The sequence below is a fragment of the Pleurodeles waltl genome, chromosome 2_2 (assembly GCF_031143425.1).
Source record: "Pleurodeles waltl isolate 20211129_DDA chromosome 2_2, aPleWal1.hap1.20221129, whole genome shotgun sequence".
Classification (NCBI taxonomy): domain Eukaryota; kingdom Metazoa; phylum Chordata; class Amphibia; order Caudata; family Salamandridae; genus Pleurodeles; species Pleurodeles waltl.
In genome coordinates this window covers 16,656,231-16,728,319 of record NC_090439.1, presented here as the reverse complement: position 1 = coordinate 16,728,319, position 72,089 = coordinate 16,656,231, and positions in this window count along the sequence as shown.

Sequence of the window (72,089 nt, the reverse complement as noted above, 5' to 3'; positions counted from 1 at the left end):
AAATTCAGGTGGCCAATCTTGTTTGGCCAACAATATATCATATATGTTCACTACGCGATCCAAATAGATTGTGTCTATTGTGCGTTCAATGTCTCCTTCTAACTGTAGCGTTACTTTGCATACCCTGTCAGGCGTGGAGACACGCATGTCCCCAGTTTCTACTTGTAGAAAGTCATCAGTTGCTTTCACCTCCAGATGCTCTAGAAGATTCCGGTGAACTATTGTGACCTTTGCAGCGCTGTCTAGCAGCGCTAGTGCCCATGTCCTGTTCTTCAAGAGGACCCTCTTCTTGAGTGGCATGTCGAACTGCAACTGCTGCCACCTTTTTCTTTTTAAATTGAGGTTTTTCTTGGGGAGGCTTATCTTCCTTCTTAACAGAAATCTCTGATGAGCGTTGTGATTCCTGTTTCGGTTTCACATACTCTGTTCTTCGCTCTAACAGCCCTCATCTCTCACTGCATTTTGCTGATGAGTCCTGGAAGGAACGAGACTGGCGTGTATCAGTATATTGAGATCTGTCAGGCGTTATTATATTATCTCTATTTCTGAGCTTATATCTATTCTGTGGGGTCTCTGTGCACGGAGATTCTCCCCTTTCTTTTTTAGGAGTTTTTTTATTTTTTATCCTAGCGTTTTTTATTACCCTCAGGAGCTTGCTTGAAAAAATCTTTATGAGATTTACCCTGAAATTGTGGTTTTGTTGGTCTGGCCCCCAGACTATCTCGACCAATACTAGAATAGGTCTCTGCGATAATCTATGGCAACTCACGCTCTTGATCCTGTTGAGGAACTTCCCAGTGCCGCATGCGCACCGCTAGTGCGACCGCTTCCCCTTTAAGGTTACTTAAAATGATTGAGAATACTGTGGCAAAGTTGCCCATTAACTGTATCCCCATGTGTAGGGCCAGGGCAGCCCCAAATTCATCTTGATTTTGTTTCAACAGTTCCGGCAAGTTGGCAAGTGTCAGTGTACCGTGTGCAGTAGTGTAGAGTGCGGCAAATACCGTGCCCCGGGTATTACAGGTATCTACTGTGGGAACCATCCCAAATGGCAAGCACATTGTCAGTATTCTATGTTTATCCTGAGGTCCAGTATGGGGAACAATTGCTTCCACTGCATTTATTTTTTGAGCTAACCAAAACTGAATTTCTTCTCGATCGGCGGGTACTTTACCCATGATCGAATGTACAGTTGCAGGGTTACTACCTGGTGTCACTGCTTGTGGTTGCACTGGAGCAGCACATGCTGGGTTTGTATTCAATATTTGCATTACAAACCGTACTAATCGTCTGCATATTGCCGTCATATCAGTATATAATCGACGGACTTCAGCTACAGTGAGGTTCTCTGCAGCAGGGTGAGGTCTATAAGTGGCCAATAAAGGCCAGGTAGGACCATCATTACTTAGAGGACCTAACCTAACTGGTAAAATCGTGTGGGGTAGGGCACCATCAAGCCAATTATTATGTTCTTGATATAATAAGAGTATTTCTAAATATGCATACGCTCTGTATTGTCCAGGTACGTTTGCAGGTGTATAATTGTGAAATGTGTTTGTGTTCCCATCAACTGTTGGGAAAGTGACCCAGGAATAAAACAGTTCTGTTCTTTATGCTACATGTGCATCAACAACAAATGTGACTGGACCCCCCTGGGCCATTATGCCCTTTGCCAATAAATGTGCAGTAATATGTGGTCTCATATTGACTGCAATTGCTGCCTGTTGCGGATTCGCCATAATGAATGATAAGTTTGTTCAGAGATAAGCCTACCTAATGGGGATTTTCCTTTTAGAGTTCAAGCTTGAACAACCTCCAGCATCAGATAGGGTGCCCTACTTTGCTGAGGAGGAAATCATCAATACCACGGACGTCTCTGTATATAGTACTGAGGTGTCTTTGTATATAGTGAGATAGAGATACTCAGGAGGACCCGAAAATTAGAGCCTGACCAAACGTTGGTGGTGCCATGTCATGTAGGCTCTCATTATTCTAATGAGACTACTGGATTTGGAGCAGCATGATCGCCTGCGGTGTGGGAGACTGATTCCGACCCACTACAGGTGACACCTGTTGCCCTAATCTGGGTAGCTAACTAGCAGTGCCTCATCTCCACCAAAGGAAGGGATGATTTGGCAGCCGAGCTCATGACATGATTGATTTCTCAGGGAAACCGTGGTCACTCAGGTCTCATCCATTTCTCTCAATTACATTAGTCTCACATACACAATGACAAAACAGAGGCAGTATATGTTTCAATATGATTTTAGTAAAGTGACTGCATCTTGGATTGCAATATGGGCTGCAATAATCAGGAAGATACAGCATGACAGAATTAAAATAGTGACAAGGAGAGTAAAGCATAGAAATAGCGCACCCATAGTATCACAAAAAGCCAATAGACTAAGTCCTGCCTAGGCTATAATGGAGCACAGCATTTTAAGCTCTATTCTGCTTTTCAGGTTACCCTGGGAAGACATCATCCACCATACCTGAGCAAAGGCCTGAAGTCTGCATAAGCAGCTGTAGCAAAGCATTTGGCAGTCAGCATACAGTCGTGGTTCTCTGGCATGAATCTCCCTCTAAAGTGTAAGGGGCAGGGAAGTGTTTTTATAATAAAACAACTGATGTTCCGAGAAAATGTCCATACGTAAGGATGTGTGTTTTTCTAAGAATGCCAGAGACAAAACTTGTACTATGTTCATTGGGAACCTATCTTACTACAGCCTGGAAAGAAGCACAGAGTGAGCAAGAATGTCTTGTTTGAGAACTCAGTGCTGGCCTAGGCAAAAACAGCTTGCTAGAGTAAAATAAAAAAAGACCACAAAAGAGGCTATTGTAAGAATAATACAATTAAGCTGAATCAAATATATCTAGGTTAAAGTGCACAGCGGCAGGCCTAGTATGCTAATATAATGTGCATGGAGCTATGACTAAAATGGCTACGCAACAGCATAGGGATTACGTATGGCAGCCAAGAGAACTGGCTCCAACTGGGTACACAGTTACATGATGGTCTGACGGTTCAGACAATAGATCTGCAAGATGTGTCTTTCTTCCAGGGTAGCAAAATCCACTCGGGTCCGGTACACAGGTGCATGTCTCATTCTCAACACTGCACAGAATCTAAGAATAGGAGAGATGAATAGCCACAAGTTGATGTTGACATTTCACACGCCACCGAACACTGAACATGTAGCACACAAGAGTAGTGTGGACATAACGCTGAAGTACACTGAATCCATTTGGCCATGTAGACTGACTCTGTATGCCATTGTTGATGACAGTTCAAGCCCCAGACAGACAGCTTGGCACACATGATACATTTGATACTTCCATGTAACATATAGATATGGTTACCCCGTCTATGAGCCAGCAAGTGACTACACATGTTCTGTCATAGTTTTCTGTACATCCATGAATATCACATGTGAACCATGTTTTGATGTGTGAACATGGGTAATCCATGCACGTCACTAAAATCATATGACGCACTTATCATTCACCTATAATACACTACATACTTGTAGTCCTGCAAGCACAGGACAGCTGGAAGTGACCCAATTCTGCTGGCAGCAGTCGTCATGGCAGTAGGTGCTCTCAACTGCAGTGCAACTCCTCATTGGCTAACATTGTTGCCTGTGGGAGACTGGGGCCAATGATGATCACCACCGGCAGTAACGTCATGTATGCAGTGGATGTGACCGCCATTTTTTGTTGCATAGCTCACTTGACTCCTGACACTCATGCACGGAAGACCGCCATTGCATGAGCTGCTGTGGTCTGTCTCTGGAAGCCATTATGCCATGTCCTGCAGGATATAGGGCCCCTGCCTTCACCCATGAGGATCAGGAGAAGCTAGTTGACGGGGTCCTACCCCTGTATGGACAGTTGTATGGGACACCAGAGCAGCAGGTGAGTCAAATGTTCCTGTCCTGTCTGATAGTGATGTGTGTGGGTCTGGAAGGCGACACACACGGAGTGGATGCATGAAGATGGCAAAGGAGTTGGTGCGTTTGTGCCATACGTGCATGGTTTTGTGGTCATGATGTGTGTCTGATGTGTGGAGTCTACTTCTGTAGCTGTGATGCCACTCTACATAACTTTCTCCTTCTGCCTGTGTCACCCATGCAGGTCAGCGCCCATCAGAAGAAGGGGATTTGGCATACCATCACCAAGCAAGAGCCGACCTTGGGGGTCCATGCCCGGCAGAGCACCCACTGTAGAAAGTGCTGGGAGGACCTGAGACACTGGGCCTGTAAGACTGCTGAGGCCCAGCTGGGGACATCTGCCCAACGAGGGAGGGGTGTCATCAGACCCTGACCCCACCCTAATGGCCTGCATTTTGGTGGTGGCCTACCCTGTTCGCAAAGACAAACACAAGCACCACTAGTCACAATGCTGCCTTGAACACAGACAGCAGACACATGCAGACACAACAACATCCAATCCCTATAAAGACTCCCCCACCACCTCTTCCCTCAAAGACACTATACGACTCAAATCTGCTATCACAGATCCAACCACCAGTCCCCTCATGCCCACCATCACCACAATAACAGACCACCATACATCTACCCCATACCCCACATGTGCACTCACCACATCAACCAACACTCCCACATGCAGAACATCCACCTTACCTGCAGACACCACCCCAATGGACACTCACACATCGACCCTGGCATCTCCCTGCATTTCATCCCCTTCTCCTCCCAGTACAACTAAATGCTCATACTCACCCACCCAACAGTCACCCAGCACACACATGCCATCCTCCCATGTACCAGCACTCATGGCACATGCACATACACACCTCTCAAGCACTCCCTCTCCCTCCACTCCAAAACATTTTTCCAGTGACCATCTTTGTGTTCCTTAAAAAGTTTTCTCTATGAGTTTGTCCTGTTACCTCCCACTGACCCAGTCCCTGTTTCCCTCAATCACCCTGCTACCCTCCCCAAACCCAATCCTTCCACCTCCCAGCCTTCCAATGGCCCTCATCATACTTCCAATGTCCTCCCACAGCAAAGACTTCAACCCCTACAAAAACAAGGGTCACCCCTCCCACCCCTAAAACAAAGGGTCCTCCCCCAAGTCAAAGTCTAAGGGCAACCCCCCTCCAAACCAAAACCAAAGGACCGCCCAGCCCAAAGCCAAGCCCCCACTTTGGACCCCCCATCAGCCCTGAGGTGCCTGCCTGCCGCATTGATGCCCCTGCCATGTGGAGGCCACTTTGCAGCCAGGAGTCAAGTTGGGCCTAGAGACATTGCGCAGTGTGCCTGGGGCTCTGTGAACAACTGGACTGGCCAGTAGCATATTGTTTTTTCCATTATTTTATATTTATTTATTATATCTGCACCACTCAACCGTTGGTGTTGATGGTTACAAACTTGTCCTGCCACATGTATGTGTGGTATATGTGCGATTTGGTGTGTGTCTTCTGTGTATGTGATGTGTTTGTGTAGCAGCATGAGTTGTGTGGGTGAGTTGTGCTATGGACTTGTGATGTGTTGTGTTGGTGTTGTGTGACATTGTGTGGTAGTGGTGTTTGTGTTGTGATGCATCTGTGATGTACTTTGTGTGTTGGGTGGATGTGGCGTGTGATCGGACACTTTCTTTGGCAGGTGTTATTGTTTGTATTGGTTGTGTGCTGTTGTTATATGTTGCTGCCAGTATGTGTTTTCCTGTAGAGGTGTGTGGTGTGTATCTCTGCCAATGGGTTTGTGTGTATACAATGGTGTTGGTGTTGTGTTGACTCAGTGGTGTTGTGTGTAGATTTGTTTGACAGTGTCACTGTTGTGGTATGTGCATGTGTATGACACGTGTATGTTGGCCGTGGTGTGTGTTGTTTGTGTGTGTGTATGTAGATATGTTTGTGTGTTGGTACGGGTGTATGTTTGTGTGTGTGTGTGTCACTGTGGCTACCCGTGCTGGGGCTGTGTTTTGTGTATGGGTGTGTACTGATCGCCTTCCCTCCAGGGTGTGCTAGGTGGGTGTACTTCAAGTTCGGGTTCCATGGCGGCTGTGGACGTTTCTCTGTTCCTGAAGGTGAGTGTCTCCTTTTATGTTGTTCATTTCTGCCAGGCTTTTCATGGCGGTGCAACCACCCTGGAAATACTGGTGATGTGCAACCTCATAACATGGTCTTCACCGGTCTGAAGATGCCTGCTGCTGGCCGCTGTGGTCCACCCACACTGGCAGTGTAATGGCTGTGTTCTGTTGGGAACACCGCCATGGTTATAACCTGGCAGTCTTCTCCACCGGGCCGCCGGACACCATAGCAGTCATAGGGCCGCCAAACGCATAATGACCACCTCCTGAGTGTCATTGAGTGAAGTCCTGTTCAGTGAAGTATGTTTATAAAGAGTGTTAAGAAGTCTAATACAGCATGTAAAATGTTTGTGACTACAGTCATGTATACAGACGTTTTGTGTTACAGTATTTAACACAGTTTATAGGAAATAGACATTTATAACACAGAAATACAATAATGTCTGAATTTATGTGGTAAACAGAAATGCAGGTTAATGCTATTTTACCTTTCATTTTTTTGTGTTTCTCAGACATAAGTAACATATTTGTTACACAAGAATGTCATCATTTTGAACCTTGCAGGTGAAGATGATCATATTATCATTTCATCATTAAATACATCATCAATCAGATTGTGAAAAATACCCCACGTATGCAGTGCACTTCCAACTGCACACATATCTACCTAACTAATCTAATATATGGAAGAACATACACTAGGACATTACCTGCAGTAGATTATTTCAAATGGTATCAACCATGCAACGCCACATAATGACATGTCTACTGAATTATGGAAGTTCAACTCTGCAATACCTCTGTATTTTTATTACAATGGTAACATTACAAGTCAGAATTTGGATAGTAAAAATAACAGGCAACAGCCTTGCAAATGTTTAGGCAGCCTGTGCTTAAAAGTGTGGTATCATAACATTCTGTTCAGTCTGTGTTATTTTTTAAGTAGATGGTATATTGTCCAGACACATTAATCTCTCTGTGATGAAAAATTATAGCAGTAGTAGTAAAAGTGTGTCCTCAAATAGAAACTTGAGAAGCAGTGAAGTTAGAAATAAACATATTGTTTTTTCTGTTATTCACACTACTTCTTTGAATCATCAAAATTACATATTTTATTATCATTGCTAATTGAAGGAGTGAAACTATGTTTTACTTACAACTTGGACAGAAGTTTGGGTGACACAGCTTCAGATATTGTTTAGCAGAATACATTAACACCAGGTTTCAATGTGTACACAGATCTTTCAAATTGTGCAAGAGTGGAGCTTGCACATAGGCACTTGATGCAGTTGTGTTCCCAAGAATAGCTCGCACTAAAGAGCACAGAGCTCAATTGAGTTTCGTTAGTTATGATTTCTAGAACAGGCATAGAGAATTCCTGGGCATTTTGCTGTTGAATAGTAAAAATTGAACAGCACTTGTTCAGATATCTAACAGATTTCTAATGCCACTAGTTGAGTGGAATATTTGCTTATGTGATGCAACTTTTCATAAAGGTTGTCAAACATTTGCATGAAGGCTAATGTACATGCTGCTTATTTGGTGGCAAGAATAAAAGCAAATAAACAATGACATTGCTAAAGCAAGTAATCCTTTTTTGATTTAGAAACTGATATCCTGTAATTCCCATGTGTTTATGTTTTATTTTTATTTTTTTGGTTCTTCCCAATCTTGTTCTTAAATGTAGACTGATGTAACTTTACTTTTATAAGAGTTTTGGTTTTTAATGAATTGGATATTCTTTGAGACATGTGTCTCTCAAGCGATCGTATTGCATACACAGCTACAGTTTGCATTAACTCTTGTGCCATCTAAATCGATTATATACAGCTCTGTTAATTTTTTTATGAAAGACAGAACAAAGTATGCCATTCCCTCTTTGAACATTGTAGATTCAATGTTCATAATTGCATAATCTATGCTTAGTCCTTGTGATTTGTGTATTGTAACCGTGTAAGCCAAATAAAAATAAAACTCCTCTCTTTGGATATAGAAAGCTTTGATAAGTAAGAACCTTGCAGAACATCAAGATAATTTTTTGGTCTTCAATATAGTCAAATTTAACCCTGATAAATTCAATTTTCTCATCTGTTGCAGTCACAATAAATTCAACAACAAATCCAGTGGCTCAATTTTCCAGTCCTTCGTTTACACTTAAATTGTGATGTAAACTAACATAGCCGCTTTTACCTAAATGTAAATCGTTCTCCAATCCTGCTGTTCGTGAAACAGATTTTTTCCATATTTTTGCCAATAGGTATGTCGAGTCTGTAACCCCTGCAAGGGAGATTTACAATATGTTGGTTTTCCAGAAGTCAAATTGTGTTATTTATTTCCGCATATTTTTGAAGAGTTGGCATTAAGCAAACAATGGATCAAGATTGTGAAAGAAGAAAATGCATAGCTTCAGCATCCGAATAAAGGTTAGGAAACAATATACTTTATCAGTTTTGAACATTCCTATTTATTATGAAGTTCCACGGGCAGTGATATTAGATGGTGTAAAATTATTCATTTGATATTATGTGCTGCTAATTCAGTAAGAGCAATAACTATACAAAATAAATTTGAACTTGTAGCCTTATGGGCACAAGCAGTAATACTTTAATAAGATACTTTTCCAATGTTTCATCTTGACCATTGGCATATTGTAATTTAGGTTGCAAAGAACTATGGTCCAGATGTATCAAAGGGTTTTACCTATTGTGTGTATGGGAAAATGTGTTTGTACATACGGCCCTACTTCACAGAATTTATTTTCATGTTGTATTCCATAATCTACAGACTGCTTTAACTCTTTGTATATTTGTAGTTGTGCCAAATATAATTGTGATACTAAGTAATCTACAATGTCAATGTTAATTTTTACTTGGACCATTGAATCTTCAAAAGTTTTCATAACAACCATAGTTTCTTTGTCAATTATTGGTTATCCAAGTGAGTCACGATTTCTGAAAGAGGGCGTGTTATTAGCTGATGTAGTATTACACTGTGTTTCTGCATGAAAGTTTTTTCTTCTGCTATTTCTTGTTCCATCATTTTAAATCAGTCTGGAATTGAGGTACTGCAATATCATTTTTAAATACATGAAAGGCATCTTCATAGGGTTCAAAGGTGCCTATAATGTCTGGTTTATATAGCTGTAGTAGTGATAAAAAGTACAATTATTTTTTTCTCCTCTGTCATAACTCAGTTTAAGGTGATTAATAAGAGTAGATTTACAATGACACATTAAACATTCATTGGACCCTTGTACTCTAAATTTGCCAGGTTTGATATCTTCAGCTACATTATTACCATATGTGTATCTACTTCTCCTAATGATAGGTTTTCTAACGCAATAAAAGTGTGCAAGGCATTCAATTTCAGTTCGACTTTTGAGAACTCTGCAACATACTGATGAAAATCTTGAGCTAAGTCACATATTTGCCCAGGATTTACTGCATAAGCGTGTATAAGCATGAAGAACTCAAATGATCATGTGCTTGATAGCTACTGACCACTCTGACATAACATTTTAAGGCTAAATTGGTAAACCTTTTTTTTTTAAATTTGTTTTGCAGACATTTCGTCCCATCCGTCCTTCATATCTGTCATTTCACTTTTTTGTAATGTAGGAAGTTACATAACATGCAACCACTGTAGACTTATCTGCAACAAATTGCATAACTATGTTAGCATCCTACATAAGAAGAATTTAAGGGTTGTAGTCATTGATGCATTATAATCCCTGTGATCTTCTACGATTAAAAATATTGTTTTGTGATTTTCCTGTAAAACTGCATGTCTTACAGATGACAACAAATTGCTGTCTCTTCCTTTCTGTAGAATTGTTCTGGGAGATCTAAACCAACACAGTAATATTTTGATTTGTTCCAATATTTCCTTAAGCAGTATTTACCACACTTATGTGATTGATATCATAACACATGATCAAAGTTGTTCTAACTGCAGTGATGGTGTTTTTACAAAATATGATGTGCACACTGCTTTTCTGATTGTTGAGTGATGTGTTGAAAGCATCTTAATTTGATTAAATGTGGTGTTACACATGTGATTTGTGAGGCAATCTAAGAATTGTCCATATAGTTTATTAATGGTCCAAAGTGGGCAGAAGTCTATGTTCTGTAGTATTTGGATTAGTCTTGATTTTCTAAATGTCATCTGAAAGTCCTTCTTTTCTCAATGCATGTTTCTCGAATATTGTATGTAGAAGTGCAGTTCCATTTATATACAAGTTTATCTGTTTTTTCCATACCCTAATCATCATTAGATAATATGTTTTCTTTTTTCTGTCCTTACTACATTTCCACGTAGAACTCCATAACACTGGCCTTCATTTGTGACTGAGAGAACACCATTATTTGGTTTATGGTAACTCTCCTCAAGAAATTACTGTTCAGTACTCGATGTATGCCTGCATGTGCTTTGTAAAATGTTGCAAAAGTTAAGTCTACTCAGTTTAGTTGTACATAATATATGTATCTTATATGTTGAAATTAAGTAGTTTAGGCTTTTAATGCAATTCATAATGAACATGTTTTATCCACAATATATTGAATGCATAGTTTGTATTTTTAATTTATTCTTGTTTTTTCTTATAAATAGAACAGTTTGAAGAAGATTGTTAAATATCGAGTCCAAAATGTATCTCCCCCAATCATTGGCTGTCTTACAAAAGATCTGATTGTAAAGTTGTTTTGTACTGACCAATAATGTTAACTTGCACATACTTGTTTATGTGGGTGACTATTCCTTCTTCTTGTATGTAAGCACAAAAGCACATTTTCTGGGTTTTGGGTAGTTGGCCATAGCTTTACTTTGTGGGCCATAGAGCATACAATGAAAGCCTATTTTGAAGGTAAGTTAGGTTTGAAAGGAGTAGGGATTATCTGGAAAAGGAGATTTGAGAGGGCACTGGTTACTGCCTTTAGTTTCTTCTCTTTGTACATGTGAAAATCCCCACTTTATGATAATCCATCGTGGTGGAAATGATACTAGGCACTTAACAGCAATGAGACTAGAAATAGAAATGAAGGACATATTTTCAAAGTTAATGTCTCTGTTTCCCAACACACAATTTGTGTTTTCCAACATGTCAGAGACAAAAGTGGAAGGTTCTTCTGTAAAAGATGAAAATCTTGAAAAACTTGCAGTTCTGAAAGATCACAGAATGTCCTCTATTTTTCATTTAAATTACATTTAAGAAACAGCACTATATTGTCCAGATGGAGTTAATTTCACCGTCTATGGTAACCATATCTTCTTTACAAACCGGAAATGTTGGCTTATTCAACATATCTAAGTTAATTTTCTTTTCAAAACAACCAAAGACTCTTGTAAGAGCCACTCCCTCTGAAGTATAATATGATTTAATATTGTGAAATATTCTCTTTTTAATTTTACTGGTACCGCAGTACTTCCTTGATACTACCACAGTGGTACCAAAGTAATCTGTAAAAGGTTTTTAAAAGGTCGAAGCCTATGAAACTAATTTGTCCAACCAAAACACAGCGTGTTAGAGTGCCTCATTTGGTGCAATACTCTGCAGCATAAATAATCTGGACTATTTCATATATTAATACAGAACACATTCAAAGTGTACTCTAATGAAGATGGCTAAAGTTTCAGTTTGGAAAAGTTTGGATTGATCAATCATATTCTGTTTTTTCAACACCATGTACCAAGGTACTACCACGGGAGCTCAACAGTACTACAATGTCTACAGATATCAAATGATTTATTCCTTTATGTCACCTACTACTGAACCAATTCAACTCAAGTGCCAAAAAGGATAATCTACACATCATAATGTATGTTTTTGCCACATTTAATTACAGTCTGTTCAGACACTTTTGTGCCACACATGAGTACAAAGTCAGTGTAAAATGCTTTGGTTTTCAAACCTGTTTTAGGACCTCCCTTTTTTCTTTGTACCCTTCACCAATCACAGGGAAACGTTTAATGATCCACCAGTGTGGAAAGCGGAATAGGTTTACAAAGTTTTGTGGCACTTCGTCAAATGGGGGCAGTTAGTAATGGTCAAAGATCCTAGTGATTCCTTTCTCTGGTAACCTGAACTGTAACTACAGAGGGGCTACTACCATTCTGTAATAGATATATATATAAATCCGTGATGTTGCATGTTCAGATCACAGTGTAAAATGCAGGAACCTGATAATGGTTGCAATGCACAAATTTACACAGTGCAGCTGAAGGTGCAATATGCTCACAGTGGGTACTGCAAGCAGGGCTTTTTCATTAATATAATGTCCATAGATTGGCACAGTTAAGCACAGTTGTGTTGGGCTTTGTTTGTTCACTTTGAGGGCTGAAGCACTTTGGTCGTGCTTTGCTTTCAGAATATGCAAAGAAGTGTTTTTTTATTTAACTAATATCTTGGTTCGTGGCTGGTTGCACTCTGCAAATGTTCGGCTTCTCATTGAGAAACAAATGGGCCTGTGATAATGTGTTTTTGTCACTTCTGTGGACAGTGATCTCTTCACTTCCAATGGATCTTTCCACTAACACATTAATTCTGAGGTGCTCTCTGGTGTGCTAACTATTGTGGAGAAGTTGTTGGCTCTGTTGTTACTGTTCAGTTAAAGAAAAAGAAAAATGTGAAATTTTCAAATATAGGATCATTTTCTTTGGAAAATACTTTGGGCAAAATTCACAGTAAAAGTCAGAAATCAGCAACAACAAGTTTACATCCTCCCATAGGTGCAGATTTATGACTTTCTGACATTCGCAATACTTTTTGAGTCTACATTGGCAGAGTTTTCCAGGCATTCTTCAGAAAACATTTGTGAATTCTGAGATATGCCTTTATGCTGGCATTGCTGCTAGCCTAATTATATAAGTTGCCCCCAAATATACCTACTAAAAAGTCATAGCCTTTGTGAACAGGCACATTTTTTCTTATGTTATTCTGCACAGGAACTTTCTCTATACCCCCACACAGATTGTGATATTATGTACTTGTTCCCATGCTTGGAAGGGATTTATTCATATTCGTCGCAGGGCGTTATCTATGAGCATTTGAAAGGGGATGAAAGGGAAGCTTGTGAATACCCACAAACTAACATGTTTGTGGCTGTTCCACACTTTCAAGGGTCACCTTTCCTAAAAATGCCCAATGGTATGGAATTTATCACCATGAAATATTACACAATCATTTGACAATATTAAGTAGTAGTAAATAGATTTACAATTGCAAGGTCAAGTTTTGTGAATTGGTTGCAGTAGTAAATGCAACCACCTGGGCTATAGCAATTCATTGAATAAATGCCTCTGAGAGTATGTTATGCTTGTTTTGGTCATTAGTTTTTAATATGAAACTATTTCAGAAATTCCTTTCAGAAATGCATCTGAAATGAAGCTGTTGTTAAGAAAAAAACCAAAGAATACTAGAAATTAGTGAGTTATATTAGCCAGCTAAATTATAACTTACTTCATGCCAGGCTCTGCATGTTGCATCACACATGACATCACTGAAGACATTTCAGGTGACATAATCGATAACATCTCTGTTGAGTAATTACATAATTGATAGTATAATTTTATGTAAAATTATAATGTGTTATGTAGAGTGTAAGCATGTCAACTAGAAGAAAGTTTTAAAAAATGCACTACTTGGAGCATGGCTAGCAGCCATGTTCAATTGCTGCACTCTTCCGAGCTCTCTCAGCACTCTGCAACACCTGAATGGAATCCTGAGGCCAGACACCTCTGTTCAAGAAATGAATGCCTTATAAAGGTATAAGACAAAAACTAGAAGGTCCTGTGCGCTGCAAGGGGACAGAGGAGATAGTGGGTGGGGACACTACAGAAAAGTCAAAGAAAGGCAAGGAGAAGAAAGAAGCAGTGCCATATTTCCGTGGGCAGAGTGTCCTGGACCACAGGTGGAGCCCCTAACAGAGTGTGAGCAGTGGTGATAGAGTGAAGGTGACCCATGTTGTGTTTACTGCCAGACCAGTAGGTCTACAGCAGGCACTCAAGAAATGGGCAAACTTGGGCTGCAGCGGAGATGTAACCGAGAATCTCTGGGTCAGCCCTACAGGGAGGCCATAGCGATGCATAACAGGTGAAAAAAAAAAGATCAGGTAAGAGCCCAAGGCCCAGAATGAATTCTGAATGTAATTTCTGTGTTGCAGGCCAGCCTTCAGCAATTGTGCAGGGCAAATGTGACAGAGGCATACAAGGACAATTATGAAATTGAAGTACAATATTACATAAGGAAAGCCATGAGGTGAAACTGCTGAAACTACACAAATTATGCTAGCGTAATTTACATTTCTCACTGACCCAGTAAAAACAAATGTTTTGGTTTTGAGAAATGGGAACTAGTTAGGGTCATAAGGCATAGCTGCATCCTATCATCCCTCAACTTCATGATTGCTGTAGAACCACTGGCATGCCTACTGAGAGCTAACCTGTAACAATGAGGTATAAATGTAGAGTTGACTATGCATGCAGAATTGTTATATACCAACAATATTGAAATAAACTGTAATCCTCAATTGCACATTTACTAGATTGAGTGAAGAACATAGGCAAATTACTGGGCCTCAGTGGTACTGGCACAAACCACTTTTATAACCGCTGCACACAAGAAGGCCTGCCACAGCACAAATTATCCCTGACAATCTATAAAAAGGCATATAAACAGATGTTCGGTTTCAGGACACTATGGTAGCAAGACAAGAGTCATTACAATATAAAATTAACACAGTAAAAGTTAAATGAACACAGTAAGGGCCATATGTACGAACACATTTTCCCAAAGACACAGAATGGTCAAAACTGCTTGCTACATCTGGCCCTAAAAGTGGTAGGCTGTCCAAACATAGTGGTGAACTTCTGGTTAATGCTGCCAATATTGCTAGCAGGAAGGAAGACACTGGTTAAAATGATAATCCTCTTGCCTGTATGAATTGAATATAGTAAAAAAGTATTTAGTAGAATAGATACAGTGATACACTGATAAGGTGTAGAGGGAAAAGGAACATGATAATATTAGATGAACAGAGAGGAGGTAGGTATACAATTACTAGACAGAGAACTCAGAATGGTTCAGGATGGAAAAATGATATGATTTCTAGTGAACACAGACCATAGACTAAACCTTATGCTTTGAGAATGACCCAGAAACAATCGGAGCAGTATTGCAAAATGGTGCATTTTAAGTATAAGTACTCAGACATCCCAGAGTCAATATATGGGAATTACCTGAGTTAACACACCCCGTGGGCACACCGATGAAGAAACTGTTTTTAAGCACCAAAATGATGACATTTTGGGAAAATCAGGATGGTGATACGTGGCGGGTACTCAATCCATACAACACGCCAGAATGGTCAGGGCTACCAAACCCAGATGGGTTAATTTCCTTGAGGAACATGCAACTAGTAGAAACATATTGTACAGAAATAACACAAATAAATGTGCCCAGGCACAGTGTGCCACACCATTGCCCTTTCTTGACCAAATGCACTTCAGCAACAGTTTACTTCTGCAGTGTGTCCCCCAATGCTCATGCTGGTGGTGAATCCAGAAACACCTGTGCCTCACTTAAGCTGCATAGAGGCCCTGCCTTTCTATTCTATCATCACAGAGGAGCATGGGTTGCTGGTGCCTGAGGGACCACCCTTTCAACTCTGCCCATGCTGGCAGCAGGACCTCCCCAACAATACAAGCGCTGTGTGAAGGTCAGTCTCAGACATGCCTGTAGCTCCTCCTACGGCATGGTGTGGCAGCCTGGTTGATCCTACTAGTAGCTTATGCTTGTCTTAAAGTAAAATCCATGCATGTGTAAATACGTATGTCCAGTACAGTGAAAATGTGAATGGCTCATTAAATAATTTATTCATCTGTTATTTGGATGATAGTGGTACTTCTAGAGTGAATACATGCCAATGAGGGCTGACCTCCTGTGATGTACGCATTTATCTGGCCATGTCCAATCTAGATTTGCCCAGATGACTCTTGGTGACTCTTAATAATCTCAGGCCAATGGCATGTCACAATCACAGAGATGATACGTTTAGATGTTTACACTATCAACTTTCAATGATACTTTCTGTGCCTAGCATAGTAACCACAAGTAACAGAGAATCAGTGCTTGATTCCAGAGAGGAAGCCTGAAAATTATCTACCACTGTCAAGGAAAGCAGCAGACACCAAATTCCCCACTCCTGACTCAGGAGGAAGTGATGAAAAATAACAATATTGAGGCCCTGTATTTGGAATGAGTACACTTTAAATCCTTTAACAAAGGTCTAATGCAGGGAAAAACTGTTGCCAGCGGCTACAGTATTTCCAGCTGCCATAGCATATATTAAAGTCGACATAGTCAAAAAGCTTGTAGCTGGATCTTGGGATTGAACTTACAGACCACCATGTCCTGAGCTACCACCTGCCCCAGCCCCAGCCCCTGCAACCCAGCACAGTCTTGATGCTCTTGCCAGAGTATCCTTTCTTTGAAAAATATTGAGCGTTCAAGGAAGGCCTGTGGCCTGAATACTTCAGCTAGGAATAAAGGAATAGGACTCTGCTTCTTTTTTGTTGATTTTCTGAACTGGGGCTATGATTAAGAGGGATGGGCGGGGGCATTGGTATTGTGCCACTGGAAGTGATTGGCACAAAACAGAACAAAGCAAAAGCATTCACTGAGAATGTTTAATTAATTAACAATAAAAGTCGAAGGTTTGATGACAATCAAAAACCATCATGGTTCAGACCATCAGCAACACTGACTAGCAATTAGCAATATGGTGGCGTTACTACTGTGACTCACCAAGCAGCTTCCAGAAAACCAATGTCTTTGGGTTCCAGGGGAGGAGTAATATGTTATGTCAATTTGAATAGCACACTAGTCTCCAGTGAGGGTATCCAGGTGCTTGAACTGGTCTGCAGGTGTGTGGTCCCTGTTTAGCTTTTCAAAGGACTAGGCCTTCCGCTTCTTGAGGAATGCCAGAAGTGAGAAGGAGACTATACCAAGTTGTAGGAGGTTTTCCATTTTTTGAGTGCAATTTAGGACAACAAATGACCTTCCTGCTCTGCTTTTGTGAATGCAGAGGATAGTGTGTGAGGGTGAGGCTGAGTATATGTGTTCAGCATGCTGGTGAAAGTGTATGCATCTTTTCAGGTACATGTCCCACTGTTGTGTAAGGCTTTGTATGTGTGAGTGAGGAGTTTGAATTGACTGTGTTTGTGAATGGTGAGCCAGTGGAGCTCTCTGAGATGGGGTGGGATATGGGTGCAGCATGGGAATTTGGATATGAGTTTTGTGGCCACATTCTGGATGGTCTGAAGTCTGTGAAGGAACTGCTTGGAAATTCCAGTGTAGAGTGCATAGCTGTGATAAGTTCTTGGTGATGGTACATCTGGTATCCTGTGGTAGGCACTTGAAGATTTTTCTAAGCATGCATGAAATGTGGAAGCAGGCAGCACTCACTGCATTGACTTGTGCCATCATATCGAGCTTGCCATCCAGGATGATGCCTAGATTTCTGGTGTGGTCGGTGAGTGTTGGTGTTGGTCCTAACTCTGTTGACTACCAGGTGGTGTCACACAGGGAGGTCCTGTATCTGAAGACCAGTACTTCTGTTTTGTCAGAAATGAGCTTCAAGCAGTTGGTTCTCATCCATTCTGCTACCATGGTCATGCAACTAGTGGAGTTGGCTCCTGTAGTGGTTCTCTTGTCCTTCAGGGAGAGGATAAGTTGGGTGTAACCAACATAGGAGATGAGGGTGAGGCCTTGGGATCAGATGATGTTGGCTAGGGGAGTCATGTAGATGTTGAACAGGGTAGGGCTAAGAGACAATCCCTTGGGGATTTCACAGACTAGGCTTATAGTCTCTAGCATGATGAGTCGAAGTCTGACTTTTTCAGTTCTTTCTCTGAGGAAGAAGCAGATCCATTTGCTTGCAAGTCGATGGGTGCTGAGCTTGTGGAGTCTTCTAAAGCATGTGTTGTAGGAGGCCATGTTGAATCCTGCGGAGAATTAGAGCAGGATGACGGCCACTTTTTTCTTCTTAGTTTGGCATGGTTCAGATGTTGTCAGTGGCTAGGATTAGTGCTGTCTCAGTGATGTGGATCTTTTCTGGCTCCTGCTTGACTGTTTGCCAGTAGGTGGTGGTGTTCTAGGTGGGATGTGAGTTGCTTATTGATGGTCTTCTCTATCACCACTTTGGCTGGAAAGGGGAGGGAGGATAGGATGGAAGTTGCACAGTTAGCTTGGGTCAGGCGACAGCTTCTTGAGAACGGTGTTGTCTTCTGCATGCTTCCAGTCTTCCAAGGAATATGGGGGATGTGATGGAGGAAATGATGATGTGGGTGAGGGCAGTGTTGATGGGTGATGCTCCAAGTTGGCAGTTTTGATGGTGTGGGGCAAAGTCTGTAGGGGCTCCTGAGTGGATGGTCTCCATGATAATTGCTGTATCGTCTCTGGTGAGAGTTTTACATTTTGTGAACTGGCCATCTTGATTGGTGATAAGCAAATTAGCAATGAGATTGCTGGGATCTGATGGGTGGATGAGATTGCTGTACATGTTTGTGATTTTGCTGTGGAAGACGTTTAATAGGAGTTCAGTGGGGGGCTGTTGAAAACAGCCAAGGAAAGTCATTGATGACCGAGAAGATCTCCTTGCAGCTGTTGGAGCTTCCTTCAATACATTCAATGAGCTCTCTTTTCTTGGTGTTTCTTAGCTGATGGTGCACATGTCTGAGTGCTGCCATCTGCACAGCTCTTGACCCATGTCTTATAATTGGTGAGGTTCTTGTTGAGATTTGAGGGGTTGGGTTGATTTGTGCTGAGGGCGTTGAGCCAGTCTGCTTCAAAGATTTTGCCACAGCTGCAGCTATGTAGGCTGATGCTAGTGGGTGTGTTGACTTATGGTGTGTTGATTTGGAAATGAATGGTGAAGTAGTTTGTCCGTGTGAGTGGTGAGGTGGAGTTGTACTTAATGCTGTCACTGATGATGAAGATGGGGTCCAGTGTATGTCCTGAGATGTGTGCTGGTTCTGTGATGAGCTGTGATAGCCCAATATTGTTCAGGCCTTCAAAGAGTGCCACGTGGCAGTAGTTGGTCCTGTCTTCTGAGTGCAACTTGAGGTTGCCAAGGAGTATGAAGGCCTTGGAGTCGATGATGGCTGGTGAAGATGGACTATGATCCCTGTTGACAGTCTTTGTAGATGACCGTGAGTCCTCCTTCTATCTTGTAAAGGTGGTCCTGTTGCGCAATCTTGTAGCCTACTAGGATTGCTGCAGCAGTGTCAGGTGCAGATGTGGAGCTCAGGCAGATTTCTATCAAAAAGAGCAGGTAGGGTGTGTCACTGCTCAGCAGGTCCCAGATTTTGGTTGCATGTTTGCTGATAGATTGTGTGTTGAGAAGCATTAATGTAACTGAATGTGGGTCAGGGGATTTCCTGTACCATTCAATGTTAGGTGGGGTGTTGATGGTATTGCTGGCACTTGTGTAGGGTGTGTGTGTAGCCTGCTGCAGGTTAACTGGCAGTGGGTGCAGGTAGAGGCTTCTATCATGGTGGCAGATCATGGCAGCAGCATAAGAACATGAGTCCTGGAATGAGTGATTAAAGGAGCACTGTGGGTTATTGCTGGGGGGTGATAAGACCAGGGTTCATGGTGCTGGGCCCAGTCCATTGACAGACCAGCTAGGCACAGACGGTCTTCCCTTTGAGGTGCCTTCGGCCACTATTAAGTAGGTCTTGGGAGGGTGTGGGAGCTCGGTGGCAATGGGCGGGGCAGCACAGGCGCAGGAGGAAGAGGCTGTATGGAGACATGCCAGAAAGAGGAGGTAAGGAGCAGGGGAGGTGGGAAAATGTACAGGAGTAGTGCGGGAGCTGCAAGAACAGAAAGAGAGGGAGCGGAAGGCCTGAAACAGATGAAAAAGGCACAAGAAAAAGAGTGTAATGTCAAAAAGACACAAGGGGCGAAGGAGATAGCAAGCAGAAAAATGGGTGAAAAGGTTGACAAAAACAAATGAAGAGAATGCAGAGGTATGAAGGTTGAAAGAGAAAGCAAGCAGAAAACCAGGTAAAATGATTTACCAAATGAGTGAAAGGAGCACAAAGGCATGAGGGGTAAGAAAGATAGCAGGCAGAAAAAATCCTAGTGAAACGAGCATGGAGGAAAAGAAAAAGCAAGCAGAAAATCTGGTGAAAAGATTGACGAAATGAGTGGTGAGAGAGAAGTAGGTAGAAAAATGAGTAAAAAGATTGACAAAAATTGAAAGACCATGAAGGCACAAAGGATGAAAGAGAAAGCAAGCAGTAAAAAAGGAGAAAGATTGACAGAAACATGAAGTGAAAGAGCAAAAGGCACAGAAGGCAGAGCCCAATGACTGGATGAAAAAGAAAGTAGAAAATGAGCTGATCAACAGTGGACAGCAGAAGATAGAGAACAGAAGGAGCGAGGAGGAAGCCTCGAGGAAGGGAGTCAAGTCCAGAGGGGCCTTGACTGGTCTGAGGACCTGTCACAGGTAAGTGGGGACTGTGGCCAGGCACTTGATGTATTTATCCCACTTGGTAAATGCCATTACTCGAGAGTTAAGTATTTACAACATGTAGTAAATACCTCCTAATCCCAGTTTACAAAAGCAAAATAAGGCATAACATGAAGAGTCATTTTTTAGCACACCAGATTCTGCATGTTTTGCCTTTTTTATGGATCTTTCCCCAATACGTTTTGGCATATTTGACCGCATGAATTTATCACAGGGAGGGTGGGACAATTATCAAACAACTCCTACCTTCTATCCCTGTGTGAACGTGTTTGCAGTAACACAGGAAATTTCAGGTGACCCAGAAATGGGAAGATCGACATATTTTTAGATTATGTAGGTGGTGGTGCATGGGCTTTCTTCACTGGGGGAGCGATGGTCTGTGTTCAACTTCTTACAGGGACAAGTAGCGATCAGCAACACAAGATAAAGTATTAACAGGTCTCTGATGCCCTGGGGTATCTGGGCCTGCGTGTGCACAAGTCTGAATGGATCGGTATGTGCCAACCTTTTGCCGACAGGTGCAGCTAACCAGTAGATCCCTGTAGAGATTAGGGATTGTAAATAGTTCCCATGAACAAGTAATTCCCAGCAAGAATGGTTTGTAAGCTTGGGTTGATGAAGTCCCTGCCTTTTGTACACACTGCTCATCGCTACTACTGATTCGAAGTTTTAATGCGGTCTTCAGATCAGCCCCACTTGGGTTAGCAATAGCCTTGTTGGAGTGCTGAAAAGATTGTCAACTTTACTATTTAGATGACGTAAAAGTAGTAACAAAGTGGAAGAATTGTAAATGGTGGGAGGCAAAAGTGCTGTTGGTGCCAGCCTAAACCTGGGCTGCTCCTAGATGGAACCCAGACACAGGCCCAAGTAATACCCCTCCCATACCGGCCACTTGGGGGAGGATCTGGTGTGGAGCCGGCTCCTCTTTCCACCTTGGAAGACTCAACCACTACATGCAAGAGCAGGAGTAGGGGACCCCTAGCTGATGGGCTTGGGAGAGGCCTGATAGGACAGAAAGCCCTCCTGACATGGTATTGATGACGCAGAAATGAAGGTTTTACATTTATTAGCGCATAAACGTAGTGCTGCAATAATCAAGTGTGACTTTAACCGAACTAATAAAGATTGTACGGGGACAAATGTGCCCTCAGAGTAGTTCGCCAACATTTATAAGCGTGCTTTATATAACGTGATGTATTAGAATTGTACTAATCTGACATAACCGTAAACGTGTGCCATGATTTGCTTGTTTGAAATGTTTTAACTTAGCATAACTTTAGTGGAGGCTTTGGCCTACTTGCTTTGTCTCACGGTTTAGATGCTCGTGTTTTTCTAATGTGCTAATAAACGTGTATTCTTGCTTGAAGCTGTACTTTTCCAGTGAGATCGGTTCACATGCTTATCTTTAAGGTTTCGTGCCAGCCTGGCATCTTCTTCTTTGCTCCAAGGTCAATCTGCAGGTGCAGACAATGGAAGCTCTGAAAGTGAGTTAATTGGTAAAATATGTTGCAACTTACGTTCCCGACTCCAAGGATAATGTATGCCTAGGTAGAAGCTTGTGAACTGTTGTTTTTGATTGGACAATTTGAAGCCAACCTATGAACCCTCCAATGGAAGACCCTACTGGATTTGAACTGTTGTTTATTTAAACCTGGTGCACAAGAAGAAAGCGGCCATTAGCTATTACAGCCATTGCGGACATTATTGCCATTACAGACATTACCCATCAGCCATTTTTTTTGCCATTAGCCATTAGACATTGGACATTATTGCCCATTGCGGCCATTATGGCCCATCTTGCCGACCTCGTCATTTTGCCATCTTCTACGATGCCAATTGATGTTCGACGCCATTTTGAATGAGACTTTGATGCTTTCTCTAATCGAGAGAAAGAGACTTTAAGTAATTCTCGCCCTAGAGACTTTAACTTTGATTCGTCCCTTTGCATGAAGTAGTAGTTTTGTCCTTTTATCTTGCCGCTGTGAGGCAATTGCCCCGTCCACCCTGCCCCTTTGCCCCCGTCCCATGCTGATCGGAAACCGGTACCTGTGAGACGAAGACTTCCTTGAATGCTGATTGAATTTGGTAAATATGAAAGGAAAATGTACAATTGCATTGTGTTTCTTTTTAGGTAACGAACTGCTGATTTTTGATAAGAGCCCTAGTTAGGAGTTTTCCAAATCAATGTTGCTAAATTGTTTTGCATGAAATCCCACATGCAGATGCTAATTTGAGGTTAGATGAGGATTCATTTGATGCACGATGCAATTTGAGACCTTGTTATGCTGACTAATGTATGCAATTAGCCCATTACAGATTGTAGTTTTAGTGGTTTGCGTTGCTATTATCGAATGCATTGTTATTCAAATGCTGCATAGATTGCATCTTTTTCGCCGTTATGGACAGCTATTAATGTTCATTTACATATATCATTTGGTGTTGAGACACATTTATATCGTGCTAGCTTTGTTAATATAGGGAAATAAATTCATTAACTTTGAATAAACTGGTGTGGTTATTCATGGCCGAAAGGTCATGGTTCGCCTAAATGTTTTCTGGATTAATTGTGAAGTGTTATGTTGATCAGGGCATTGCTTATGTTCGTTATTGATTATTGATTTGATTAAATTGATTACTCTCGGGTGAAGAGAGCCCCACTTGGTCAAAAGATTCATCGACCCAAGAGCGTCCAGATACAGGTAATTTATTAAGACGGAACGCTCTATCAGTAGATGGTAGCAGAGGACGGTTTCGCCCTGTGGGACCCCGCTCGAGAGGTAACGGTTTCGCCCTTTGGGACCCCGCTCGAGAGGTAACAGTTTCGTCCTTTGGGACCCCACTCGAGAAGTATATGGTGTTGAATTGACGGTTGCGCTCTTTGAGACCCCACTCGAGAAGTATATGGTGTTGAATTAGATTTTCTTGGGTAAAACAGATTGAGAGAATGATGATGCCCTAAGTCCCCCGCGACTTTCCCGGGATCTCGGAGCTTGCGAATGGAGAGAATGGAGGTGTGAAATCGGCGTTGGCGGTACTAGTGACGGTATGAGTGAAGTTAGGATTTTGCGCTTGCACAGCTTATTGCCGCAGATTGTTTGAAAAGGTTGCGAGGATCTTAGAGAATAGCGGAGGTGCGACTCCGAGTGTGAGAGTAGGGAAGTCGTCGAACTTCATGTGCATGTGGCGCTTTGTGCAGAAAAAGGTCCACGTGGTTGTTGTTGTTGAGACGGGCCCTGCGAGGTCAAGAGACTCCGGAGTATGTTGAAAAGTGTATGAGACACTTGTTTTATGTTGTGGTCTGGTCGGTTTAATAGGTTGCCCGGGCGTGGTCAACGAGTCGGTACGTGTGTTAAGGGAGTGAAAGAAAACTTCGACTTCGGGCTTTGACAAATTCTAAGTGCACTAGAATAGATCACTGACAAGTTGAGAGCAGAGTCTGCGGGTCAGATTTGCTTGCGAAAGTGGGGACCGAGAAAGATGGAATAACTGCCGAGGCTAGTGAAAAATCCCTAAGGTCCTGAAGCGATTGTGTTACCCTTCCTGTAGTAAACCGACAGATCTGTTTTATTATTATTTGGTTGCTCGCGATACATGCCAGAAGTTGTTGTGAGAGGAGCTGAGTGAAGGAGGACAAGCCGCGAGGCTTTGTCAGCCGCAGTGTGTGTGAGTGTGACGTCAGTAGGAGCCGCGCTGGGATAGGTTGGTCGCAGAGAAGGGTTGCGCACGGATTGGACGCAGTCCGTGGGGCTCGATTGGAAGGGGAAAGGCAAGCGAAGAGTATTCCGGGAATTAAAGTCACTTATTGATTACAAACTTTGTGAAATAAAAGACGAGAAAATGAAATTTTTTAAAGCATTAAAGAGTGCGATGAAGGGGGAGTCTTACATTAAAGCGAGCGTAGGAGAGGAGACGCCACCCGAAGGTACACCAGCTTACATTGTAATGGAGGAAAGGGGGGTAGCTCCGTGCCTTTGGCTAAAACAATGGCACAAGCTGACAGAGAAACATGGGAGCGTAGCGTTCCCGATCCATGGGACATTCAATATAAGGATCCTAGAGAATTTGAGATTCGCGATGTACGACATGAAGGTACCTCCAAGGCCAGCACAGTTTGAGGCTCTAGCGGTTTGGGAACTAATGGCTAGACAGCAACAGGAAAAGAAGTTCGAGACCAGGATAAGAAAGGTAGAAAAGACACTAGCGGACGCTAGGTGGGATAATGCACAGAAGGTGTGGAGGTCAGATATATTGCAGGGGATAAAATTGTTTCCCGCAATTGCTAAGGAAGAAGAGGCGACAGGCAAGAAAGCTACCTGTAAGACAAACAGGAGGTGTTCCAAAGATAGAGAAGACGAGTCAGAGGATGAGGAGTTCATCATGCAATTGCTGAACGACCGTCCACCACCTTATGCAGAGAGTGAACAAGGTCCAAGTACCAGTTCTGCCCCTCCGGCATCGGTACAGAATAATGAAACTCTGAATTCAGAAACGCCATCGGGATCTAAGGACCCGAGTTTACTGTTCACCCCGCAGATACCGCAGGTTAGGAGAATATATCCAGATGTGCCTATATTGAAAACAGCAGAAAATTATCAGCCGCAGGTCCCAAGGTACTACAGCAGTGACAACAGTACGGGAATGATTCTAGATCCAACCGTAATGGGAGTACAGAATGGTTGCAACCCAACATTGGCACAAGCTGAATCAACCCAGCTTTTGATGCCTCAAAAGCAGATGCAGGGGGGAACCGCACATGCTCAGATGACGGGGAGTCAGACGGGCATGCCGGCAATGATGACCCATAGTGTGGGAATGAACATGCCTCAGAACCTGGGGAATGGACAGAACCCAGATGCGATATCCCTACCCATTACTGTAGGTCCACCGGTACCTTTGTACACTCAGCCTAACTCAGGTATGAGCGGTCAAGGATCAATGGTGCAGAGTGGGACGGAAAGGAGGTGCATAGAAAACACTCCAGAGACAACTCCGATAGCGGCTCTGCCAACTGGATCTGGGTCCTTGATGGAGTTTAGTCCCATATGTGCTCAGTCAACAGTGGTGAGGTCGAGTCCCCCACTGATGATACCGCTATCATCGAACACTGAAAAGTTGCCGCAACCATCAATGGCAGTCGATGTGAATGCTACACTGATGGGGTTGAATGCGCAACAGCTGACACAGTGGTTCAACAGTCTGAATTCCACACAAAGCTCAGTCAGTGGGAAGGGAGAAGACTATCTGAATAAGGTCAGGTTGAACATGGAAGCAGAAGAATTGGTGGAAGGGACTATGGGTTTGAATAGGTTAGAGTCCTACTCGGAAGAAGAGCTGAGGTATCTATGTCCCAGGATTACGAGAGAAGTGAACAAGGTACATAGAAGGTTGCAAGAAATAGCTGCCAAAAACGGGGTTGAGATAGACAAGACAAAACACTTGAGCAGGAGCTATAGATTGGATTTCGGTACCACAGACTTTGAACACATGAGGTCAGCAGGCATGAAAACGCACCTTAGAGAATTGCTGCAGAGTGCACAAGTGTGGAGGTGCTTAGACAAATGGGAAAGTAGATGGGCAAAGAAAAAAGAAAAGAGGAAAGACAGTGACCCAGAGCATAAGGAGAAAAGACCACAGAGTAGTGATGCAATAACCATGTTACCAATGAGGGAAACAGCAGGGGGAAAATTAATACATGTACCGTGGCACAGAAGCGACATTCAGTCTTTTACGGATGATTTTCCCAAACTGAGAGAGAAACCGATTGAATGGTATCAACAGACTGATAGGTTTGTGAAGCTTGCAAAATGTCTTTGGGAAGACCTGAACACCCTCTTTGAGATTGTGGTTCCGGCAGATTTGTGGGAAGACTGCAAAAGGGCTGTAGGTTGGCCGACAAGTGAACCAGAGAGAGACAGGGATACGGGTGCACCATCACCTATGGTAATGAGCTTGTACTATAAGGTGATTGAGCATTTGAAGACGAAGGTTGCCGCGAAAAATGTGGATTGGCAGAAGATTGATCGAACTGCCCAAGAGGCTAAAGAGTCGATTCATGGTTACTATGAGAGGTTGTTGAAGGCGTTCAAGAACTACAGTGGCACGGAAACAATAGAGGCGAAGGACATGCTTCATTTTGTGTTTAGATTTGTGGAAGGGCTGAGACCAGAGATAAGTCAGATGATAAAGACGCATTTGATTTGTTGGCAGTCGAAACCGATTGATGAGGTATTGAATTATGCGAAATACTGTAGCGACGAAATTGAAGTGAAACAGAAAAGGTTGAAAGAGAAAGTGATGATGATGCAACTTAAAGCAGCTCAGACAGGTTTGCAAGGGTTGCAAGGGTTCCAACAGCAGATACCGCAGCCGCAGCTGCAGGGAAATATGGTGTTTCAGCCACAGGCGAGAGGCAGAGGCAGAGGAGGCTTTGGGAGTAATGGTCCGGATTTGAACACTGTTGCGATTCCGAATGGTGTGCAGGCAATGAAAAGGGTGATGCCGTGTCACGTGTGCGGAATCGTCGGACATTGGAAACGCGAGTGCCCGATGGTGGTGCAGGAAGGTGCAGGTGTTGGTCAGCAAAACAATGATGTCAATGCATTCCAGACAATGAGGGGACCGAAAATGAGAGGTCCAAACCCAAATTTTCAGACCATAAATCAGCTGCAGGGATTACAGCCCATGCAGCCGCAGCAGATGCAGATGCCCCGTATGCAGATGACGCAAATGCAGCCAATGCAACAGCAGTTTCCCATGGTACCTAATCAGCAAATGCAAATACCTTTGGCACCAGTGAGTCAGCAGCAAGTGATGGTTCCTCCACAGGTCTCGGGTCTGGTGATGAATCCAAATGGCACAGTACAACAGTTCCCATTACACAGTGAGAATGGAATAAACAATGTATGGGAGAGTGAAAGTTCAGATGAGGAGGGAAATTGTGTGCTTGCAGCATCCTTGGAAGTTGATCAAAAGGGTCCGTATGTGGAGGGAACAGTTATGGGTCATTGTGTTTCAATCTTGGTTGACACAGGAGCCACACGTTCAACTGTTAGGAGCATTGAAGTACCAAATTTGCCACTCTCAGGGAGAACAGTTCAAGTAGTGGGAGTAGCAAACAGGCACCTGACGAACCCAATCACAGATCCAGTACAAGTCAGAATTGGTAACTATCAAGGGTCACATAGCTTTGTGGTATGTGACTCAAGCCCGATAGCACTGTTAGGGAGAGACCTATTGTGCAAATTGGGATGTTCGATTATGTGTTCGAACGATGGAATTAGAATTCAGACGAGCAGTGATGGGGAAGAAGAGGACAGTGTAGAAGGGGATGAGATGGAAACTGTCGATGAAGAATATCCTCTGATTAACCTTTTTCCGATGATAACTGAAGAAGATATTCCAGCTGAATTACGGGAAACAGTCGGAAAGGAAGTGTGGGATATGACAGGAAAAGAGGTGGGATTGGTGAAAGGAGTGGAACCAGTGAAAGTGACCGTAAAACCCAATGTAACCTTTCCCCAGACCCCACAATACCACATGGCACAAGACACCCTCATGAAAGTCGCCCAACTCATTGACGAGTTTGTAAAACAGGGAGTACTGAAAGAAGTGTTAAGCAGTCCATGTAATTCACCAATCATGGGACTAATAAAGCCGAGTGGAAAGGTCCGAATTGTGCAGGACTTGAGGAAAATAAATGACATCATAATTAAATGTTGCCCTGTAGTACCGAATCCAGCTGTGATAATGTTTCAAATCCCTTGCGATGCCGAGTGGTTCTCAGTCATCGACTTGTCACAAGCATTCTTTTCGGTGCCTCTTCATGAGGACAGCCAATTTCTCTTTTGTTTCAAATTCTTAGACAGAGTTTACAGTTGGTGTCGAATTCCTCAAGGGTTTTCTGAGTCACCGTCAATTTTCAATCAGATCCTAAAGAAAGACTTGGAAGCATTAGAATTGCCATTTGAGTCAACCCTAGTACAGTACATTGATGACTTACTGATTGCATCTAAGACAGAAAGTGGCTGCACAGCCGACACCATTGCTCTACTGAACCATTTGGGAAGGAATGGACACAAGGTGTCTCCTTCAAAGTTGCAGTCCTGTCAGAAGAAAGTGAAATACTTGGGTCATCAAATAGAGAAAGGGTCACGGAGAATAATGAAGGAAAGAATAACAAGTGTACTTCAAATGAGTCCACCAAAGACAAGGAGGGAGGTGAGGAAGTTTTTGGGGATGGTGAGCTACTGTCGCCAGTGGATTCCCAACTTCTCAACTCTAGCAAAGCCTTTACTGAAACTGACCCAGAAGGATGCCTTGGGTGAAATTGAGCTGAAAGGAGATGAGATGGATGCTTTTATTGAATTGAAAGAATGCATGTGCAGGGCTCCAGCTTTAGGTATGCCTGATTACACAAAGCCTTTCACATTGTTTTGTCATGAACGTGATGCATGTTCTTTGTCTGTCTTGACCCAAGCCCATGGTGGCATAAACAGACCAGTAGCGTATTTTTCAGCTACTTTGGATCCGGTCGCAGCAGCACTGCCAGGGTGTTTGCGCGCCGTAGCAGCAGTTGGTATCAGCCTCACTCAGAGTGAAGGAATAGTGATGGGACACCCATTAACAGTCATGGTCCCTCACTCAGTTGAGATACTTTTGACCCGCTCCCGAACGCAACACATGACTGGAGCAAGACTCACAAGGTATGAAACAATAATTCTGGGCTCACCGAATGTGCAGCTGAAAAGGTGCACTATGTTGAATCCAGCAACCTTGCTTCCCGGTGAAAATGCTGAAATTGAGAACGCTGAAGACGTCGAGCACGACTGCCTTCAGGTGACTGAATTTTGCACAAAACCCCGACCTGACATTAAGGATACTAAGCTTGATAAAAATGACCAAATTGTTTTTGTTGATGGTTCATGTCTAAGAGATGCATTGGGAATATTGAAAGCAGGATATGCTGTATGTACTGTAACAGGTGTCTTGGAAGCGTCCTGGCTTCAAGGAGTCTATTCCGCACAAGTAGCAGAGCTTGTAGCCCTTACAAGAGCATGCCAACTGTCTACATTGATGAAGGTTACCATTTACACTGATAGTCAGTACGGGTTTGGAATTGTTCACGACTTTGGGCAATTATGGTCACAGAGAGGTTTCCTGACCTCTTCAGGGTCCCCAGTGAAAAACGGGGAGAGAATAAGGGAATTGTTACACGCCATTCAAATGCCAGCCGAAATTGCAGTGGTAAAGTGTAGTGCTCATACAAAAGGACAGGACTATGTTTCCCTGGGAAATGCATATGCGGATCAAGTCGCAAGATTTTGTGCCTTGAACTGTATATTGCTAAGGGATGAATGGAATTTGATAAGTGAGCTAGAGCTCGAACCAGCTGAAGCATTTGCCTTGAAGGTCGTGGATACAATGGACGAACTAAAAGCATTACAGAATAGTGTCAGGGAGGATGAAAGAGCTTCCTGGATTAAGTCACAATGTACAAGGATACCAGATGAGTTATGGGTTTCAAATGAAGGAAAATTTGTTTTACCAAATAGTCTCTTATCGCAGCTAGCGCGGTTCTATCATGGGCAGGCTCACCTAGGGAGAGATGCCATGATAAGATTGTTCAAAACTGATTGGTTTAACCCCAGATTGCGTCAAGCTGCAGAAGCAGTTTGCCATTGTTGTGTCATTTGTCAGCAGATGAACCCAGGAAAGTGAACGGTTGTGAACATGAGCCACATTGGCAGGGCGAGTGGCACGTTCAGCAGAATGCAGATGGACTTTATTGAGATGCCTGTGCATGGAGGTCTGAAGTATGTGTTGGTGATTGTGTGCATTTTTAGTCACTGGATTGAAGCATACCCCACACGTAGAAATGACAGCCTTACAGTTGCAAAACTATTGTTGAGGGAGTTGATACCACGTTTCGGATTCCCGATCTCTTTAGAATCAGATAGGGGAAGTCACTTCAATAACGAGGTGATAAAGTTACTTTGCGCAGCGCTGAACATTGAGCAAAAACTGCATTGTAGCTATCGCCCTGAAGCCTCAGGACTGGTGGAACAAATGAATGGTACACTGAAATCAAGAATGGCGAAAATATGTGCATCGACAAATTTGAAATGGCCTGACGCATTGCCTTTGGTGTTAATGTCAATGAGAAACACCCCTGACAGAAAGACTGAATTGTCCCCGCACGAAATTCTCATGGGCAGGGCCATGAGACTTCCTGCAGTTCCCGCAAACGCGCTTTTGAATATTACAGATGACATGGTGTTAGACTACTGCAAAGGTCTGGCTGACGTGGTTCGCTCTTTCTCTCACCAGGTGGAAGCAACCACCTTGCCACCGATCCAAGGTCCAGGACACACACTGAAAGCAGGTGACTGGGTCGTGATAAAGAAGCACGTGAGGAAGTCGTGTCTGGAACCCCGTTGGAAAGGCCCTTTCCAAGTGATCCTGACGACCACTACCGCTGTGAAGTGTGCGGGAGTTCCCAACTGGATTCACGCCAGTCATACAAAGAAAGTGTTGTGTCCCACAGATGAGGAAGTTGAAGCGCTGAAACTGCCAGTACCTGATAACAAAGTGCCGAGCGCTGAGACAGAGCAAAACAGAACTAGAAGCGAACAGGCAGAAATAAAGGAGAGAGAAATATTCTCTGAGGACGAAACAACCGATTCACTTGGGGAAGACCAAGGAGAGACCTCAGACAGCGACGAAGCAGCTGAAGGTAACAAAGAGCCTGAAGAAAGTAACGGTGACAAAGGGCTCGAAAGAGGTGAAGAAGCAGGAGAGCCTGATCAGAGGAGGGCTTTCCCAGAAGCAGACGGTACAGAAAAAGAAAAGGAAAACCTGATTGACTCCCCAGAAGAAGGGGACAAGGCAGAACAGAACGAAACTGTTCAAACTTCCTCAGAAGAGATCGCAGGTCCATCAAGTGGACACAGTGCGAAGAGAAGACCAAGTATATCACCAGTAAAGCTAAGAACTAGAGAAACGTTGAACGACAGTGAAGGGCCAAGACTGAAAGAGAAAAGAAAGGAAGTGTCTGTCGTGGTACCAACATCAAGTGAAGAAAAAGACTTGGCCAAAGAGGAAAGTACCAGTGAGGCAGAATCAAAGAGAGATGCAAAATTGAAAAGGAAAAGGATACCAAACAGGAGATATTCCGGTCCAGAATGGGCATATGTAGTCAATGACGATTGGACCGACGAATTTGTATCTCTTAGCCTCGAGAACGAAGAAGAAGAGATACCAATAGAAAAGAAAAGTTTTATGGACACTATTGACTGAAAAAAAAAAAAAAAAAAAACTGATAAATGACATTGCTTGCTATAATCTAACGTGATACAACCAGCTGAGACATTGCTAAACCGGATGAGACATTTGCTAACTTGATAAGACTTTGATAACCTGATTGACTCTTAAACCCGATTTGAGACAACGTTGCTAACTGATAAAAGACTGAGTTATTGCCGAATTGAGACAAATGCTGCTAACCGATAAGTGACTGGGCTCCTGAAGAAAACTGTGTGAACATTGCGCTCGTTCAGCTTTGTAACTAATTGCTAAATCGTTTCTTTATAAGTGCTTCTAGCTCTCTGATTCTATACAGATCATGACTAAGTACGCTACACAAAACAGTAGAGTGAAATATTGTAAATATGCGTGTATAGGCTTGATAACTGCATGTGTACTAATAATAATGGCAATAGTGCTTGCAACGCGTGGTAAGGGTGAGGATGAGAAAATTGATGCTTCTACTTCTGCTCCTGTTACTGTCACTGAACTAACCACATTGAAAAGGCTAGAATTAGATGAGAGACACTTGCATGATAAGAAGGAACTTTCGTATAATGTTTTCTATCGCCTACTAACAGAATATGTTGAGACTATGGATGCGAAAGATTGTTATGTGTGTACACAGATACCGACATCGGTAACGGAATGGGTGACTTATCACCACATGCCTCTTACATATGGGATTACATGTAGTTTATTAACTTCTAGATTTTATGGTCAAACTAACATACAGTATTTTTACTCAAATTATGATGTTACCTTTGCATATGTTCCTATAATAACGCAACTAAGCCAGATTGCTAAAGATTGGGATGCTAAAATAATGAGGGAATTTTTCGAGCCAATGCAACCTTTTGAAACAGCTCACGCTCATAGGGAAAACCTTACCTGCTCGCTCTCTACAGTAGAAATAAGCTTTTTAGATCGCACAGATGATAGAAGGGCACAAATGAATGCGAAATTAGAAAAAGAACTAAGTAAGAGGACTTCAGTAGATAATTATGCTTTTGCCGCAATAAAAACACAAGGAAGAATAGCTTTAGACGCTTGCCATGTAGGGAAATTTTGTATATATCGAGGTGAATCTTATTATGATAACATTTTCGTGGGAGCGAGTGAATGTAAACATACGTTTATCTTTAAGGCCAAATGGACATTCATGCTGAACGGACTTGACCCTGTCATACCTGGTGTATATTACATTTGTGGGCATAATGCCTATTATCGTCTTCCAAAGGGATGGTGGGGGAGATGTTATTTGGGTATAGTGTTCCCAAAGGTTTATCACCTGGATGACCTATCGGTGATTCCAAAGACGTCTGGATCTCATCGTATCCAGAAAAGAGAGACCGCAGCTGCTGTGGTAGGAGATATATTTGGAGCCATGATTCCTTCATTGGGAGTTGTGTTGAATTCCATCAAAATAAGAAAGTTGTCTACTATAGTGGATAACATGTTGACAAAGTTTTCAGGTGCTATAATCTGATGGATGCTGAACTTGCAGCGGAAAGAGCTATGACTCTTCAAAACAGGCTTGCCCTAGACATTCTTTTAGCAAAGGATGGCGGCGTTTGCAAAATGCTTGGTGCGCGTCACTGTTGTACGTATATACCAGACAACAGTGTGAAGATTAAAACAATGCTTGCAAATCTAACAAAAGAGAGTGCAGACTTGAAGGAATTGAAAGAACCAGGAGTTTGGGAGAAGGTTGGAAAGGGAATTGCTTCAGTGGGAAATTGGCTTGGTGGCATTTGGAATGGAATATTACTAAAAATAATACAGGGAATACTAATAGTACTAATTTGCATCTTTGGGATTTGGGGAATAAAGAGGGGAATACTAATGATCATGGCAAGAATTAAGAGAAGGAAGGAAGAGAAAATGATGAAAAGAATGGCAGAAGAATACAAGGCAAGAACAAGGGGAACTAAAAGGCAAAGAGAACTGACAGAATTTTAATGGAATAAAATTTGTGGGAATAGTTTTGTGTGATGACAAGTAGTCATCAGAGGAGGGATTGATGACGCAGAAATGAAGGTTTTACATTTATTAGCGCATAAACGTAGTGCTGCAATAATCAAGTGTGACTTTAACTGAACTAATAAAGATTGTACGGGGACAAATGTGCCCTCAGAGTAGTTCGCCAACATTTATAAGCGTGCTTTATATAACGTGATGTATTAGAATTGTACTAATCTGACATAACCGTAAACGTGTGCCATGATTTGTTTGTTTGAAATGTTTTAACTTAGCATAACTTTAGTGGAGGCTTTGGCCTACTTGCTTTGTCTCACGGTTTAGATGCTCGTGTTTTTCTAATGTGCTAATAAACGTGTATTCTTGCTTGAAGCTGTACTTTTCCAGTGAGATCGGTTCACATGCTTATCTTTAAGGTTTCGTGCCAGCCTGGCATCTTCTTCTTTGCTCCAAGGTCAATCTGCAGGTGCAGACAATGGAAGCTCTGAAAGTGAGTTAATTGGTAAAATATGTTGCAACTTACGTTCCCGACTCCAAGGATAATGTATGCCTAGGTAGAAGCTTGTGAACTGTTGTTTTTGATTGGACAATTTGAAGCCAACCTATGAACCCTCCAATGGAAGACCCTACTGGATTTGAACTGTTGTTTATTTAAACCTGGTGCACAAGAAGAAAGCGGCCATTAGCTATTACAGCCATTGCGGACATTATTGCCATTACAGACATTACCCATCGGCCATTTTTTTGCCATTAGCCATTAGACATTGGACATTATTGCCCATTGCGGCCATTATGGCCTATCTTGCCGACCTCGTCATTTTGCCATCTTCTACGATGCCAATTGATGTTCGACGCCATTTTGAATGAGACTTTGATGCTTTCTCTAATCGAGAGAAAGAGACTTTAAGTAATTCTCGCCCTAGAGACTTTAACTTTGATTCGTCCCTTTGCATGAAGTAGTAGTTTTGTCCTTTTATCTTGCCGCTGTGAGGCACTTGCCCCGTCCACCCTGCCCCTTTGCCCCCGTCCCATGCTGATCGGAAACCGGTACCTGTGAGACGAAGACTTCCTTGAATGCTGATTGAATTTGGTAAATATGAAAGGAAAATGTACAATTGCATTGTGTTTCTTTTTAGGTAACCAACTGCTGATTTTTGATAAGAGCCCTAGTTAGGAGTTTTCCAAATCAATGTTGCTAAATTGTTTTGCATGAAATCCCACATGCAGATGCTAATTTGAGGTTAGATGAGGATTCATTTGATGCACGATGCAATTTGAGACCTTGTTATGCTGACTAATGTATGCAATTAGCCCATTACAGATTGTAGTTTTAGTGGTTTGCGTTGCTATTATCGAATGCATTGTTATTCAAATGCTGCATAGATTGCATCTTTTTCGCCGTTATGGACAGCTATTTATGTTCATTTACATATATCATTTGGTGTTGAGACACATTTATATCGTGCTAGCTTTGTTAATATAGGGAAATAAATTCATTAACTTTGAATAAACTGGTGTGGTTATTCATGGGCGAAAGGTCATGGTTTCGCCGAAATGTTTTCTGGATTAATTGTGAAGTGTTATGTTGATCAGGGCATTGCTTATGTTCGTTATTGATTATTGATTTGATTAAATTGATTACTCTCGGGTGAAGAGAGCCCCACTTGGTCAAAAGATTCATCGACCCAAGAGCGTCCAGATACAGGTAATTTATTAAGACGGAACGCTCTATCAGTATCCATTCATATCAAGCACAGTCTCAGGGAACCTCCGTGGCCTGGGCCAGAGAGAAAGAGAGAGCGTGAGAGAGAGAGAGAGAGAGAGAGAGAGAGAGAGAGAGAGAGAGAGAGACAGCCACCTGGTCCCTACAGCACCTGATCTGGGTTTATCTGGCTTTCAGTTACCAAGGTATTTTCAACTCTGTATAACAGGGCAGCTCATCAACTGTTCTTCCCGTCCTGGACTAACGAAGTATCTCACATTCCAATTAGTGGTTGCCAATAAGCAACGTGGGTATTACATACCCAGCTGCATTCATCTTTTTGAGCAATAAGGTGATTTTATGTCTTGACTGTTTTATGATTTATACAACACACTTCTGGAACTCTGTGACAGATATGTCTATTTGCCGTTTGACTAGATCATGGTACACCATTTATCCTGCCCTGAGGTAGACACACCAAAGCCACCTACGTGGTAGGGGTCAAATGGAAACATGTTTTGATGAATGACTGCTGTGTTGTATTTCTGAAACTATTTAGGTGGAATCTAAAAGTATCAATCTGCCTGTATATCACAAGGAGTATAGAGCTGACTTTCACATAACTCAAGTGTGAGCATTTTTACATCTCACCATGATCACAAACACTGTGTCAGCACTCAGCTCGTGTGTTTTCAAGCACCTTACTCAACTGTGGTTTATTTAACATTGACTGAGCATGGATAATGATATGGCTGTTCTATTGAATGATAATTTAATTTTCCATCCAGCATTTGTGGTTTTCATTTATATTCTCCTGACAGTTTAAGCTGTACTCATTTAAGTCAGTATAACATTGGAAGTATGAGAGGCTTTTAGACTCTCATACTTGCATCATCTTGATATTTTCTTCCTAGGAACCACTGTTTGATACAATGCTTTTACAATCCATGTTCTTAGGAATACAGGGTAGCCCCATAATTACTATGGAATGCCCTGGCTCCTCTCAATGGAAACTCTGCACCACTTGGAGATTACCCAGACATGAACAGCAGTGGTTGCATGTTGTTGTTGCTTTGAGTGGTGAGCGGGCACTTAGCAGCCTGACATTCTATGCTAACTAGCAGCACCTCACCCAAACCTAGAAAGTAAAGGTGATTTGTGGCAGCCATAAAACATGACACTCAGACTACTCACGGAAGTTGTGGTGAAACAGATCGTACCCCTTTCTCTCATTTGCACAAGTCACATACACAAGCAGTCAGACAAAGGAATGCAAGATAAGTTTCAATGCATTTATTGAAAGGAAATGCTTTCCATGATAAAAGACATGATCTGAGATTATTAGGAAATAGAAATATAACATAGTGATGATTGTGACCATTAACGTAAAACAGATATTCAGTACCAACATCCCGGCATAATCATTAGTCTAAGAATTCCTACCTACACTTCTAACATTTAACATGAGAGCATAGCAGTGTTGCCCTTCTGCCTGTACTAGTCTTGGGAAAGGGCCATTAACCCCACACCTGGAAAGGCAAGGGTCTGCCTGTTCTTCTGCTGGCAGTCCTCTTTGTTGGCTGTTGAGACGAGGCCAAGATCATTACTCCTATTGATGATGTGGAACACAGCTTAAGATGGCTTGCTGGAATGCCCCTGCTAGCCTGTGTAGTGTTTATATAACAAAACCTGTTGTGTGCTGAGAACAGGCATGATGTGATATTAAGTCTAGGTTTAGAAGATTGACTCTGTACTTCTTGGACTGGCAATACCAAGTAAATTATTGTGTGCAATGAAAGCCTTGAACAGAGCAAAGAATGAAATGTTGTGCAAAGGAACTGATATCAATGCTTTCGCAGAAAGGCAGCTTATTAGAATATAAAAACAACTCTGCTAAAAGCAAGCTGTACTAAAATGTAATAAAATGAATAATATGAGTAAAATGTGTATATAGGGAAAATGCACTGGCTGCAGGCCTGAGGCTAAAATAAAGAGCCCAACCTAAGCGCTAAGAGGAACCCACAGCACCCTCCCCATTGTCGGTACAAGAGTGCAGGGATCAGGTTATAAAATAAACAATGCCAATACTACTACTTAACGGCAGGCTAAAAATATACATAAAAGAGCTAAAAATGTCCAAGTTGACAAGCAGACCAGGACGAATTATGCAGCCAAATTCAATAAGGACAATTTAGAAATTTTAGAAAATTAACCAAAATAGACAGATTAATAATTATCATGGTCTTGCAGAAGGACTCCAAGCACATCAATGGAAAGGGAATCCAGGATAGACCCAACTTTGGCAGGTGATAAACCACCAGCTCATTAGATTAAAGGTAGAAGGAGCACACTTGGGGCCATATGTACGAATACATTTTCCCATAGACACAGAATGGGTAAAACCCTTTGCTACATCTGGCCCTTGATCGTTGCCTCAGCCACAGATGTGACCGAGGAAGCAGTGTTTCAGCAGTGCCAGATATTGAAGCACCAGGTGCCTGCAATACCACAAAATGTATCTCATAGAAGGTATCCTGCAACAACTGTATTCTCAGTGGACACTTCCAGCAATGAGCCCTCACTGTGAACATCATCAGATTTATGTGCATAGGTGTTATAGGCAAGACACACCTCCAGTGCAAACACGAAGGTTGGGACCTTTCGATATGACAGCGTCCAGTTCCTGTTCAATTCATCCAAGAGTGATGCTCCAAAGTACTGCATCATGTGATCAAGATACAAGTTGGCTGGTCGAAGCTGCATGATTTCTCGTTGTTGAGAACGGGCAGCGATTGCAAATCCAAAATAGCAACAGCAGGATACCACCAATTAATGCTAATGTAATCGGAAATCCTCCAAAAACAATCGAAAAGTGTGAATGAAAGGCTAAAGGTATAACTCCAAAGACAGCCTGAAAAAATGCTAACAAAACTAGAACCTAGCCTTAACAAAGTTTACAATCCCAGCGGTGTTAGACATATTTAAAAGGGACAGTATCTCTGCGGACGACCTTGCCACTTGGAGGTCACAGGTCTCACAGGCTAATGTAAGAGCCACATGTTTAAGAAGGCTTCTTCACCAAGATTCCTAATAAACCCAGGGGAAATACTGCGAGCAGCATAGACAAAGCTAATTACTCGTGTATCAAATGTAGATAGATTCCGCCAAGGTTTCTGGTGTGCCTCCTTAAGTGAAACCATTTGTCTCTCTATAATAAGTCATGTGACACCTGCCACAGAGGGAAACAACATCTCTGTGGTAAGTTGAATTTCTACAAGCAAACCACCTCAGGCAGCACCGCATTAATGTTACTTAGCAGTACCGTGTTGCAAAGTAGTCTGGACATGGGAATGCATAGCACGGACTGTCGTTATATATGGGGGATAATTTGACCTCATACTGTCTCATGATTGGGCCACGTAATTCCTCAGGTCTCGAGCTGTATTCTGGTTGGGCCAAGTCATTGATGAACTAGACCGCTCGTCAATAGTCATGAGGTAAAGGACTAGTGGAGTGTGTGGGTTCTGCATACTAGCGTGCTCCTAGAATATTTAGCAGAGATTCTTGGGAATAAAAAAATAAACTGTTGAGTATGTCTGACCTCTACAGGCAATTAACAGTAAAAATATCAAAACTGGCTGAGGATTAACCATAGGAAAAAAAAAGTCATTTGTAGCTATAAATTGCAGTCATCAGGTACAAACACCCTGCTTTAAATATAGTGCACCAATGAGGAAAGTTTCAGAATTAATCGCATTCTGGGCAAGAACACAGTTGAAAAGAGCAAAAGTAGTGTTGACCTATGCTGTAAAAAGCTATGGTTACGTAATGGTTAGAAACCATAATAATGAGAGGAATCTTCCAAGATACATGGAGCTTTCAAAATACATCTGACGATTCATGGCAATAAGTTAATAGGGAACCAAAATGCAGATTCAACTAAAAAAATATGAATTAAAAAAGGAAGGGATCTTTATTTCTACAATTAGAGTTCTACTCCAATTAATAACAGAGCCCCAAGAGTTATCCCTGTGTCAGCTAAAAAACTGGACCACCGGATTGCATAATTTCAACCCATGTTTTATGTTTTAAACTTGAACACCCACCTCTGTTCTCCTTCCAATTGATGTTGTACAGTGGTGTTAGAGCTAGCTATGGTTTCAAGTACAATCCACCATGGGTCATCAGGGGTATGCTGTTTGCAAAGAGTGTCTGTTAGCAAACCTTTTCTCGCTTTTGAAGGTGGTAATTTAAAATAAGAAGACTCAAAATGTTTAACATCATGCCCAGTAAAATAACATTTTTCTACATATGTTTTTGAACTCCACACTGGTGGAGTTTGACAATGTTACCATTGTGTATAATTATAAACTATTCTTGTGGTACCAGCTCAGTGTAGAAAGCAATGTCCGTAATGGTGGTAATAAAACATTGCCCAATAATATGATTTTGTCATATAAACATCCTCACTTTCAAATACAGCATAATTTTCAACCTCAGAAAGCATAGAATCAACTGTTTTCACATCCCAGTCATGAGAAACAACCACTGGTGTATTAATATAATTGTTTAATAATTTAAAAACATATGGAATTTTAATCATTTTGGTAGGGCCAAAAATATCAAATGGTACTTTATACCAAACAATCCGGTCAAAAACTTGAACAGCTAAAATGTTTGAAAAGGGACAAGTGTCTTCAGACCTTATGCAAGGATAGGTTGTCAATTCGGGATCGCGATCAGGGGTAGGAGCAACCGCCGACGGCCGGCCGCCTAATTCTTGGTACTTGGACCAGGCCTAAGGTCTGCGTGATCCCATGAAGCCTTGTCTCGAATTGGGAGGGGCGACGAATAGGATTGACACTGTGGGTCATAATGGACTTATGTAAGTGACTGACTGATTCTTTGCTTTCACTTAGTAGTTGCTATAGGCAAGATCATTCTTTGAGTTTATATGTGGAGAAGCATCATCATATTTAGGTCCTGAGGAAGCGTCAGTGGATCCTATGTGGACCGAATAGACGCGAAACATGTCGACCCAATTTCTAAGAGGGGTCTTATAGTTTTGGACCACCCATTTGTGTGAGAAAGGTCGGACATTATATCGACTCTGTTCTCCAGATTATTGTTTTAATCTTGGCCCGCTCTCTGCACCAATAAAAGTAAATCTTGCAGATAGGTTTTGAGCCAATTTTAGCTTGGTTTATACTTTTTTCTTGCTCTCCTTTCTTTCCTTACTGCTCTATGGGATAGTGAGGCATCATCATAAAAGAACTCCGTCAAAGAGCCCCCCGAAAGGGTGGTGCCCGTCAGACATTGCAGCGCCAGTCTGACGAGGAGCTTGTCCGATGATGAAGCATGACACCCATTTGGGTGTGTGAGGACTCTTGCTCCTATTGAATAGGATTCTCTATTGAAAAGGTTAATCCAACACTCTCCATGTTCGTTTTCTTTCCTTTTGTTATCATTCAGGAACAGTGCATTTCATTATTAGGAACTGTAAAACCTCATCCACCAGTTCAACAGCAGAGCGTTTAGGAAGATAATGACCATGTATCGACAGAAAGAAAACAATGCCAAAACCAATCCCAAGAGGAAAGGCAGGCAAAGTCAGAAGTGTCCACAGATAATACCATGGAGGAGCCAAACAGTTATGTGTAAGCCACATGTAGAGTTGCATGCTTTCAATATAGGTATTGCAGATGATGCTGAAGAATTTGAAGAAAAGTTGTCAATGTCCGCAAAATACCCACAAGCAGTATGTGCAAAAACTGGAGCCAGTGCAGGTGAAAGGGAACTGGTAAATATATCCATTGATTGTTCATAATCAATGATTCTGTCCATTTGTGCTGCATTTGAAGAGTGCAAATCTAAATTCTGGACAGTTCTTGTTGATGATATGGCAACAGGAATAAACAAAAGTTAATTCTCTGCCCTTTCCAAGCTCGGGGAAATAATTTCAGCATTGTTGAGTGATTGAAGAGGTAACTTCTAAATGGTGGTGAGAGGGGTACGGGAACCACTCAGGATTCTTCATGGTCTACTGTGCAGGACTGTCCACATGGTGCAATGTGATGTTGTCAATGGAAACAAAGCAGTTTTCTTTAGAACCAGGCACCAGTGGTAGAATGACAGCTCTGATACGTGTATTCAAAGGACTGGAACACTTGTTCTGTACGATGGGCCAAACTCCTTCTTCACAGGTATCTTTTCACAAATTAGATCCCCAACATTAGGAATCCAACCTGTGAATGTTGGTGGCAAATCCCTCATTCCCAAGGTGGTGACATGTGCAGATGAATTTTCATCATGGAACTATTGTAAATCCTGCAAGACAGTGACATGTTCATTTATGTCAAAAGGTGTTTCTGCTGCCACCACGTCAGGGCCATCAAGATCTGGGACATACATGGGTATCCCAACCAGGACTCTATAAGGAGTACGCCCTCTCAAAGACCTTCTAGACAAATTATTCAGTGATTTCTGAACTCCATATAGGAGATGAAGCCAACTACGACCTGTTATACTGTAGCTGTTTTCCTCTGAATAATATAGAGCCAAGAAATGCTCTTGAACACTTATCATTTCTATGGTGTCCCTGAATGCCCCGGGGGCAAAGGCAGGGCTCTGGTCTGAGTAGAATGCTGCAAGTGCATATATCCTGACAAAGACTTGCAAATCTTTAAGAACAGTTCAAGCATGAGCTGATCATTGTCGCTACACCCAGACAAAATTGGAGCATAAATTAACAACAACAAGAATATGGGGGTTATTACAACTTTGGAGGAGGTGTTAATCCGTCCCAAAAATGACGGTAAAGTGACGGATATACCACCAGCCGTATTACGAGTCTATTATATCCTATGGAACTCGTAATATGGCTGGTGGTATATCTGTCACTTTACCGTCACTTTTGGGGCGGATTAACACCTCCTCCAAAGTTGTAATAACCCCCTATATTTGTATGCACCATGTAGTTGTAAGGGACCTCAATGAACCAGGTACACATATTGTAATGGTTTGTTGGAAACCTAGAGAGGTATCTGTGGTGGACGTTTGATGGTGGACCTTTTAATTTGTAGGCAAATGTCACATCCAAGGACATACTGCTTAGTCCAATAGCATTTTTGCAGTAGGGAGATGGTAGCTGCCAAACCAGAATGTGCTCCTTCAATAAATTCTAATCTTTGGTCTTCATTGGGGATCGCATAGTCACCCACCCCTGATATTGCTGTAAATGCAATATTTTGGGCACTTAAATGGCAGGAATATTTTGAAGGATATGCTTTTGGTAAGGACTTGCCATCAGCCTCAGCTTTTACAGCAGCCAATGTTTCATCTTCCAGTCTTGTATTGGAATGAGTAGCTGCACCAACAGAACCTATAGCTACTGCAGATTTGACAGCTTCATCAACTAAAGTGATTCCTCCAACGTGTATCAAATTTATTTTACTGCCACATGTGTGCAAGTGTTTTGCTTCATGCATGTCTATCTGTAATGCTCTGAGAATGTGTGTGTGTCTGGGTGTCCAATGTTTGCTTGCGAATTCCAGACAAATTAAATCATACAGTGGTTTTATGTGTTGTGCATGTTCTGGAATATAGGTTCTGCCAAAATTGAAGAAACCTAGCAATTACTGTAGTTTCTTGATATTTGGTGGCTGTAATTGTGCACATTTCTCTAGGAATTGTGGTCCAGGCTCTTTCCCTCACTTGATAATTCATATCCTAAAAATAGGACACTAAGAAAAACAATTTTTTGTTTGATTTTTAGTCCTGTGAGGAGAAGTTAATCATAAATAAGAGGCAGATTTCTGGAAAGTGGCTCTGCACCGAGTGCAGCGCCCCTTTCCTTGTGCCCCTTAGCACCCCTCCTACCGCCACCATGTGTGCGCCATATTTAAAATACGGCGCACAATGGCGCTGGGTAGGGGGCAATAGCGTCATACTTCATGACGCTATTGATGTACTCTGCAGTAATAGCATCAAAATATTGCTGCTACTCCTGCAGAGTATATAGGGCCCCATTCTAAAGAACGGAAGGCTCCTTTTAATGCCTGCTCTGAGCTCTGAGCAGGCATTAAAAGTGCCAGCTCCCCTAATGGGGGAACGCCCCCTTTGCATACATTATGTCTGGCGCAGGAATAATGTAGCGCAATGGGTTACAGGGTGGCACAATGCATGCATTGCACCGCCCTGTAAATAAGGTGCGGGGATTTTGTCCTTGTTGGGCCACATTAACATCAAAAACAATTACGTTAATGTGGTGCAAGGTGGTGCTAGGGACCTATAAATATGCCTCTTCGTGTTGATCTTCCCCAGAAGATCACTTTGATGGTGCCCTCAATGTCTCCCTCAATTTGAATTCTTGGACCCAGATTTATACTTTTTGACACAAAACTGTGCTAATGCAGTTTTGCGTCAAAAAGGTTAGCGCTAACTAGTGCCATTTTTTAATGCTACCCAGGTGTCATATTTATACTATGATGCTGGGTGGTGGAGAGACCCCAGGGAGACCCCATTCAAGCAGGAACCAGCCAGGAGGACACAGACAACACCCAGGGGAGGGAGAAGAAAAAGAGGAAGTTTCGATTCAGCACAGATGAACATGAAATACTGGTGAGAGAGGTGATGGAGCATCAACATCAACTCTTCGTCACCTCTAAATTGCCAATCGGAAGGAGAGAGGCAATCTGGCAGCAAATTGTGGATAAGATCAACAGTGTGGCAGAGGTCAGGAGAACTGTAACTGAGTGCAAGAAACTCTGGCATGACTGCAAGCGAAGGACAAAGGAAAACGTGGCACAGAACAGGAAGGCAGCACTGCAAACTGGAGGTGGGAGTCCACCACCACAAAAGGACTTGGGCGAGATGGAGGAGATGGATGCAGCAGTCATCCCAGAGGAAATCATCACAGAAATCGCAGGACAGCGCAGACTACCAGGAAACACCACAAATGCAGGGTAAGTTGCATGGGGGAAATTTATGCCAAAATGTCAAGTGCAAGAAGGGGGAGGCACATAGGACTCACGAAATGCATATCAAAGGAGTGCAGAGCGACACAATGCACATTAAGCAAGTTGCACCAATGCGACATAATCTACACATGTACCTATGATTTGGTAGTGCCATGCACCATGACACATACACAACCTTGACATATGTTGAACACCAGGCCTGAATACTTACATGTACATATGCAGCACATGGGATGGATGGCATGTATAATGACTGTGCCACTGGTTGTGACATCACAATAGCCTTTGCATGTAGTCATATCAACACCATCAACACAATCAAGACCTCAGAGACCAGGTAGCCAGTCAACACCATTCCTTGGGTTACGTCATAGTGGTGTCCTTTGCTGTAACACCTTGCAACTGCCTTTCTTCATTGCCCAAACGCATGTGTGCTGCATCTCACAGCACACAAGTCATTGCAACTGTCCCAACAGTACCCAGGCATGTGCCGGTAGCACCACCACACTGCACATACACAACACAGCCACATGAGGCAGCCATCCCTACATCATGCAGTCAGGGTGACCCCTAGGTGCAAGGAACAATGAACTGAACAGGTGCTGGGGGAATAGCAGGCTGGACCTGTATCATTGGTAACATGCCACTGCCCCGACCAACCAAACTGAAGTAGTGGTGAACCACACATCTTTATGCTGAACTGAAATGTGCCACTACAGAAAATATGTACCACAGATAGCAAACAGTAGGTTACAACTTTCACAGGTTGAGCCCACAACTACTCTGACACAACCATGTCAGCCACATGGGAATGGGGCAATAAACACACACATACAGCACATGGGGTATGACTCTGAACATAATGGCGGATAATTCCACATCAACGGGCGAGGGATGGTGCATGGGCTAATCCGGCTTTGGTAAGACTGCCAGTGCAGTGTGCCCTTAGCTCTTGGCAGTATGAGTCACACGTTGGGATGGCGGCTAGAAATCTGTCTGCTCATGGTAGCTCTGTGTGGCACTTATCACAACATTCTTGATAGATCAAATAGACTCAGTGCCACTTTTGGGCTGCATTGGGTGTTACAGAACATGCTGCACTCAGCCCTGCAAATCAGGAATGGAAAGGGAAAAGGGCTTGGGCATGGGACCCCCTGCACTGCCCATGCCAAGTGCATGGGCTATGCAGAGGCACCCAGGGACATGCCACACCACATCACCAACAACCGTTTCATGGGGGTTACACCCCCAGGCAAAGGCTGGTGGAAATGTGGAAACAGGCCTGGAGGGTAGTGTTGAACATAATACTGGTCTGGTGTCACAAGAAAGATGGCATAGCCAGTCAGTAAGCTGCTGGAAACCTGCCATGTCCAGGCCATTGGCCCATGGAGCATTCCACATTGACAACAGTTGCCACTACCACCTGTGCTGTTGGGGGTGGTCAAATACACAATCAGGCAATGGCAATCAGGTGCCCATTTGACTAATGTACTTTAAATGAGGGGGCAGTATGACTACCTGCAGAATCACCTCAAACTTGCTTCAGGCCCTGACCTAAGTACAACTCCTGTTAACTGGCTATGTCCAGAGACCCATTTACCATCAGGCACTGTCACATACAGAATGATGTACTCAGCAGAAATGTTATGCCTATACTGGCCTTCCCTGGGTCTAACCCTGTGTGTCAAATGAGCTGTACTGTCACCATTCTGCACTCATGTAACATAGTGCAAGGAGGGCTGCATTGAGGGGGATGACTAAGGCAAACACGCCTACACAGACAGAAGATGAAACTGAACTCTGCCAGGCCCATGAGTGGCATGCAATGTAGCACACAAACACAAACAACAACATGAGGAGGCAGCAATGGTAACAAGAGCATAGTGTCCTGTCAAATGCCTTCCCTGGGGTGGTGAAGGATCTCACCACAGCATGGATGGATGTGAAACATGTAAGACTGTGATAGGTGAAAATTGCCATGTTTGATGCTGTGGCATAAGCACAGCAACACCCATTGCAAGGCTTCACCATGCAAATGGATGCAAAGGGAGGGTAGAACATGAAAAGATGGTGTCAAGCCACAAAAAGGATAGACATCACACTTAGAAGATATGACACAGCCAATTATGCCAACTGGGCTTCCCTTCATGTGACATGCAAGTGGGACATAGGGCGGTAGACTGCAGCCATGATGTACAGGAACAATCCTTTTGAACTAAGGGGTGCATCATAGGCCCCTAGTGCCACAGGAGCGCCACTCTCAGGCACTGTGCCACATTGACACAGTGGCATTAAGCCACTTTTTGTGGCTTAACGTCACCTTGTAAATATGGCCCCTTCCAACACAGCACTGTGTGTGGAAGGGGCATGCAATGGGTGTTGTTGTGGGTGTGCCACAGCAACACCCATTGTATTTTGATGCTGCCTCAGATAAATGGAATTTTGTCAACCTGAGACAGTGCCAAAATCTTACGCCACCCCCGGGGTGGTGTTAGCATGGTGCAACGAGGATGAATAAATTTTTACCTCCTCGTTTTTTGCTTTTCCAATGTGTGTTCAATTCTGCAGCATGCATATCAAGAGCAAAATGCCAGAAATGATTGTTTATGTGCATGAAGGTGTCCCTCTCTGCACATAAACAATTATCTGAAAATGACGCATTGGCTCTTCTGTGTGTGGCTGCATTCTACAGCTCACACAGAAGTGCCAAAGCGCCATTAGTGATTGTTAATCTGCAGGAAGGGACACCTTCATGCACATAAACAATCACACCCCTCAACGCATACATCCTTGCAGGATGGTGCAAGGATGCCTGCGTTGGCAGGTGAATTTTGCACCAGCACGTGGGGCAACACAGGGGTGCACCGTATTCACTTACATAGGTCGCATCCTTGTGTTACCAAAGTGATGCAGCGCGGCGCTGCCAATTTATGCACAGCACCGCGCTGCACCACTTTTCCATAAATCTGGCCCTAAGATGACAAAGAGCCTCAAACATCAACACAGATGGACTGACTTTACACCATCTCATTGCAGAGGGTGATGGCTCTCCTGCGGATCTGCCTGTCCTGGAGTATCCTGATGACCTGGAAGACAAGCTGGCAACTATCAGCCAAGAGACCCTCCAAGAAGTCCTGGTAAACCTCCAGACACCACTTCAAGTCGATAGGAGGGGTATTTATGTAGCAGACATCCCACAGGCCCCACTTAGGACCCCAATAGTACGAACTGCCAGCACCAACACAGCTGAGGACTCTGAGGACCCACGGACCAGCTTTGAGAGGACAGTGGTCGGAGTCCAGTGGACTCTGGCCAAGGAGGTGCGGGTCGGGGTGCAAACTATGGCAGCCAACCTTGAGGGATGCAGACATGCATGGTTACGGCTACTGAACAGACTGCAGCCAACCTGTGCACACACTCCCCAATGTGTGGAGTTCAGGAGTGTGTGAGGGACAGAGCTGCTGCCATGAGGAAGAGGCCACAACAACTGCCCTCCCAAACTGGCATCACCGTGCTTGAGGACAAGATGGACTGCATGCATGGGAAATGGTCTCCCTCAGGGCAGACATGGCTGCCCACCACAGGGATGTTGCTGCTATACCTAAAAATCAGCAGCTCCACCTTGCTGCAGTGATGCCATATTTAATGCTACAGATGGCAGCTGCCAGGATTGGAAGTCCACATTTCCAACCACTGAAGTGTTTGTGGCCTCCTTTGCCTCCCCACTACCATCAAGGGTAGAGGAGGCACTACACACATCGGAGGATGAAGATGTGGAACAGATCATTTTTACCCGTAGGAGTTCCCGGTAGCACCAGCCCATGGCACATGGGCAGTGTTTTCCTTTGTCCTCTGCTTGACATCTTGCCAGTGTTAGGACTGTTGCAGATATGCACTCTTCACCGACACACTGTTGACCTTTCTGCTATGGACTGCAATTGTCTCTCACTTTTCAATTGACAATTTATGTTCCCCTGCACTGAAAGACACTTTACCCAAGCATGTCCATTGACATATCCCTCAACCCTGGACTTGTGTAGTGTCACAATTGAATGGATTCCACAAATGGGGTCAGAGACCTGGACATTGTAAATATTTCACTATTACACTTGCAATTAAAACCACCTACACATCCAGCATGTCTTTGTGTGTTGTGACCCATCTATTACACTTAGTAATTGTGAATTGTGTAACATGTCTTAAGTCACAGAGTGTCAATACAAGAGTGCATGAATATGCGGGCACATATGTGCACATATGCACATGATACCTACATGATGAACGTTGACGCTGGTCTCATCCCATACAAGCAACTAACTGACTATGTAAAAAATGTTGAACACATGTATGCTACCCCCCTAGATATGGCAGGAATGGCTGTGAAACAGTTCTCGGGCAATATCGTCAGCTAGGAGTGCCAGTGGAACACATTGGTGTGAAACAGAGGGACTCAACCTCATCTGTAATTGCTACTGGTCAGTTTAGCAGGATAGAAATTAAATGTAGGCTGTTGTTAGATGTCCCACAGTGCCCAACATTCCCACTAGGATCCATACAATGACAGCTGAATTGCCACACATACCTGTCCTATACATGGTCAACATAGTCACCTTGAGAGTTGGGTACAGTGGATGGCAGATGCACAGACACGTAGATGTGTTGTAGCTGCCAATGTGACAGCTCAGTTGTAAGAAGGTGATGAACATGTCAAGAAAGGGATCTGGAGGCAGGATGGAATCCCAAGGACAGCACACAATTTTCACTCTACACCCATGGGAAGACCCTGAGACCCAAGCATAAGACACATGATATAAGGGAGTATCCATTTTTTTAAATTACAATGTAACTAAACTAAAAATAATTAAGAACACCTATCCTAACCTAACCTATCCTAACTATACATAACCAACAACAGACCCTAACTACTCTATGCTAAACTTATCTAACACAGTCTAAACATTGGCACCCCACCCCCTTATATCACGAGACACATGCAGGACAATATATACTAAACTACACATATGCTACCTATTACTAAACAAACATATATTTTTTGGGTATATTTTAATTTGTATTTTTTTTTTTATAACACATAAAAGCCCCAACATCATCCCCCACCCATAGTAAAATGTAAAAAGTAGAAAACCCACCCCCAAACCTACTTATCCTAACTACTAACTTACTCTAAACTAAAAGTAACCCCCTAATACCCACTAAAAACATTAAAACAAATGAGGAGGGAGGGGCCTGAACTGAGAATGAGAGTCATTATGCCATTCACAGATTGTCCCTCTTGAGTTTCCTCTTTATGAATTTTAGCATTTTTGTATTCTTCTCCAACTCCTTCTCAAGAGAGTCCAACTTTTTGAAGACCAGTGTGACGTCCTATGTAGGTCCCTAATAGAACTCATATCCATGGCAGCTGGTGTGGTCAGCTCTTGAGGGTGCAGCAGCTTGGGCTTTTGTGATGGTTGCAGCTGTGGCCCCCTGCACAACTGTGGTGCTTGGTCCTCCCTCTGTGGGCAGTGTGGGTCCCCCTTGGGTGTATGCCCACCACTCACTGGTGGATCGATCTGTGCTATAGCAGCGTGCCATCCTCCGGAACCCAGATTTCACTGTCAGTATCTGCTGATAGCGGACTGCCCTGTTCTGAAAGGCACGCAGTTCCTCGTTGCTCATGTTGTCAGCTGTTAAAATGAGACAGGCAAACATCAGAGTCAGAATTGTGTGGCGTATGTACAGATTATTAGCTGGCACTCTACAGTGAATTGCACATGCACTCAAACTCTCATTCCGGATAATACAATAGCCTTGATGGATGAAACGTCAACGCTGTCTTAGCATCCTTTTATTGACACCATAGCCACTCACAAAAAGATTAGGAAACAAACAAAATTAGATGTGCATTGATTTTGTGCCATGTGTAACAATGCAAAGGCAGCGTCAACTTCATATAGATCAGGGCCACTATTCCTCATCATCTGTGTCAATTTTTGACCATACATCACCAGTAACTTGAATCTGCTATTGGGAGTATGGGATGCAGTTGGTAACCGTAAGGGGTCAGTGTTGATAGGTTTACATGCAAGCCTGAAAAAAATGACTGTCACCTACACTGTGAGCATCACATCTACCTACAAATGTGTTGTTCCTTACCCCCTGTACCTCAGGCGGGATGGCCATGAAATTCATCTTCTCAACAGTCCAGGTCATCCACCAAGGCATGCCCACTCATACATGGAGTCAGGGAGTGGAACATATGGTAGGAGGACTGACAACTAGGAAGCTGGTATTCATAGGTCTTTCACATCTACATTCATGTGTCCAGGTGAAGACACCCATCAATACCTGATCAACCAATACCATTCCTTACACACCCATATCCATGCCAGCACACATTTGTACTTGACTTGCATGCACGCCCATTACTTTCCACATAAGTGTCACGTAAGTGGAGTACAATATATATTGCACCATGCTGGGGACAATTACCAGCCCAGTCCTACATGTAAATTACAATACAGGGATGCACCTATTTGTGTACAAAATGGTGCATCACTGTGTTGTGAGAATGACGGTGTGTCCTAGTGCCAATATTTTCTCAACGGTGCACATCTATGTCACATGTGGGCTGACATGTGGCTTGTCATCACCTGGTTTACATAATGCTGCCCATTGAGGGCCACAAGCCTCATAAGATTTGACTCTCTGCTTATGCACGAGAACCCTTAAATGGGACACAGTGTCACCATCCAGCTTACTTTGATATCTGATCTTTTGACAGCTCATCACTCCTAGCAATGTGTGCAACATACATGACTCACTCACACAAAAGCCTTCATCACTACACAGGACAGACATAATCACACTTACTGGATACATCTGGGTCCTCTAGTCTTGGCACTTCATCTATAGCGTAGGGGGCAGGTCCACCTGAAAGATATGGATGAAAAATCATAGTTAGTATCATATCACCATTTCCACTAGTGTACAACATATTAAAGTGTGTACTATTTTAGAGGAGTAAGTTAATTATCCAGGTTGAGGACAGTGCAACAGCCACACTACTGCAAACCCACGATGACACTGACACTCAGGTGAGTGAGAGACACACATCTGCGCTCTTACACTGGGCCTGAGACTCATGTAGTGCCACACCCTGCAAAAACCATATGTAGGCAATCTGTAGAAGATGGAACCCCATGTTATGAGGGGGAGTTGGGTGACAGATACATGACACTACCAAGGTGCTCTACAAGACAATTGACTCAGGTATTCTGGCTTGTCCTGTGAGGCAATCAGAGGCACTTTGTAAAGGACAAGTGGCTCAATTTTTAGTCTGCAATTTTCATGCATTGAGTAATCCATGACTGATGTGTCAAAGTTGTCTGATGGTATCAAATGCCCCATTGCTAGTACCCCGTAAGGCGGGTATGCCCCCTTTGCTAACATAATGGCAGGGATGATGTATGTGAAATTATGACAATGTAGCGCCATACAATCCAGTTACATATGGTATGCTGGCGGTGTCTTGGCCTGTCATACATGTCACAATGCTGGGGCACAGATGTTGCCATGGCCCCTGAAATGTGTGACTTAGTGATGGTTGTGCATGACTCACCAAAAATCTGACTTGAATTGGTAAAATGGTAGGATATGTGAACCCCATGTCTAAACTAGCGTAGTGACACTCCATTCTGGTTGCATGTAACCTATCCACAAGTATTGCATGCAGCACGCCAACACATCTGCTAATGTCATTCAAGAGCGGTGAACAGTAAATAGTTTGCCAATAGGATACTCACCAACAGGGCCACCGATCACCACACCAAGATGCTCTAGCAGATCCTGCTTCCTGGCCACCTGATATGCCCAGCGATACTTCAGCTGGTGGTCGTTGTGGCTGCTACGGCATACCCTCTTCAGGTAGTGGAGCACCTAGCCCAACTGTAGCTGCCTCGCCTCTGTCCTGTAGCCCTGTATCACACGCCTCCCCATCTCCAACATTAGTGGGAGGTAGTGGGCTACAAGCCACACAAAGCCACCCAGCTCCTACCCCTCCATCCTAGTCAGCCTCCCCCTACCAGACATATCTCTGGGGTACAGGTTGACAAAAAACATGAATATAAAAAAAATAAGTAAAGGAAATGTGTGCCCCAAAAATAACAATCCCAACTAACCCAACTTAACTACTATCCCTGACAGTTTCCCCACAGTACAAGTAGAATCAAAAATACAAAAAAACACAGAAACACACTAACACTGGGACAAAGTACAGTCAAATACTACATAAAATGGAACAGGAGGGACACCACAAGATACACTACAGAGCAATAACACACCACCAACTCCAAGACACAACCACACAGTCAAAAGCAGCACAGACTGTAAAGAGAAAGTGAAGGTACACCCACTTTACCATGCCTGTAAGCAGGATTTCCTATCACATCACTTCCTGTCCCCGTGTATCACGTTTTCTGTTATTCGTGTATTTATTTGGCACATCTAAAATTTGCGAGAGTATTTCTGACGCATGACCTACATGTGTCTTTTTTTATTGACGCATAACCTTTATGCGTCACTTTAACAGTAAATCAGCATTGAGATGAGTGCGAAGGTGGAATTCACGCTAAAGGCCCATGGGTCATATACTTTACGTTTGGGGGTGTTTTTGACGCATTTGCATTATTTTTTTGTAACTATTCCTGATTGCGTGATTATGTCCATTGTCACTGGATGCACCCTCTATCAACATACCAATTGAATGGGCTGGGCTGCAGTGTGGCATTTTGTGTATGGCCACATGTGGTAGTCCATACCACAATGTGATTTGGGTGTGCATAGTCTGTTACACCAATGTGTGTGTTACAGAATTGACAGCATACAAATGTATTCACGTCATGCATATGTATGCATGTGTGACAACACTGTATCCACACATGTATGGCAGTCAGTACTGTGCAACAGTTATGGAATGTGATTGTGAAATTTGTTTACTTATGTGATGTGTGTAGTTTTCTTGCAGAGCATTACATTTCAGACAAAATACACAGCTCGGGCCTTGTTGGTGATGACTGATTAATGTTATCTAGCAACTGTTACCCAACAACTGTCTGCATATGTTGATCTTGAGTATATGGTGACATGTGTGGACTACACATATGTCTGACATGTGTACATATGAGGTAAATACTGTGATTGACCCACTCTGCCTACATTCCAACCATCTCATGTTTTTTACACAATAGTCAGATCAAAGCCATTAAATTTAGTGGTGTTATATTATTTTTTGTGGTATGGTGGACCTGCAGCCCTAACTGCACATGTTCTAATCCATTTGGATGTGCATTCCACAGACTTGTCCATCCAAAGTGTGAGGTCATGTGTACCCTGTGTCAGGATTGGGCACCATGGCAGTGCCAGGACTAATTTTCATGGATGTACTGTCCAGGCTCAATTTCTCACATTGCTTGTCATGGCTGGGTTAATCATGATGACCACTGTCACCAATGTTGTCCCCCCCTTGTCACACATGCTCCATGTAGCCATTGCAACTCTGACACTGAGTTGTGTCAGTGGTCTGTTCTAACATTACAGTCTCACCATGATTTGAGTTCCACTGCCTCATGTGTGGGTCCCTTGTTTGCCTCCTCTTTGGACATGTTGTAGTTGTGTGTGATGAGCTATTGTTGTAAAAGTTGTCAACGTGGATGTAATTAATATGTTGCGGTCCATAGATTGTGTCCTTCACTTATCACATTCAAGTGATGAGGCTATTTGTGATATGTGTGACGGTAGCAGTTCAATTTTACGTATCACATTTGATGTTGCTACTGTACTCAACAGATTAGCCAGTGGTCAAACCTAAAGGGACTGACCAGAGCAGCTTTTGTCAGACCATGTTGCAGTTTTAGGCCATAATCCACAAGGTCCAAAACCACCTATGGCAGGAGCAGCATGCACCATCTCTCCCCTGCATCCACCACACCACCAACAGTAGAAGAAGAATGCGGTGGGTCGGAATGAACACAAGGGAAGGGGATTTGGGAAAAAACAACAAACAAACTAAAATAACAAGCTAAAATAAAAGTCGAAAACAATTTACCAGAATAACAAATGTGAAGATTCACTATCCTCCACAGGGTCCACTTGGACCTACAGAACAAGTAATCATAAGGAAAATGTTAGTACAGATAGTAGGACTGTGACATCACCCAAAACGGAAACTGACAGGTGCTACCTAAAAGGGTACTAGCATTTCCTGAAGTGGGGGAACAAGACACTGCACCTGCTAATCAGGCACACTGGGGGAGGGGCAACAGGCTATGACTTCACAATGATGTACACAAACAAGGATATCACAAGTGCATAGAAATTACTTGTCACAGCTCACTTTATATATCACAACACATACCTCATGTAGATTATCAACCTTTGTGCCTAGTAGATGCGTGATCTCCACTAGTACGCTGACAAAGTGCACACCGATGTTTAGTGTTTCTCCTCACATGATAGCACACCATTTTGGACAAAAATAAAGAGTTCTTAAGGAGGTTAAAAGAGAGCACATTATGCACAATAAACAACAAACTTAGCCCTAGCATAGCTGTTTTTAGAAATTTGGCAGCGTAAATGTGCAGCATTTTCGCTGGCGGTGAGAGTACCAGGCATTCCTTTATTCAGGTTCGTGGTCAGAGATCCAAGCAAGGCAGCAAAGCCCCTACCAATGGGCACAGCAGCCACATGACTCACATCAGCATAAGAGCTCAATATAGAGCACTTATCGTATCCAGATGGAGTTGTGTGATCCGAATTCGGAGACAGGGCAGGAGATGCATCAAGTCTGGATTCCTCAATGCGAAGCATCAAATGTTCAGGAGCCAGAGCTTTAAAGATGCCCGTCTCAAGTTGTTCTTGTGGATGACTCTGCAGTGAGGATGACTCACTGTTTTGTGAATGACTCGCCCCTTGTTGTTGTGGATGACTCAGCAGCTGCGGATGGCTGACCAGTATTCAGCCCCCTGTTTCATGTTGTTGTGAATGAATCACCAAATGAGGATGATTCACTAGTATTCAGACCCCCTGCCAAGGTGTGGGGCAAAATCTGAAACAGGGGTAAATTAAAGTATAAACCACCATACTTGTAGGAAGAGAGATCCCCTAATGTTCTGTCCAAAAGGTGACCTAAGGTGCTGAGTTCTATACCTTAGACCATGATGAACTGAAAGTGTGCAGAGAAGGCCAGGTGGGTGCAAACACTTAAAGTGTGGTTGAGAGCACGGAATGCCAAAGAAGATGCCAAGAGAACTACATGTGTGTAGGCAAAAACCACCAGCATGATTCTCCGGCAGCAAGGATAATGCCTACCTGTGAATCCCTGACAGATTTCCCTTCAGAGAACATGGTAGAGTTAGAGTCTGGGATGAGTCTGAGGCTCCTTCAGGCTGTTCAGATTCAAGAATCCAACAGTGAGAAGTGGGAAAAGCTACTGATTTTGTCTGGAAGGTCTGATTGTTTAGACTGGGGCTCCAGCCACTAGGCAGAGACTTCTAGCATGCCTAGTGCATGGTAGCATTTGAATAAGGAAGAGTATGGGGATCCTCAAGGCTGGCCAGCTCCAAAACTCAAAAAGTGAAAGGCAGTGAAGACATGGACTTCACCTGGCAGGCCTGGTATCTTTGAAGTAATCTACAGTGAGAGGGAGGTGAAGCCATGCTTTTTGCCTGCAAACGCCTGCCCCCCCAGTGGGCATTCACCTACCAGGCAGAGCCACCTAGTCTGTCTGGAGCAGGGTGGAGTTGGACCAGAAAGAGTCTGGGCTCTTCTGGGCTAAGCAGTTTCAATAATTACCAGTGAGTGGGGTTGAAGCAAGGGCGGCCCCTCCATGACAGCAGAGGAGCGTTGCCCACTAAAAAAATGCCCTCAGAACAAAAAAATAAAATGGTATTGGTAAAATGGTAATAACATTTATTTATTACAATTTTATTTTTTCAGCACCCCTTCCTGAACCGACTGTCAGGACAAGGAGGACGGCAATTGCTGCTGAGTGGCAGCAGAGAGATCTGCACTCCAGTTTAAAGTGTGCATGCCCTTTTGGCCAGCCGTCTTGCGATGGCCCAACCTGACATGCGCACTTTGAACTTCTCTAACCCAGCTGTCTTAAAACAACTGGTTTAGAGAAAGCACAGGCCTCCAGCGCTCTTAAGACTCCTGAAAAAGGGCACTCTCTCCAATCCTGACACTTCTCTCATGCTGTTTAAATGCATGAGAGCAGCAAAAAGATTGGTTAGTGCAGTTTCCTGGGCCCCGTGTTGGAGCTTCCAGAAGAGATGATGAGAGATGATGAGAGGAGAGGAGGACGCTGTGAGGTAAGTGCCATTAAAAAAAATTATTATTGTATCCCCTGGCTTCCAAACTGTAAATACAAGCCAGCCACCACTAGACTGAAGCCACGGTTTTCACATTGAAGGCCAAGTCTTTTCAGGCCAAGTCTGCAGCCACTGAGCAGGGCCACTTTCCTTACCCAGTGCAGGGTGGCATCAGTCAAGGGAAGAGTCTGGAGTTCATTCTGGCTAAAGAGTTCCTGTGATCCCCAGTTGTATGCAAAAAAGCCAGGGCTTTTGACTAGCAGGCCCAGTCACTGCAGGCCAAGGCTCCACGCACCAGGTAGTGCTACCTTTCCTATCAGGGCCAGGGTGGTGCCCCACCCACAAGGATTTGACAAGTTTCAAGACATCCACCACTTAGCTTGTCAGCTTTGAAATCATGGTGTGGCTTGAAAAGCACCACTGACATTCCATTCTGAAGGCGGATTCAGCCAATGGAAAAGAACAAGAGTCTCACCCATGAGCCAGGTCACAGCCATGCTGGCCTAATTTAAATTTCACACAACCTTAGTTATATAATGCCAGAAGAAAAGACATGCTGACTGAAACAGGTAAGGTGAATGGAAGATGGGAACAAGGTCATAGAGAGTTTTTCTATAAATAAGAAATGGAAATATGTATGCAGATTGATCACAGAAATATCTAAAGCCTGGTTCACTAAGTTAATGTTTGACCTATCTTTTTATGTGTGGAGATTCCGCAATAGTAAAGATACAACTGGTAAATCTCTTTGTTAATAACAAACAATGGTATTGTTCCTAGACTAGACTGACACAGTTCAGTGTTCTATACCAACAGTAATGAAATGATTAGATAATATTAATCATGATGGATGCCCAAATGTAAGTAAGATAAGGCAGACTTTAGACACTTGGCTCCAGATTTACTAATGCTTTGTGCTGGGTTTTTGCATAACAAAATTGACGCAAACCAGCGCAAAATGCTGAGGTGGGATTTATTCTCCAATGCAAGATCAGTATTTGCATTCGAAAATTCCCAAAAAGTAAAGCAAAGTTGTCCTATGAACTTATTTGCATTACTTTGTGTCAGTGTGGCATTCCCATTGGTGGGACATGGATGTTTTCTAATCCAGCCACCCATGGGTTTTAAACAAATACCTATGCTATGTACTAACATTTGGATCAAAACCTTACACTTCCTCGAGGCAGGCATGCCCAGGACAAATCAAATGTTTTTACTCCTCCTTACTTTTCCATCTTTTCATCTGTATTGCAATGTACAACACACATACGAAGTGGGAAAAGTCTTATAGGATTGTTTTTGTACTGAAAGTGTCCCCTTCCAGTACAAAGCCTATGCTTTAGATAACGCACCCACCCTTGCACTATTGCGTAAGGGTGTGCACGTTGCTGTATGGGAGACAAAATTGCACCAAAATTTGACATACCTTAATAAATGTGGAGCAATTTCTCTTTCTCCCTTTGAGTTAAGCCTGCACAGTAAATTTGTTGCATCACATATTAGTAAATGTGGTATGAACTGTACAGAATGTTAAGTTATTTTGACTTTCATGTGTTTTTAAAAAGTACTTTATTAATCACAGTTTCTATTGATAAAAGAGCCTGCAAAGGCACTGAATTTATTTTGTCAAAGTTACAAATGATCCACATTTATCTCATATTTCTTTTTCTTTTAAACATAATCATTACTTCCCCTACTCAGGCCATTAAAGTAGTCATTTTCTTTATACTGAGATCATTTGCATAGCATCTTAACTAATTCCAAGAGTTATCAACAAATTTTGCTCACAATTATTTGTCTCAATTTTTGGACATGACAATAGTATTACTCTCGTTTTTATTTTCAAGTATCCTCTGCATGTCCGTTCATTCAATATGGCATCATGATGCACTTGCTATTTCTCGGTGATCCATCATTTGGCGGGAACAGCAAATTTATTGCAAATGCTTTGCATTTTTCAGTGTTCTTTTGTTTGTCATCTCTTCTCACCTGCTCGTCATACTTTTTCGGCTATAGACAACTTCTTAAAGTTTTAGCTAGTCTGTCTTCAAGGCTGCCTCTGGATGCATTCATTTGTTTGAAATCTCCTTTGAGCCAGTTCCCGGCATAATAGCATCGCAATTCTTTACACTTTATTCTTGATACACTTTATTCTTGATTTTGAGTGTACCCTTATCCAACAGACAGGTTTCTCATGTAAATGGTTTCTCCCCACTGTTGTTTCTAACCAATCACATACCTTTTTCAAGTATAGGATGATTTATGTACAGTTCCACACGAGGACCACTGTAAAAAAACAACATGCTTTCTGCATAAAAAAATAAGTGTTAAGTGGCCTGACAAGTGGGGCGTGGTCATTGGTCCTAAATGAGCAACATGAATCAACCATTAACAAAACATTATACAGGATCATCTATACTAATACACTTAAGGTGGAACGTCCAGGAATACCCTTTTCTTTATGAATTACATCATTTAGTGAGACAAAAACTGAAAGTGTCAGAGTTCTAAAATACTAAGAACAAATCTATAGAACCTAGACAAAGGGCAAGCTGTATGGCATCAGGTAGGTCCTGTAGTATCAACATAAAATACATCTTATCAAGCACTGGAAATTATTGATCTAATTATTCATTAATCACTGCTATAATATTATTAGTATCTATCATGAAATTATGATTGCAGAAGTATGTCTTTTATTGCTATTGTAAATGATTACTTGTTTTCATAGGTGATCAGCATCTTTCACTCAAGAAAGGCTTCTAGTTTTGCACTGAAACACGTAGTGTTGTTTCACCGTAATTAGCCAACAGAGTATTATTGCACTGAAGTGCATCATTTATAGTGGATTTTGAACACTTCTGACAGGATTCACAGGCCGCCACTGAAACCGTCATCATTATCTTGGCGGATTGGTGGATGTGATCATTGCTGTGAATAACTTGTCTTTTCCTTGGGCATATATATATACCAAATATTACAGGGATGTTATAGTTAGGTTCAGATTTTGTATGCAAAAAACATAGAAATTCAACAGTTCTAGCTACACATACCTCAAGAAACTATGGGGGTTATTCCAACTTTGGAGGAGGTGGTAATCCGTCCCAAATGTGACGGATTTACCACCAGCCGTATTACGAGTTCCATAGGATATAATGGACTCGTAATACGGCTGGTGGTATATCTGTCACTTTACCGTCACTTTTGGGACGGATTACCACTTCCTCCAAAGTTGGAATAACCCCCTATATCTAATGCCCTAAGGTAACTATAACTTGCATCCCCAACTTGCAGTTTTCTCATCAATTATTTTATTGCAAATGTTGCAGTTATATTATGAATGATATCATAGAAGATGTAATTACGTATGTAATATGCTTGGTGAATAGCAGTGCATGGCGAGGGTGAGAGGTATAGTTATCTTAGGGCACAAGTTATAGTTTCTGAAGATAAGTATAACTATAACTGTTCGATTTTAGTGGTAATGTGCGTGAAAAATATGAACCGAACTATAAAGTCCCTGTAACTTTTATTTTAACAGTGAATTTTTAGGGTTTTTTAATGTTAAGTAATATATTTAATTACGTTATGTTAATCCAACCCGTACCATGTACAGCCTTCAGTCGGGAGTGGCAGGAGATGGCCACAGGACATGGCCAGGGCCAGGCCCTGATGACAAACCCCCTCAGGCACCCTCCCCCTTGTCTCTCACAGCCTTTGGCCATGCTCAGCAGAGGTCGGCCCCAGTGGGAAACCCCCCACATACACAAAGCCTAGGAGGGGCCACACATCCCAAATTCCTGGGCTGATTGCAGCACTGGGACCCCATTCCATGGGGCACAGCCAATTACTGAAAGAGGAGGGGGCAATCCAACACCCTCCCTGGGTGAATTTGGCCCCAGGTATCCCATCCTGTGGGACCCAGACAATTAGTAAAAGGGGCGGGGCCATGCAGTCCCCTCTCTGGGATGATTTTGGACCAGGGGACCCCATCTCCCAGGGTCAGGCCAATAACTAAAAGAGGAGGGATGTGTGGCACCCTTCTATATATCAATTTCAACCCAAGGGCTCGGCCACTTAATGGTGGGTGCCCTTGGCCCACCCAGGTCACCCAGTGTGCTCTGTTGGGGGCTGAGGGAGGAGACTAAATGCCCGCAGTCTCTGCCGGCTCCCTGTCTTCAGCAGGCGCCAGCATTACTCCCACAAGCAAGGTCCAGTGAAAAATGCTGCTAATAATGGCTCCTAGGAGGGGAGCCTCAATGCACCCTCCATTTAAATTACATGGGCTGTATTACCTCTTCACCACTACTGATCTCACTGGTGGATTAGCGTCTTCACGTTGGTGATGCTGGTGACGCTGGTGTTTGGGCTGCTGGGAGGCGGCGATGCACGGATCGTAGTTGCTCTGAGCCTGGAGCTGGGGGCTGGAGCAGCCCAAAGTGCGGCTTGGTGTAGCCGGGGAGCCAGGTAGGAGCTTGGAGCTCAGAGCTTGGAGGTGTTGCCCGTGGACCGCTGCTGGGCAAATGAGAGCTGCAGGGAGTGGGACCACCCTGGCTCTGCTTGTGGAAGCTCTGAACCAGTGGTCTGCAGCAGCTGGGCCCCTCCCTGGACTTCACCTGGACGCATCGACCCTGCATGACACCCGCATGCGACCCCAGTAGCCCTGGTAGCTGCTGACCTCCCCCACTGCCCCTACCCCTGCCGAGTGGGGTCGAGAAGGACTGAGAGGGGGCAGAGAGGGCTTGACTCTCCTTCTACCAGTGTTTGATTCCTCCACCGGCACTGGGAGTGTGTCATATGGTGGCCTGTGCATGTGACTTGGACCCTGGTTTGCACCTGAAGAGCACCAACGACTGCTGTGGAGGTGGTGGAGGCGACCGACCGCAAGCTCCAAAGGCACCGCACTGAGGCAGCAAGCAAGCCCAGCAAGCAAGGTAGGAGCAGCGGCAGGGTGGAGTCAGGTTCAATTGCATCCCACACCCGGGGGGTGCTGGTGCTTGTTTTAGTGCTGGCGCTGGTCTGTATATTGTTTTTGCCAGGGGGCTAGCTCAGCGTCAGACACAGCCATGGCCACAGCCACAGTCTTCATTTAGTAAGAATACTTGAATGAGTGAGAAGTGAGGAGTAAGTGTGCTTGTGCCCCCTCTTGGCCTAAGGAAGCAGTGATAAAGCAAGGTGAAGGAGAGCAAGAGCAGCAGGTCGCAGCAAGTGGCATCAAGAGGCAGGGAGTGTGGCAGTGCTTAGTACATTTCCTCTTGTTGCATTTGAACACTGTTTTGGTCATTATCGGACATTGCAACTAGCATTCAACCGGACTCAATTTAACCAGCATTCACTTTCTATTAGCAACTGGTACCTGAGGTTTTATGATATAATTAGACCGGGCCCAGCCGCAAGGACAGGAGGTGGAGCGGCCCCAAGTAACAACACTCTCTCTACCACCTATACAAGCATCCACAATCGGGTCCACAATAACATCAACTAGATAGTAGTCTGTGATTATTCCTCCAGGCACTCTGTGCCCCCCCAAGTCTTTCAAGTCCCCCAGGTCATTGGAGGACAAGAACCATGACACAAAAGGAACAAAGGTTACAAAGGGAGCAAAGGCTGCAGGTGAAGCTGGTAAAACAGTTAAAGGAGGTTAAGCCCAAGAGTCTGAAAGAGCAGAGGATCTGCAGGATATTTGGATACCACTCAAAGTTGGCACATAGAATCTCCTCTACATACAGGGAATATAGCAAACCGAGAAGGCAGAGAAGGCTGTCTAAGGCAGACTCCAACCAGGCCCTAAGGCATTGGGCTCCGCAGTAAACTTACCATATCTAGAAAAGGAATCAAAAAGTTCTGGTGTCATTAGAGCCTCTCTAGCCTGACTGGCCCGGCATGCCCTTTGAGCTCATGACACGGGAGAAGGAGCCTTCAGAATCTGTGAAATCTATAAAATCCACAGCTCCCATAGATCTGTTAAGTGGTGTCCAGTGTGACAACATATCGACCTTGGATAAAAATTCTACGCCCCTGGAGCACCAGAAGGATCCCAAGAGGAGCCTGAAGCGAAAGGTCCGAAATAGTCACCAACCATACATACACAACTACTTTACAAGAACTAGGAACGGTCTAGGAACTGTGGGGGAAACGGTTGAATCCATTATTCCTCCAGGCAATCAAGGCTTATGGTCTGCTATTGCCTCGCAGAATCGGCCGTTCAACCCAGTAATCAAGTCAATGCAATCAGAACAAGCAAAAAATGAGACCACCGGCATTGCAGACAGACATATTCTTGATGCCTCACTTATTGGGGAGCTGATCGAGCTGGATATCACAACAGAAGGCAGCATGGGTAGCATAACAAAAATCAGCATTATGGTATTTCTGGAACTAATACTGGCAATAATACTAACACCTTACTGATGCACCAAGTTAAAGTAAAGAGATCAGCCCCAATGCCTGAACAGCCAGTCAGGGGGCTGGCTGTGCATTCAGGGGACAACTGACAGCAAACATTAGCTGAGACTTACCAGACAGCACCTTCCCAATCGGTGGATCTGCAGGCTCAAGAGTCATTTGATATCAGCTGGACCTCCTCCTCCCCCGCATTGGGGCCCGAGTGGGTCCAGCAGGATTCCCATAATCCATTGGCCTAGGAAGGCTGGTGCCTGCAAGATTCAAGCCCAGAAGAACAAGGCTGTGAGGATAAGTCTGGAGCAGATCCCGGGGAGGAAATAAGAGAAAATCATGCGCCCAATGTGGGGCGGGAGTCAGGGGGTAGCACTGATTGCATATAAATACCATCTACAACTCCTTGCTACGGCAGTCAAGGCGCTTACATGGCAATCTCATAAGATGGAGATTCAATTAGAATTAATCCACATGATGGTTCAGAACGTACTACTGTTAGACAACAAATTGAATGTACTAATGGGGTAGTTAGAAGGGTAGGACCAGGGAGGCACATCGGGCAAGGGAGTGGATGGGAGCAATATGGAAGCATTTTTGATAAACTATCAATATTGCCAGAGCTGCTAACTAGTTTATTCCAATACTGCAAACCAACGGGGCAATAGACAAAACAACTAGTTGCATGCCACTTGGAGGCAAGAAACAGGACTGAGCTCCCCACAAAGTAATCTGTAAAGGGAGGCCCCCCACACCCAAGGCCGAGGGGTTGGTAAGCAAGGAGCATGGCCCAAGAAACAAGCTCCCTCTCACGGTGCCCTCACTATCCCCCATTATCATTGTGGCAAAAAAAGTTTAGAATTGCTAAACCTGGAGAGTCTCAAATCAGTTGCAAAATGTGCCTCCTTTCATGGCGCTCACACCATCTCTCACTTTTACTATGGCAAAAAACAGTCTAGAAGAGCCATTTCTGGAGATAGTCTCAAATGTGTCGCAAAATGAGCCTCCCGTCACGGTGCTACCACTATCCCCTACTACCATTATGGCAAAAAGCAGTCTAGAAGTGCAAAACTTGGAGACAGTCTTGAATCAGTCGCATAAGTCGAGCACTGGGCATGCTCAAAAGCCACCATTGACAAGAAGACAAAAGAAGAGACTGAACAAAAACACACAAAGCTACAAAACAAAACATTAGATGGAAACACACTGGGAGAACACCCAATGAAACCAGTAACTCCCCAGATACACTGGAGCCTTATCCGATTTTTAAGCAGAGATCAGCAGCTGCTCCAAAAATGGGAGCTTGCTCAGTTGGGGAAGATCTGTCAACTAACGTTGAGCCTAAACTTCAAATTATCGACAACAAAGTCACTTTGGCTTGCAAAAAAGATCTTAATCCAACACCAGCCAGTACTGGGTTGGGGGATGCCATCTTAGTATCTAGCCAAGCACCCCCCACAGTAAGAGACAGGCCCAACAGAATATATGTACCAAGGTCAATAAAGGGGCTGCCACAAGTCGGAGGGGTGGTGCCTGTGATGGAACAAGAGCATACAGGGGATCGGAAACAGCACAGAGGCCCTGTTCCATTCCTGTGGCATATTCACTGGGCATGAAGGGTAGGAGAAGCATCATAGAAGGTAACCTAGAAAGAGAGCTAAATAATAAGCCACTTGTCAATAACGGGGCCTAGATCTAAAACAACAAAGCAATAGTGATAATGTAATTGAATGGCACTTGACCTCTGAAGACACCACATTCAAACCTCATGGGGCAAAGAGGATAGCACAGTGCAGGACTCAATCTACAAGAAGATCAGGGTCAGGCCAGGTGGAGGCTTGGAGCAGTGAAAATAGACGTCAACCTTTGATAAAACACAGTCCTGAGCTAGACCACGAATACACTAGGGTATTAACCATAAAGGCTGCAAACTCTCAGGAAATTACGGATCATTTGACCATAATCTTCACTCCATTATATGCTTCTCAGAGGCCATGGGATATCATCAGTAGATCAAACATGCTACGATTATTACACCATAGATCGGAATTTGAAAATTTAACGTTGAAAGACCTACTAGTGGTGAATTTCAGCACTTTCACGTGGATTAGTCAGAACAAATCCACATTGACCATATGGTCTGAACAAAGTAATATCAATAGAATTGTTGAATACGGAGGCTTCCTGGAAAATTGGGGTATAAAAATTAACAAGGAAGTCAGAGAACGGTAACCACTAGTCATAGCTGCTGGAAACCAAGCAACATATCTGGTGAGGAAAAAAAAAACAGTGCCTTGAGAGGAACCCTGGTCATGAAATCACTATTTTTAGAGGTAAAAATAACCATACAACTGACAAGGAATACAGGTGAGCCCTACCTGGATGGGACTAGGAACATAGGAAGATTTCACTCTGATGGGTTAAATGACTGCCATGGTATTGTGAGGAGGCAAGGATGCGAATGGCTCCCTGCAGCCGTGTCTATTTAAACGAAGACGTTTATATTACTCTGAATGGCCTTCCATAAAATCTGAATCTAAAACTATCAAAATAATTAGCTGGAACATGGCTGGCTTGGCTTCCCTAATAGCCAGCATTAGCATTAAGAGCTTTGTAAATGAGGTAGATAGTATGTGCTTCCAAGAAACATGGACGGCAGAACCCCATGACCATAGAGGGCTTTACAACATTTCAGCCGCCTGCCTACAAAAAAAACTTGTTTGGAAGACTCATTGGAGGTCTTGTTACATATGCTAAGTTAAACTTGGCTATCAAATTAGCAATGTGGGAGAAATCTACGAGGATTATGAAATTATAACAATACATGGCTTAGCCTTAAGCAAAAAAAGCACCCCGGTAGCAGTGGTAAACATATACATCAACCCCCATCAAGGAAAGAAACAGATGATGGTTAAATCTATACTGGTCCTGCTGAAGGAGTTTGTTTACAAACATTCAGGTCATGAATATGTGTTGACAGGTGATTTTAACATTCGCCAGCTTGGTCAGGAATGGGGGCTCTGTCAAGACCCAGTAAGATTAGTCCAAGAAACTTTCCTTAACGAACATGTTCTCAAAATGACGGATCGTAGCAGCTTAGTAGCGGGCACATGCATTTCTACGTTCAGAAATATATCCACAATAGACTATGGGGGTCATTCCGACCCCGGCGGGCGGTGGAAGCCGCCCGCCTGGGGGGAACCGCCAGAAGACCATACCGCGGTCAAATGACCGCAGCGGTCATTCTGACTTTCCCGCTGGGCCGGCGGGCGACCGCCAGAAGGCCGCCCGCCGGCCCAGCGGGAAAGCCCCTTCAACAATGAAGCCAGCTCCGAATGGAGCCTGCGGAGTTGAAGGGGTGCGACGGGTGCAGTGGCACCCATCGCTATTTTCAGTGTCTGCTAGGCAGACACTGAAAATCATTGTGGCATGGGCAGTGCAGGGGCCCCCAGGGGCCCCACGACACCCGTTCCCGCCATCCTGTTCCAAAACCGCCAGGACCAGGATGGCGGGAAGGGGGTCGGAATCCCCATGGCGGTGCTGCGAGCAGCGCCGCCATGGAGGATTCTTTGGGGCAGGGGTAAACCAGCGCGGTTGCCCTTTTCTGACCGCGGCTTTACCGCCGCGGTCAGAATTGCCCATGAAGCACCGCCAGCCTGTTGGCGGTGCTTCCGCAGCACTCTGCCCTGGCGGTTTTCAACCGCCAGGGTCAGAATGACCGCCTATATCTTTCTAAGCTCAGCCCCTGTGTGCAGGTGCTTAAGCCACAAGGTGGTTCATAGAACTGAAAGTGATCATAATCCGGTGGTAATAGAAGTTGATCTGGGGGTAATGCGACATGATCTGTACAAAGTTAGTGGCTGCCAATTCACTGCAGGCCCATTAACAAAACATATTAAATGGACTACTGCCTGCAAAACAAAGTATGAGGCATGGAATCAGATAAAACAGCCCAATAAAAGTCCCCCGTGGGGCAGGCCAAATAACTGATCAATGGGGGCATGTGCTCAAGAACCTCAAAGCTTACCTTTGCAACAGAGCGCAGGCTGGTCATACTGGGGTCACAAAACAAAGGGTGGACAAGCAGCCAGCAACCAAAGAATGGACACAGTATAAAAGGAGATGAAGGCAGGCAGAAAGGTGCTACAAGAGGAACAAGCTCCTGCTACGGATGCCCTAGGGAGGCTGGCACGGAGCGAGTACAAAAGAGCATTATGGTCACTGAAGGTAAAAGAGACGGAAGAATGCTGGAAATGCTTGGTTGCTCTGCTGCACCCTAATAAAAGCAGAGAATGTTTGGACTACATCGGCACATTGCTCTATGCATCTGAAACCAGTATTAACGCTTGCTTTTCCTTTCCGCTGCCCCCTGGGTCATAGGAGATGGTGCCGGAGGACGCCAGGCGCAGGACCATGCACCACCAGACGCGCTAAAAAGAGCTTGACATTTCCACGGTGCGGGCGCTTGGTTTTCTTTTCCACTGCCCCCAGGGTCATAGGGGGCGGCGCCGGAGGACGCTGGACGCAGGAACACACACCACCGGATGCGCTAAATAGCGCTTGACATTCCCACGGGGCGGGACGCTTGCTTTTCCTTTCCGCTGCCCCCAGAGTCATAATAGGGGGTGGCTCCGGAGGATGCCATATGCAGGACCATGCACCACCAGATGAGCTAAAAAGCGCTTGACATTCCCGCAGCACGGGACGCACGAGGGCCAAGGGCGGGCTCGTCTGCACCCGTCCGAGGCCGACAGAGGCTGGGCTGGGCCACCCCTCTGGGCCCTGAGGAACAATATTTACACGTGGTTCGGCCAGAGGAGAAGAAGAAGGAAGGTACCCCCAATAAATTCTATTATTGACATCCCTGGAAGCGATCACAGGGTGATCTAAGCATTTCTAGGAGGTGCTATTGCAAGGGATGAGTTAGTCCGCTATGCCCCTTGAAAACGCCTGCTGCTACAGACTGGGTTACCTCTACCTTATGCTGGTTAATTGATTTGATATACATAGAATTCCTAAGGTACGTGAACAATCCACTTAATGGGGAAAAGAAAGAATAGCGTGCAAAAGGGGGAGGGTGGTCTAGGCACTTTAGCCCAAACGTCAATTACCTGCTATTTATCATCTGTAATTGGGGCCATAGCATCCAAACTAGAGCAAGTAGAGGAAAACATTGGGTCTGTCCAGAAATCTGCTCAGAGGCCACCTTTGGAGCCCACTGTTCTTATAAATTCTACACAAGTGGATCAGATACCCTTGAAGGATTCAAACTCAGGTACCTTACAGCCTGGACATAGTGCTCCATCCTTGCAAGACTTAAGCAAAAATAAGGATCCAAATATAAACTTAACCCTCGACTGTTGGCAGGTGGATTCCCCATCCCTGAAGAAGAGAAGAAAGGGAAGAAGGGCTAAGAATATAAAATGACTTTCGGGGTGAGGGTCTAAAAATAGAAGTTATATACAATGGGGAAATAATGCAATGCAAATGATAGTTTTGGATACAACAAGTGAATGTAACAAGAGGAAAGATTTCTCAATTGACCCCACCTATATAATTGACTCCATACTTAAACCATTTTGTGTAGCTCTGGAGGAGAAACTTGTTAATCTGTTAACGAAGAGACTCAATTGTTTCTGTAATAAAGTGATTGGTACACTTTCTCAAACTATTAACCCAGGGCCATCTAATTTTGGGAAACCATACAATCAAGACTCTGTGTCCAAAATTGAAAATGTAATACTTAATTCTCCACCAAAAGGAATTGGTCCACTTTTGGCTCAACTCCAGATGGTCTTGGATCCCCATCTACTGAGCATAAGCTTCCATTGGAAAATTGAAAGGATTCTCACCCTGGTTGTTTAAACCCCCCTTCCACTCATTCCATTAACAACTGTGAAGAGATGTTGCATTTACCTCCTGAATTCACGTCGTATGTTTTGGTTTTATCAAATGTGCCTCCTTTGGACAGCCATAAAAATGAAGATACTCAAGCCTTAATGAGGAAGTCTGCTTATTGGTTGAGGAATAAACTTAAATATCAAGAGGATTTAAATAACAAGATTCTTATGGCACGTAGAGTGAAATGGGTTGGCCCTATCAAGGAAAGCTTATGAGGGTGATTGCGTTGTGATTAATTTTGTTAATCCCTGGTTAGTTAAGCGTCTGTTGATTGATTTGGACTTTTGCACCAGGACCAAAGAAGGGATTCAAATTTATCCATTAAGTTATTTCTATGACCCGACTATTTTATTCTTACGCTCTACTGCAGCTCATTGTAAACATAGTCCAAGGTCGTTTCTCCCTCAGTTTTGGGCAAGGGTTCCCACTACCAATCATTTTCAGTTTCTTAATTCCTTAGATGAGAATGATTGACTCATAGATACAGATAGGCAGGGTAGGGATAACCTGGCGGGGCAAACGGTAGGTGAAGACCATGATACATTTTCATCAGAGGAAGGGGTGGTTCTGATGGGTACTCCTCCTAGTGCCATGGCCCATGACATTATAACGAAAGAACTGGTATCAGGATTAGGATGCAAACCTCTAACACTAATTAGTTGGAATATTGTGGACTCTGGTCTAAAATAAAAAAAACAGATTGGTTGACATTTCTATCTACATATGATAAAATTTGTTTCAAAGAGACATTTTCAGAAGATATATTTTTATTGGATGGCTATTTATCCTTACATCAACCAGCATAACCTCCACAGCAGGAAGGGCAAGAGGGGGCCTTTTAGTTCTTGTTTCATTACAATTAGCAACATTGGAGGCAACTTTAATCTGGTCTTCATCTTATTTTATGATTGTTCTACTATTACTTGAGGGAAGTAAGGGTATCCTGATAATTAATTTTTATAGTAATATACCACGTGGTCTTTTGAAGGGAAGCCTTGAGGATGTAATCGATTTTATTGATTTGTTTATTCAACTACAGGATAAAGAGTTAGTTATGTTATGGGTAGGTGACTTTAATACTCCCCTGTGCCATCAAGAAACTTCCCATCTGTGCAGTGTACCTATAGATGGGAGAGAGACGTTAAGCCATTTTACTCACTTAAACGATGGCGAAGCCTTAAACTCTTTTATGTGTAAGTTAGATCTCATATACGCAAGAGAAAAAGCATCTGCAAACATCAAAAAAATCCCCACATTTACAGGGAATTCGAAGGGGAGTATTATTGTTTTCATTCTTATTAGTTCTTCAGATTTTCAGTCAATTTATGATTTTAAGATTATTCCCCAGTGTGCCTGTGATCATAATCATCTATGTATTGATCTCGTATATAATATGAAACTGGATTTAAAAAATAGGGAAGTGAGAAGAAATTCCATTTTTGATAAAAACTCTGGTGTTCACTGTAAATGGGAAAAAATAGATCCAAATGCATTCAATCAGAAAATTATAAAATCTAAGTTAGATTGTATTAATATTTGTCTGTCACAACAGTTAACCCATGATCTCATAGTTCAAGAATATGGACACCTAAGTAATGCCATCTCTGATGCACTGGTTACGGAGAGGTCTTTTTTGGGTCCAGTGGCACATCAATGGTTTAATTGTGCATGTACAGCTGCTCATAAAAACCTTAAAAAAGCTCTTAGCGCTATTCCCCTTTCCAGCGATCTAGTTAAAATGACAAGGGATCATTATAAGGCAACGTTGGAAGGGAGGAAATTGGAAATTAAAAATAAAGCATGGGAAGAGCTTCTGGTAGCTACTGAACTGAAGGATACATCAAAAATTTGGAAAGTGGTAAACCACCCGTATTTTTCAGATAGTAATATTAAAGCTGGCAATTGTCTAATCTCAGAAGCTGTTTGGATTAAACATTTCACGAGAGTATTTCACCCAGGAAATGATTTTCCGACCGAGGAGGATGAAAGCACTAAGCAGAATATTGCAGACCAGAATGTGAACACCCTAGATATTTCTATTGACCTCCATGAGGTTATTACAGCAATAAATTGTTCAAGGCTGGGAAAGGCCCCTGGACCCGATGGGGTCCCTGTAGAAATGTTTAAATCCATGCCAAATGTTTGGGGTCCTTTAGTTGCGAAAGTGCTAAGAAGTGTAGTAAAGAGCAATATTCCTTCTTCATGGAAATTGGCCATTATTATCCCTATATTTAAAAGGGGCAACAGACAAGATCCCACTTGTTATAGGCCAATCTCCCAAATTGACTCTACAGCTAAGATTTTGGGGAGCGTGATTCTATCACAGCTGGAGGACTGGGTGACGGAGGCACAGATTCTCTCTCCAATTCAATATGATTTTAGGCCTGGTCTAGGCACGGTGGAACAAACACTAAACTTTCATCTTATTCTTAACAAATATGTAACTGCCAAATAAGATCCTATTAACATGGCATTTATTGATCTCTCAAGTGCTTTTGATCTGGTAAATAGAGGGAAACTCTGGCAAATTATGGAAACCCTGGGGATCGTTGTGAACCTGTTGGAGCTAATAAAGCGTTTACATGCAGATCTAAAGGTTTCAGTTCAGTATGGCTTGCACAGTGAGAGAACCTCCCCTATCCCATCAAGTTGCAGAGCAAGGCTGGGATGTATTTTAGACCCTTTTCTATTTTTCATGTATGTAAATGGGCTTTACGATTTTATAATAAAACATGGGAAGGATTTCCTTAAAATAGGTCAGAGATTGTTTCCAGTATTACTATACGCAGATGATGCTGTATTAATTGCGCGTACAGCTAATGGTCTTCAAGGCCTTCTGGATCTCTTTTTAATCTTTATGCAGGGCCTTGATCTGAAAGTA